Source organism: Ammospiza nelsoni, chromosome 6 (assembly GCF_027579445.1).
Source record: "Ammospiza nelsoni isolate bAmmNel1 chromosome 6, bAmmNel1.pri, whole genome shotgun sequence".
In the NCBI taxonomy this organism is placed as follows: domain Eukaryota; kingdom Metazoa; phylum Chordata; class Aves; order Passeriformes; family Passerellidae; genus Ammospiza; species Ammospiza nelsoni.
Window position 1 is genome coordinate 43,258,289 of NC_080638.1, and position 72,089 is coordinate 43,330,377.

Below are 72,089 nucleotides of genomic sequence, written 5' to 3' on the forward strand. Positions count from 1 at the left end.
CCACACTCCAGTTGTGTGTCCCCTTTGAGGAGTGTGTAGTGCTGGCCTGTGTCTGTAGTATCAAATACGTTTTGGGGGGAAAGTAAACCCATTCTGCACTGTTAATCTTAGGAAAATCTTGGAAGCAGCCTTATTTTCAGGCATTAGTGACTTGCTCAAATTTTGGTTTTTGGTAATGATAAGCACATTTTCAAAAGACTTCATTAAATGAAAATGGAAATATTATGTATGCTCATATTAAAACAAAATGGAAATACTTTATACTTCTGGAAGAAGTATTGCTTTATCAATAATGCCAGCGCTGTGGTACTACCAAATTCCCCACTAACATTCCCTGCTGAGATGTGTATAGCTACTGACTGCATTTGGTGTATTAGGGTCTGGTAGAACAAACAATGCTGCAGATCTGTCCGAGCTTTTTGATGGCAGAAAGAAGAGGATGCGGGGGATGGAGACAGACCATCTACAGAAGGAGTAAAATAAATGATAATGATTCAGAGCTCTCCAACTGTTGAGCTTCAAAGTCTGTAGAAAAGCAGGTATTCTTTGTTCTCTTTTCGCGATGGTGGAATTGAGGCAAGGCCAGTGTTCCCAGTGCAGCTGCCATGGGAATTACAATAAAGGCTGTTGAGTTTTGCAGAAATCGCTCTCCTGGTTAGTACCAGCTCAGAGATGGGGGAGTCTGGTTTCTCTTTCTGGCAGAACAGAGCAATAACTGCTCAGCTGCTGCCAACGCTTCCTTTTAGCTACTCCTTGTTAGTGGAGAGTTTGTGGTAATGGGGGTAATTAACACACTGGGAGTCATTTCTGTGTCCTGGAAGGGAACAGAAAGCCATCAGAGCAGCCCCAGACATGATTGCTCTGCAGGGTTATTTTCCCTCTCTCTTTCTTTCTTTTCCATTGTGCTTGGGTTTTGATTTTTCTTCTTTGTGTTAAGAAAGCTGGAGAGCTGAAATGGTCTGTAAATTGCATTCATGCTGAGCCCGGGCTAGGTAGGCTAGTTAAAGGTCACTCTCATGGACTAGATGGCCTCCTCTGTGGGGTGGTGAGAGTGTTTAAGAAGGGAGTCACAATGTCCCTTGTGGCTTTTTTAACCCTTCTTTTTCCAGATAGATTTGTAGAGCTCTGGTTCTGAGTTGAGTTTGTTTAAATAGGCCCAGGAGGTAAAAATGTGAAGGGTGGTTATGATAAAACAGTAACTCTTTCAGCAGTCAGATGACTTTCCTGCCCGAGAAGTCAGAAGTGGGGCTGTGCTGCCATGGTCTCATGCTGTTTATTGAACTAAGCATTTTGTTGGTTTGCTCATATCCCTTCTGAGGCTGCTGGTGGCATTTCAGTGGTATGACTTGCTAGTGCAGGTGAGTTCAGCTCTCCCATGCATAGGTGCCTAGTTTGGGTGTTACACAGTGTTTCTGGAGCTGAGCTCCAAGGTTAGCCTTATCATAAGCAGTCATTCTTGCCTTCCCCAGGGAAGGTCTCAGAATGGGGAGATGGGCAGTGAGCTTAAACTGACTGCAAATCACATGCCCAGGTACCAGGAAACCAACCAACCACTTACCTACAGGTTACAATTGATGGTGAATGCATGTGCATGGGCATATACTAATCCACTACAGGGAAGCAAGACAAACTAATTTAGCTTTATAGTCTATTTTTTTCTTACTTTAAGAGGACACTCTTGAATTATAACTCTGTACCTCTGTTTTCTTGCTTCCTTCTTGATACAGTTTGTTTGCAGCTGTCTCCTAGGGAGCTCAGGGCTGAGTTTAGATAAGAATTAAGTAACTCAATATCAGTTTTCAAGAATGGAAAAGTTAAGCTTGCAAGATATATCAGTAGTGCAAAGTAGCAAAGAACATGGAAAAATATGTCTTCTCCTTGGGCTTGGAGTAGGGCAAAGGCATGTGAGGTTTCACAGTGATGTGAGAGACTGGCATCAATACTACATCCCTGAAAATCATGCAGAAGAGGTCAACAGGTGCTCCATGTCACCCTCAGTCCCTAATTTTAAGATACCGTTCTTCATATGCACATATCTCTAGATCCAGGATAAAGCCTGAGATATCACTGCTTCTCTCCTTAGAGCCAGCCAGCCTGTAATATAAATGCTGCATCCCATGAAGTTCTGCCAAGTTCAGCACAACCTAGGTGTGTTCAGCCCTTTGCAAAGCAAAGCTCCCATTTTGGACCTCACTTCCAGCCTCTTCACTGGGCAGAGCCCATCTTGCCATACCTGTGACCCCTCTGAGCTGTATAGTGCCACTGAAATCTTCCTTGGTAAAAGAACCATGGAATTTAAAGATGATAGAAGCTCTCTGTCTCTATCTTCATCCTACTTCTTTCAGCTCAGCTTCCCTGACACCACCCCACCGTCCTCTCCATCCCAGCAAGGCTATGAGGGCAGTGTCCAGGTTTATTACTGAGATGCAAATGCTGCTAGAGGAATTAAAAACTAAATTAGCCCCTGCAGTTTTCTCTAGTCTCCTGAATTTCAAACCCTCCATGTCCCCTCTCAGTTCTCTGTAAACATCCCTGCATGCATCCTTGCTGAGGATATTTTGTGACGGGAAGATTTCTGTATTCCACTGTAGCAACTCACAGTTTTCACATCTACATTTTTTATTGGAAGAGTTATTTTTTTTTATTTTATGCTTTGACCCTTTGTCTTTTGCCACAATTCAGCTGGGGATAGATCAGGCAGAAAGATTTCAAAGCATTAGCCAAAAGGAGCCTGTTGTTCCAAACTGGATGAGTGAATAAATACTATGAATTCCTCATTTCTCCCTGCTAGCAAGCTGGACTTTTTAATGTCAATTATTGAGGGTAAATTTTACTGTATCCTTTTGAGCAACATATGTCATAGAGCTGTAATGATTTAATTGCTGTACTTTGCACCAATTGAGGGAAGACACGTGGATGCAGAGCCAAATTAGGATCCTGCTTACTCCTTCCTAAAACTGCTGCTTCATTAGGGCTTGAGGAATAAAGAAAACAATTAGATTTTGCTTGTTTTAGAGTGAAGGAAAGGATAAAAGTGAGTTCACATGGAGTATTAAATACATGGATCTTAGGTGACCAATGTATATTTTTCCTTCTGCACAAACTGTGGCATAGTGAATAGTTCTGGTTGTAGAAGAGGATCTAAGACTGGTGGACTGTAAACTTTTCCCAACAGTGTGTCAGTGGGATTTTGTCCAGCATCCTGAAGTGGCAAAGGCATGTGAGGTTTCACAGTGATGTGAGAGACTGGCATCAATACTACATCCCTGAAAATCATGCAGAAGAGGTCAACAGGTGCTCCATGTCACCCTCAGTCCCTAATTTTAAGATACCGTTCTTCATATGCACATATCTCTAGATCCAGGATAAAGCCTGAGATATCACTGCTTAAGGAACATTGACTTAAAGAACAGGACTTAGACAGGCTTGAACTGGGCTGCTGAGGCAGAGGTTTGCAAGAGAAGCCAGCCTGTCTTTCAATTAATCTAACTGTTCTTTTTTCTGCTGAAAATTACGCTTTCAAATACAAGTACGTCCATCCCCAAGCAATTAGCAGCCAGAGAGGAAGGTAGTGGAGGAGGGAGGACAGGGAGTGACAAACCCATCTCCTGCAACCTTTCTGTGCAGTTGGGTAAATAAGCTGCAGAGCAACAGCTTCTCACCCCCTTTCCTAAGCAGGTGCATTTCAAGACATTTGCAAAGATATTAATCCAGCATAGAGAGTGTGCCAGTCAGTAATTATGGAAATTAGTTGGCAATTAGATAATGTCACTCACTCTCCGCATACAGCTGATAAGTGGTTGAGAGCCACTTCAAAGCAAGGGCTAGACCCCCTCCGTGGGCTGCTGAGCAGATGGCTCTGACCTGGCATTAATGGGCTGCTGTCAGGCTTGGGCAAGTGTGCAGTGGTTAGGCAGCACTCGCCTTCAGCGCTGCCGTGGGGCTGCCTCCCTTCCCTGGCCAGGGAACTTGTGCAGCTCTGTCAGCCCTCTGAGTGGGATGTTTCAGTGGTGCCAGTGGGTGTTTCCTGCAGTGGGTTTGGCATGTGAGAGATGCTGAGCTGTCTGCTCACTGTGCAGGTTCCTCGCTGTTGCAGCTCTCAGGTGGGCCAGGGAGGCGGTACAAGCTGTTGGAAATGCAGTGGAGATAACTTGCTTGCTGCTGTCCATCATGAAGTCCCTTTTTGTGCAGGATGTGGTCATGCCGTGACAATGAGATTACTCAGAGATAAAATATGTAAGACAATACTCTGTGATTCTGTAGCTTTTGTCCCAAACTGTAATGTATTGCTATGGTAGCAGTGTGCTGCATGAGGCTGGTAGGGTAGTATTTATACTAAAAATAAAATGGTAAGAGCAGAAAATTATTCATTCTCAGCGTGTCTTGGAGAATCAGAATTGGTGTGTCAGGATTTACTCTCTCAAGGTTGGGATTGAGATCCTGCCTCCTGCTATAAAGGGTACAGGGTCTTCTGAGCTCTTCTTGAAGACCCTGCTGCTGTGGTAGGATTTGCTCTCACAGACTTAACTGTGTGAGACGTGAAGCTGGAGTAATGGGAAGCACCGTGAGTCAGGACTGACGTGCGCTGACAGAGCTCTGGGGGAGTCACAGATGGCCCTCGCCTGCTAGTGGCTGGGTGTGGGCAGCCTTCCCAAAATCTGAGCTGTAGTGTCTAAATGGCAATGAAGCACCCAGCAATGACACCTATATTTCATGGCTTTTGCATTGTCTTCCTCTTCTGAAACAGAGCTGGCACTGTCTTCTTTCAAAACAGCTAGAAGGGGATTGCCTTGGCTTCTCTCAGTCAAAACAGAAAGAAGAATTGCCCTGGCTTCCCTCAGTCAAGACTGCTATTCTTGTTTAACCATTTCTGTCTGATTTCCCTTGTTGGCTATGCCTTTTGTCCTGCCCTAATGAACTTGTATCATTACAGAAATTTGCACCACAGAGGTAGCCTACTCCTATTATTGTACCTTTGAAATATCCCAAGGATTGAAGTGACCCACAGAGGCTGGGATTTGTCTCTGTAAAACAGGGTTTCAGCACCCTGGGATTGGGAGAGATTGATACAGGAATTTGAACTGTGTGTGGACTTAGGCATCTCATCTGTGGTTATCTATAGTGTTCACACCTGCTGCTGTGACTTACAGCATCTTTCACTGCTTATCGAAGTGTTGGTCTTCTAAAATGGGGAGAGAAGAGTATAAGTCTGAGGCTGCTTTTGTTGCAGATGGTGCAATCTACCCTGCCCAGGAGAATTTAAAGATGGGGTGTGAGCCCTGCTGCACTGGGTTCTCTGTGGATGGCTGCTGCCATGCTGGGCTTGTCACCCTTCTCAGCTCAGGCTGAGCACAGAGCTGTCTGATGGAATAGTGACTTTTGCCATGGTGGTAGTAAATGGTCCAGGAAGCTGTGAGCTGCTGGAAGCACATCACCGGCTAATTTACACACATTATGATGTTCCTATTTCCATCTCATCAGCAATTCCAGGCTTGGGTCATCACTTTCTCTCTTACCTTTCTCTCACTCTATTCTTCTCCATAAATCATGGGCTATTTTAGTGGATCCACTAGGGCGCACAGAGAAGAAAGGTAAATGGACAAGAACCACATAATTTTTTCCCCAATCCATTTTTCAGGACCCCCCAGAACCCCCATGAACTTAACTTAGCCAACACCACCCCATGAACAATTACAATCCCAGTTGTGATTATTGGGAAGACAAACAAATTGAGGAATTTGATTCTGTGTTTAATTCTTTGTTCATTTTACACCTCTCCTAACACCTCCTTTTCCCACCTTCCATTTTCCTCAGCCAAGCTGTTAACAATTAAAAGGAATTATCTTCCCTCTGGTTTTGACTTGATTTTATTTGTGTTTATAGCAGTTTAGCTAACATGCAGCTGCAGGAAACAGGCCTGGTTTCCGCTGGGCACTGAAAGCTCACATTTCTCTCCAACTTGCATGTTTTCTTTTAATTGATCCCTTTTGTTTTCTAAGTGACTTGTGTTTTGTGCTGGCTAAATTTGTCAGACTGACAGCTCTGGAGACTTATGGCTTCTGCAGGTCCCTGGGGCAGGTGAGCATGTGCCTGTGTAAACTCTCCCCTCTGTTTCTTAGTGGTTCTCCTCCAACTCAACCTCTGTCCCTACCAAACAAAAGCTTTCCAGCACTGCCCACTTGTGCAGTGCCTGTGTGCCTTCTCCTTTACAGCAAGATGGATGATGGGGTTGCAATGCATCTGCTGTGAGCAACCCTCATGGTCCACAGCACAAAACACTTTTCCCAAGCAAATACTGCCCCACAATATTTGTGTTCCAGATTGTGGAAGCTGTGTTTATGCTAACTTCTGTGAGGCTGAAGGCCTTGATTCTCATCACTTCCCTTCCTGCTTTGTATCAATGCTAATGTTAGCCATTCCCAGAGCTGTTCTTGTGTCCAACCCATCTTTGTGAACAAACACCTGTGTTAATAGAAAACTTACTTTCTTCTTGGGTAGAATTTTCAAAGAATGTGCCTTGCTTTGTACTGCCTTTACTTGTCACTTAAAACATCCTCCTACACCAGGCATACAGTCACCCACATGCAAGTATGCAGAAGTGACTTAATTCCTGGTGTTAACAGATGTAACTCATTCAAGGCAGTTGGAATTCTCTGTTCTTAATTAGGGGTGAATTTGGCCTTTTTGCCAAACCACTAGACCAGGGTAAGTGGTTGACTGCTTAGACAGTTCTTATCATCTAAGCTACAAGTTTGCTATCATCAAAGCTGCAGGTTGCCATAAATAATTTGCATAACACATGTTTCCAGGTTGCAGAGGTCCGTGGTAGAGTCTCTGAAGTATGCAAGACATGTAAAGTAAAAGCAGCTATTGTGTGACAGGCTGACAGCAGGGTTGTATTCTCTAATCCTTTCTTGGTGTGCTAGGAAGCATAATGTAAGCGATGGAACAGGAAGTTTGATTAGTGGTGTCTCTTGACACTAGAGTTTAAAACTCTAAGGAACTCTGGTCTTTGCCCTAAGCATTTTCTTGGAGAGGTAATTGTTACTGGGAAAGCTCCGCCACCATTTCCCAGTAAAGTTAATGAGATTGCATCCATCAAAGGAGTTAAATAATTTGGTGTATTTTGATATTGCTTATTGTTGTTATGTGTGCAGATGACTTGGTGAGTTCTCTATTTTGGCCTCTTAGTTTTGAGGACGTAGATGTCCTTGGCAAGGTCTTTTGAGACCTGTACAGCCAATTGCAAGCTTGGAGAAGTGTCCAGAGTATCAAGAAATGTAAATAATTTATTGGACAAGATGCTAATAAACTTTATAGTAAAGATATGATGAGTAATAAGATTAACTTTTCCCTTTCTTTTTTTGTCTTGACCCCACAGGTCCTGCAAGCTCCGTGAGTGCCAAGCAGTGAATTATGGGCTGGGTATCCACCAGTGCATCATGAAGATTGACTTTATTTTTGCCCTCTTGAAGTTCACGTGCTTTATGAATTCACTCTCTCTTCTATCTCACTGCCATCTCCATCAATATTTTCACCACTTCTAGAAAACAAGAATTTGAGGCTTGGGTTTTGGCTCTCCCTTTCCTTCCTCCTGGAACACCAGTGACACCTTTGTGTTCTACCGAAAAAAGTCACTGTAGGTTATTTTGCCCTTCAGAGAAGTATACCATCTGGAGAAGTCGCTTCATGTACCCTGTACTTCTGAGATAGAAGCCTCTGGTTCCTAAGGATAATTGAGATCTTTCCTTGGGAGGAGACACTTACTCTTGGTCACTTTCCACTTATTCTCCTGTTCTCTGTCACTCCCTCTGCTCTTCTTCTCTTCCTTTTGGATTTAACATTTGGTGTTGACTGCTGGGGTTCTCCCAGTAGTGTGGCTTCTTTTTTTCTCCTAGGGAAGAGCAGATTTTTGAAACAATGGGCTTCACTCTGCATTCTATCTACTTCACCTTGAAGGTGAGTTTGCTGCTGGGCTCCTTGCTGGGTCTCTGTTTGGGTCTGGAGTTCATGGGCATCCCCAACCAGTGGGCCCGCTACCTCCGCTGGGATGCCAGCACTAGGAGCGAACTCAGCTTCCAGTTCAAGACCAATGTCTCTGCTGGGCTGCTCCTCTATTTTGATGATGGTGGTGTCTGTGACTTCCTCTGCGTGTCCCTGGTTGATGGGCGCATCCAGCTGCAGTTCAGCGTGGACTGTGCGGAGACGACAGTGGTCACAGACAAGCAGGTGAACGACAGCAGCTGGCACTTCCTGATGGTCAGCCGCAACCACCTGCGGACCGTGCTGGTGCTGGACGGCGAGGCCAAGCCCGGGGAGGTGCGTCCGCAGCGCCAGCACATGAACATCGTCAGTGACCTCTTCATTGGGGGAGTCCCACTGGACATCCGTCCTGCTGCCTTGACTCTTGATGGTGTTCTCAGTGAGCCTCCATTTCAAGGATATATCCTGGATCTTAAATATGGCAATTCTGAGCCGCAGCTCCTGGGCAGTCAAGGGGTCAGACTGGAAATGGAAGGACTTTGCTCAGAAAACCCCTGTGAAAATGGTGGCACTTGCTTCCTTCTGGATGGCGAGCCACACTGTGACTGCTCAGCCACTGGATATGCTGGCAAGCTGTGTTCTGAAGGTAAGAGAATACTTCCCTGCTTCTCATTGACCTTTACACAATCCAGAGTTAATTTGTTGTTTAGCAGAGCTATGACAGAGTTTTTATTCCTGCTGATTGTTGTCAAAGGAATGCAAGTTCTACCATTCCTTTTCCAAATAGAAGTGAATGGGAGTAGATAAAGAGTATGAGCAAGAAAGTATCTTTCTGAAAGGATGCTGCACTTGTAGTATGGAGAGATTTTCATCAGCAACTTATTAATAAGGGTAGAGAACATAAATTGGTAAATAAAACTAAGAAGTATCTTAGGTTGGTGTTGGTAAAATAAATGGCTGGCTTTTTTCAGTAGTCCCTGAGAACTGAGTGAAGTGTCAGCAAATAGGAACCATATATATATATATATATATATAAAAATCACTAACATAACTAATTGAAGGGACATTGTATACTTTTTTGATGTTAGCTGTTGCTAGCCTGTGGAAGCCCCATGCTTCCCTTCAATTGCTTGCACACTAATCACTGAATGGCACCTTGATTTTTTCAGCATCCTTGATTAAATTGCTTAAATTGCTTTTAAAATTGATTTTAGTATTGCAAAGGGAAGAGGGATTTGAATGTTTCCTCATCGTTTGGTACTCTCTTTTTGAATTTGAGTTTGAGAGTTTTAAGTCATGCCAACTACATGATGAAGTGTATTTCAGATTTTTCCTTTGGTCTTTAGCAATGTGATGGTAATTGATTTTGTATGTGCAGGAGACTTAAGTCAACTGAAAATCCCTGTGTGAATTTGAGAATCTCATCATAACATTATTTATGCCATTTGGCTTTAAACACCACCGTTTGAGCTTGAACCAAAGATGAAACCCGGACAAGAAGTGTCCAATCTCAAGGAAAAAAGCCCCAACCTGAAATTTTGTCAAAATGGAAATATTTGCAATAATATATTTTCACGACTACTATTTGTTCACTTCTTTTGGCAATGAAACTAGATTAACCAGAGTTTAGCCTGTACAATGTGACATTCACAGTCTGCATTTATATGGAGAAGCAAACATGTTTTTATAGTAAGGGAAGGTTTGGAAAATAAACATAGTATCCATATGTGCATTAATTTTAGAGTGATTTTAATAATAACAGAAAATTTGGCTTTATATCCAAATAATACAGTAACAGTGCATTAGCCTTAGACAGGATGTGTGAGTCTGTGAAATGTTGAACCCAGAACTCTTCCTGGCTATTTGCTCCGACCTGATTAGTCCAAACCATTGATGAGCCAGAACTATTGAGCCATGAGTTACATGGGGCTGGGCAGAACTCTGTGTTCAACACTATGACCGGGCAGTTCAGGAGCTGGGCCACCAGCCTGATCCTCATACACTTAGGGAGCAAACACACCTCAGGTCCGAATGCTGTGGTGACAGAAGATTGCAAGAGCCACACAGGCATGAGGACCCTGAAACATAAAGATGCCAGGCTCTGTCTGCTGCTGGGCTAATGGATCCAGACTCCTTGGGGAGCTGCTCAAGACATCAACAGCGTATGATTTTCAGTGAACCTCTTGAGGAAGTACTGTAAGTGAGCAGGAATTCCATGTACCTGTGGGGCAGTTGTAAGAACTCTAACCAGGGCTTGGGGGGTGGACTTTGTGCATTTCCTGGGTGGGTGGAACAATCTGAAATACATCTTCTAATGAATCCAGGGATATTTTTGTTGTAGACACCATGGATAAAGCAATGCTATTGTTACTGTTTGAAGCTGTGAGTCACCATTGGTGTTTGTTTTCTATAGTGATTCATCAGTTTCCAGCCCAACCTGCTGTTAAGGGTGAGCAAAGAAGTTTGTCACAATGTGCCTTCTTAAGCAAACACTTTTAACTCACTGTTAGCTGGGGTCTTTTCACTCTCAGAGAAGATGCTGAGTGGAGAACTTTTCCAGTGGATCAAATGTAGAGATTTCCGCAGTCATTACCTTGTTTGGTTCTTCTTGTTTTCTCATGTCTTAGTAAATGGTGTATATTTTGTTTATGTTAGAATTTTATAATCAGCCTTGTTTTCAGCTTCCTTTGTGCTGCAGCAGTGGTGATTTCTGTGTGTTAAATACTGCCATTGAAAAATGTTACAGTGTCTGTGCAGATGAGTGGGAAAACCAAAAGAAAAGGCTGTTTAGTAAGTGGAAACAAGCAGACAAAGAAAAGTGGCAAGAAAAAAAACAGGAAGCAAATTAAGTATAGCTACCTTTTTGTCTGACTTTGAAAAGCACAAGATGTTGTCTTTCAATTCTGCAAGTGTGGCAGAATCTCCACTGATAAACAGTAGGATGTGGCAGGAATGGCAGAATTGGTTACAGACTCTTCCTGCTTGCGGCTTGATTGGCCATTAAACAACTTGTATTTTCTTTGTTTGCTTTTTTTCCCCAAGAGACTGAAATGTTTATTGTCAGAACTGTTCCCTTTTGTTTTTGTACGTTTATCAAGCCTCTGGATATATGCAGAAGTAACATGGTTGTTTTATTCCCAGTCTCACTTTTGAAAAAGATTGGTCTCTCAACTGGATACAACAACTCCCTTTTTGGGGAGGGAGCCTTCACTCCATTACAGTATTTACTAATCTGTAGTCTATGTGCATATTTTCATTTCATCATCAGAGTTGGCTCTTTTACTGGGAACTGATGGATCTGATCAATAACGAGTTCTGTTTGAACAGCTAAATGTAATGTGTACCTTTTTAATAATGAGTTCTCTTGACAGTGTCCAGGCCATTACTTGGCTATTGACTGATTCCTATGTCTGCAGATGGTAAAACCATAGCAAACTCATTTATTTTGTGGCCAGAGATAGAAGAAGTAAACTGAGAGTGGAAGCTGCTGTTCTGTACTATGATGGAATGAAGCTCCATTTTTACAGTATTATAGGCTATTGTAACTCCAAGTGCAGTTCCAGTTATGATGGATGTCAACAGAGAACAACCATTCCATACTGAGATGAAACTGTGAATCCTGTCCAGAATGTGTCCCCAGTGTGCAAAACAAATGTAGGCACTTCATGTGCACCCAGAGTTGGTAGGATTGTGTACATCAAGGCAGTCACATGCCCAGATGGTAGCTGAGCAGGTACAGTTTCTGTGTCTGAGTTTAGACAGTGGGAGTGGAAATATGTGCACTTTGGGAAGTTTGACTGTTTTGAATAAAATGTGAGACAATTTTAATTGCAGTTGGAGTAAACTGGTTCACTGAATCTGACAGCTCTGTAGGGTACAAAGGATGGCTGATTTGAGAGCTATTAGTTTGTATGTTTCTGGGCAATGGTGGCATTAGACATGAAAGCTGAACTCAGAGACATCTTCGCCTCTTATAAACCTCATCAGTCTCTGTGGAATCAGGATGCTGCCAAGAGAATGAGGTTCCTGTAGAATTTGATAATCACAGATACATTCAAATTTCTGGAGAAAAAACCCAAGAAAATCCTTACCCCTGCAGATTTTGCAAGCTGAGGTGCTGTAGAAGCCAGATGGGGTTATTCATATCTGCTCATTCAGGACCATGCTGTCAGTTTGCAAGGAATTTTCTCTTTCTCTGACACTGCTGTGTAGAGAGTGAGCTCACAAATGTGGACAGTGTGAATGCAACACTGTTTGTACAAGTGTATTTTGGCCTAAACCCTCACCCTTCTTCCAAGACTCCTTCTGGACTTTCTGAGGAAAGGTGAACAGAACATGTGCTTAGAAATGCATTAACTCTGCTTGTAGTTGCAGAAACCAAGACGTTGATCACCAACTTCACAAAGCACCATGCTGAAGCCTTTGTGTTGCCTGCAGGGGCTGTTTCTAAACGAAGGCTGAATACGGGCTTGATTGCAGCTCTTCCCTTGATTACAGAGCAAGATTTCCTGGGGATGCTGCCTGCTGAATGACAGAGGAGCCCATTGCTCTGTAATTATCACACTTCTAACTGCATCGGGAACAGATTTTTCTATAGCCCCTCAGATTCGTTTAAAGTGACAAGTTGCTGCAGGATTTATCCTCCTCCTGCCCCTTCAGAGCAGCCCAGCCTTGGCTGTATCTGAAGGCACTGCCCAGCCTCACTTGCAGTCCCTGTATCTCCCAATCTTCGTAACACTAAAGAATAGTTTGGCACTTTGCCACGAGCCTGATGCTTGCACTTAATTTGCATATACATTTACATACATCTGGTAATCAGAAACAAATGAACATGACCATAATATTTGCTTCTACTTGCATGTTCCTTGATAGATGAATATAAATTGGTTGTTGAATTCACCAGCAATAAACAGTTGCAGACACTCCATTTGGTCTTTTGCTCTGCTGTTCTAGAGGACAGCAGGCAGTTCTGGCACATGCTTTGGATGGGCCCAGATTTTCACTCACCAGTGCAAAACTCTAGAATGATCATCTCCAAGATCTGTGGAGTAAATATTGCAAGGGGAAAATCTGCTGGTTTATGTCACTTCTTATGTCACAGCGCTTGTCACTGGGCAGAAAGCTGGTAAGAACTTTGCCCATACTTCATTTTGCAGCACTTCTGTTTTCCCCATCTCTTTTGCTTGCTCATTCTTCCTGGTTTAAGTTCGTTTTGTTGTATTTAAAATCATAATATTTTTTCCAGTCTGGTTGCAATTTTTTTTATGCAATGCCAGATAAGCACCTGAGAAAGATGATGTGTTCAGGTATTAATGTTTATAAAGCATTTTGAAACTTCAAGGTGGAGTTTAGGCACCATTTGTTATTCTTAATGATAAATATTGAAACTGAGCAGGAGCCACAGGATTTGAATTTAGATCCTACATACACTTTCACAGAAGATGCCAAGGACCCCTCTCACTAAGTGTGGACTAAGCAAACCCTTCCCAGAGCTAGCTGGATTTGTTTTGTAGCCTCCTCTGCTTTAAAAGCAGGGGAGCTGCAGGACGATTGTGGGACCCTGTATATGGTGAGTGCCACTGATTCAAATAGTCTGGCTGCAATACAGGCTGCAGAATATGCTGACAGCTATGTTCTTGTAGTTTCCCTCTCCTGTATTATAGATCACTATGGGGCTACAGTCCTTTTCGGCTGGATTGCAGGTCAGCTGCAGACCTTGTGTAAAAGACATGTTAAACCCCTCAGTTAGGCCGAGCTTGGACATTTCCTCTGATGAAGTGAAGCAGGCGGTGGTTGGGTACAAAGGAGATTGCTGCTTGGTGTAAGGTGGAACTGGTGAAGAGTGACAATAATTTGTGGGCACGGAGAAGAGTGAACTCAGGGGGAAAAAAGCCTCAGGATGAAAATGTTCTTTTATAAAATGTTATAGAAGTTTAAACCATGGCTCATATACACTGTTTATAGTAGCTGCTCCATATTGGTTTTACTTGCCTGATAGAACAAAAGAAGAGTTCTTAGCTCTTGCCAAGACAATGTGAAGACCAAGCTTCTGGAGGACTAAATCTAGATGGAATTTGGATACCAGCATTCTCTGTGAACCCACAGACCAACCTGCTGGCTCCTGCTCTGTCCCAAAGTGTGCTCAGCCTGGATCTAAACTGGAATTTTTGGGCATTACTAAATAAACATTGAAATGAAAGTAACTGGTAATAATTATGTGAAGGTGAGGGAAGTCAGAGATTTCTCTTTCCAATGGAGGGGTTTCCAACTTGATTTCTGAAGAAGGTTTATTTTCCTTTGGTTTTGCCATAAAAAAATAAAAGTGGGGGGAAGAATTGATTTATTATTACTGTGCAGGCTTCTGCTGAGCTAGGCAGCTTGTCATGGAGGTCAATCAGCAGTAAATACAGCCCCAAGCAAGACAACACATGCTGTAGCTTTTGCTTTCATCCTAATTCTGGTACGAAGGTGTGCAGGGCATTTGCCACAAGGTAATCTTTGTTATGTTTTGGTGAAAAATGGAGGGCAATAATCCTCCCAGATACCTTGAGGATGCTGGAAATGGTGCCACAAAGCTCCAGGGAGAGGATCGGAGGAGGAGCACATCTGTGCAGTGAACTCGGTCACTACTCAAAGAAGATGAGCCTCTGCACATCAGCATCAGCACTGAGTGCTCCCTGGTGCAGGAGAAGGTGGTAATCCCTGTGATGAAATGGTAGAATGCCCACCTGTCCTTGGCTACCTTCTAATTTCACTTCTGATTTTAATTGTTTCTTTGCTGATCAACTTTGAACTTGATGGACAGAAAAGCTTTTTTCTCTCCCTATGGAAAGCAAGGCAGCTGCCATGTTATTGCTGTCCAGAAACAGCAGTGTGACTTCTGGTGTATGTGTGTGTCTCTTGCTCAATCCTTCATTGCAGACAGGTTCACTGCCGTTGTAAACCCACCCTGCAGAGCAAAGCAATTGCCCTTTCTCCATCTGTAAACAGGTCCAGGAGCTGACAACTGGATGCAAAACAGCCCGAGGGCTGAGAGAAGTAGATGTGGGGGGTAGGAAGGACTCTGGATGTCAGAATCTACTTGAAGCAGAACTCATTTGTATTTGAATGTGTTTGCTGTGAAATGGGGCTGAGACCTGAGTACGCTGGATTCACATTCTGTGCTACTGACACCTTTGCCAGTTACGCTGTGTCAGCTCTCCAGGCCCTGCCTGCACGTACACTTGTTCACCTCATTATTCTGAAAAGAGACCAAGGTATAACGCATAAAGGAAGTGGAGCAGGGCAGCAGAACTTGAATGGTCTGGTCATAAGAGTGTTGGCACCTAAGAGGCTGATTTCCATTTCTGCTACAGTCTTTCTGCGTCCCTGGAGTGATTTGCTGGCAGACTGAAGGACTCAAGACTGAATCAATTGACCTTTCTTTGCAGAGGATATGTACCTGGTTACCCCCTGTGTCTCAGTTTCTATATCTGAAATATGTAGCCAGTGGGGCTTCCTATACTCCAGGTGTTAAGAATCCCATATGCTTCTGTATGACAGTGATAGAGACATATAAATATCTTAGCATGACAAGTAAATGATGATAATGCATGAACACCCAGTAGAATGACCTGGTATGATAGTCAGTTTTTTAGCTAGGACCTGCAGTTAGAAATTAAGGTGGGTTTTTTTGTTAAGTGGCCATCTTTGAGGAGTGCTCCTCATCTTTCTTTTCAACAGAAATCTCCCAGTTTCCTGCTGCTCTGTGCAGTGTCACACTGTGAGTAGGCAGACCTTTCCCAGGCCAGGCTGCAGTTGTGCTGGTAAAGGCAGAGCCTGAGCAGCAGTGCAGCCTCTTTCCTGTTGGTGACATGGAGCAGATGCTGCACTGCAGGGTGCTGATACAAGCAATATGAGAAAGAGAGGTGTTTTTTTTTTTTTTTGGTGTATCTGACCCATGTGCTCCACTGACCTCCCCCAAATGTCCTCTGCTGTGAACCTCAGATGCTGATCAGATGCTTTTCCTTGTACTGTGGCCCACCTCTGCCTACCTGTCTGCATTGGCTCTCTCTCTGCTGGTTTCAACCTGCCCCTTTCACCCTCCATGCTCAGGACTCGCCTCCACCTTGTGCTGTCAGGGGAGGCAAGGAGAGCACAAAAGGTCACCCAAGCAGAATGGCATTGCTTGCCCTTCCTCTGTTCCTCTATGCATAAAAAGCGGGATAGCAAAGAAAGTCCACTGGATTGTTTCTGAGTGTTTAATTAGCACAAAACTGGCCAGTGTTTTGTGGTTCTAAGGCACTGAAAGGGTGTGTAAAAACCTTGCTTTTCCTGTTAGCTCTCATCAAAGCTCTGACTGCTTATTAGATAAAGCAGGTATATTTGTCTGCAGTTTGCAATGTAGGGCAAGGAGGAAAGGTATACTTGACTCTGAGGATTTTGTTCTGAGGTGTGACCTTCCTCCTCTTACTCATGGAATTTGACCAGTTAAGTAACCTGATTGAATATAATGTATTGAATTTGGCTCTGAGTATTTGGCAAGAGATCTTTATCACAAAAGGAAGAAGCAGTTCCTTGGTAGATATAGGAATTTGAGCTGTAGGTTAAAACCAGGCTTCAATCTCTAATAGTGCTGGCAGGCTCCATAGTTTGCTTGGCTGCTGTATTTATTCAGAAGCCTTTCTTGGGCTCTGTAGTCTCTTGGGTGGATTTTCATTTCTTTGCCGTTTGTTGCCTTAGTACTTGAGAAAAATGACACTGCCTGAGATTTCCGAACCTCTTGTGTGTCTTCACAGGCTTGTGTTTGATTTTGTGGTTATTCCTGCTGCATCCATCTTGCAGGTCTGGCTTTCAGGGTTGGAGAGCCTCTCAGTACCTTTCTCCTCAAGGTAATGCAGGAGAAATCCTTGGAACTAAAGGCACATTTCTCCAGTGAGGCTGGTCAGGAACAAGAGTTGAGGAATGGCTAGCTATGAAGAGAGTGGCTAGTGTTGTGATCTGCAAATTTCATAGTTCAGTTGTGTTTGCAGCTGAACTCCTTAAGAGTCTTTCTGTATATGGTTAAAATTTCTTATATTTCTCAAAGACTTTTTTTAAATGGGGAAGAAGTGTGTGGAGTCATTCCTTAATAAATTGCTGATTAAAAAAATAAAAGGAAAAAGAAAAAGAAAAAGGTGAAGTCTGTGAAGAGGAAAGGTGACTAAATTTCTTGTCTAGGACTACCTAAAAGAAAAAGCTGGTAAAGTAAGCAGAATTTCTGTATTTTCACTTCTGTCTTTTGCCTTTTGCTCTGTGTCTTCTCTGAGACCTGCTCTCTAACTTGGTGTGGTAGGAGGCAGGGGGCTGTGCAAAAGCAACTACCCTGCATGATGCCTACCAGACCTCTGGTGTAATGGGAGCTCTGTGTAGGTCCTTGTAATTCACATAGATTTGACTTCAAGGAAGATAACAGGAGATCAGTGAACCTGAAAGATTATGGATGGATATTATTGCCATTGTGAAGCAGTAGCATTGCTATATCCCTCAGCATAACCAGAGCTAGAGGTAGTTTTATATTAGTGTCAAAGGTGGGGCAAAACTCATATAGGCATATCTAGCTGAAAATTTGGCAGATTAGGTACTGGTAGCTGTGATCCCAGAGCTTGAAACATGATAATATTGTTCTAAGTTTATTGTGTAGAAGACCTTTTGAGCAAATATTGGATGCTGCAGAAAATGGCAAAATCCTCTTTCTTCAGAGTTCCTCTAGTGGGCACTGTATTGTTGGAGATCTGACTTCTTTTCTTCACTGAAAAAAAAGTAGGGCTGAAGTGATCAATTTGTAATTTCGCTTGCTGGCTGCCTCCTCCTAAATTTTCTTTCCCTTCATTACTTAAGCTGAAATGCTCAATTGTGTCTCAGCTGCATCAATGAACACATCTACAACAAATTCCAAAGCCTGTTGGTTTTGAACAGACATGAGGTTTATATACCTATACACATTATCTTTGCTTTGCATCTGACACAGAAATGTATTTTTAAGGCAGTCTGGTGTTTGCCTGCCCTATGGTGTGGCATGTTTGAATGAAAGACATGTGAAGTTGCATTTTGACCAGCTAAGACACATCAGAATCAGACAGACTGGAAATGTTTTCCTTGTGAAAAATGGTTGTTTCATTCAGATCAAAATATTTAGAAAAAAAAAAAAACAACCAACTGATTTGGATGACAATCTGCAGAAAAAAGCAATGTGTTTTTAATTTGCAGAATTTCTGAATCCTGATTTTTTAAAAGAAATACTCTATGTCTATTACACATAACAATATAGCTTATTTTAAAATTTACCAACATGATTAGCCCAAATATGGATCTACTACTGATGAACTGTAGTATATCACAAAAGTGCTGAAGTGTTTTAAGGAAGGGGCGTGTACTCCCACAGTGACAAAATGGAACTAATGGAAACCCATGGATTCAACCCCACCATTCTCCTGTGGGAACTGTTAGATTCAGAAGAGCAGGCAAAAGGAGACCTAGGGATAGGTTAAACTTAATCAGAGAGGAGAACAGATTTCCAGCTTGCAGACAGCAAGTGGAGCCTGGAGCACAAATACAGCAATGACCAGATTGGTGCCCTTTGAAGCCTCCCAGGAGAGAAGAGTGGTGTGAAGCACTGTTATCCTTTCACTTTGTTGGAAGTGACAGCTCCATAGGTACTGCTGTCTGTCAAGAGCTCCACTAAAAGAAAGGCTCGAGGAATAATTATGAGTGGAAGGGACTCTAGTGGGCTCTTTCCCATTTGACTTCTAATATGTATCACTGAACAGTGCAGTCTCTCAACAGTGACAGTGAAGGCAACAAGGCTGAGTATATTAATGAAGCACCAGAGCTGCTGATGTGAGAGCCTGAGATTGTCAGCAGATTGTTTTTTAGCTTTTTAGCATATTGGTTGAACCTAAGTAGTTTGCAATGCAGCCAGACCTAAGGACTGGGCAGCAGGCGTTCCCAAAGAAGAGCTTAACAAATATCTGTTTGTGCAAGATATGCTCTCTGAAATGCAGCTAGCCCAAGCTGAAATTGGGGCTGGATAAGCAAGACTCTGCCTATGAAAATCACTTGGGATCTGCACCAGCATGGCATGACAGTCATTCTTGAGCTCTGGGATGTTTTCCCTGTCATTGCTGCTGCCAGTGTGGTGACTCCCATTTTGCCTGAGGCAAAAGATAGCTAAACTGAAGCACTAAGTAACAGATCCTCTATCCCGGGAGAACAATTGGCTGTGATTTCAGAACTCATTTGTCAGTGGTGTTTAATTATAGCCTTGCTACCACTTACAGTGGAGGTCACTGCTATATTGTAGGTCTGTTTAGTGCTCCCTCTGGTCTTAAAAATCTATGAATCTATATCATGCTATTTTGGGGCATTTGTAGCAGTCTCCACTAGTTTTCTTCCAGAGCTGAAATTGCTTAAGTTTCCTCCTAGTTAATTGACAAAATGTTGTTGTTGGAAAGCTGACTAAAACAATTTAGGCCCCTTTTCAGGTCTGGGAGTGAAACAAAATGTAGGTTATATCTTCTTTAGTGTCTATCCTTACAGTTGCCCAGCTGTTTTTTCCTTCTGCACAGCTCTGCTGCAATATGGGCATGTGAATTATTTTAACTTGCAGATATTGTGTCACCAATGAGCTGTTCTGTAGTGAAAATATCAAATGTAAGGATCATTATATAAAATGTTTTCTTGCACATCTGGTCCCATAAATAATACTCAAAATGAACTTCATATACCAACTACTCTTTATTCAAGCAAAGTTTTCATTCATCTGATGGAAGATGTCCTTAACTAAGAACTAAACACAAATCTACTTAGATTTGTTGATCTTGTCAAGTTACTTTTAAGTCCATTTTGAAAAATGATTCAGGCACCTTGAAGCCTTGTGACTGATCTGTAATTCAAAATAGCAGTTTTGATCATTTTACCTTCATATTGTATTTATTTCTGCCCTTTTTCACCTCTAAAGATTTGGCCCAAAGATCACATTCTTCCATGAGATTCTATCCTTGCCTGCATTTGCCTTTAATAATTTTAATGATCTGATACTGAATGGAAACCAAGACCAATCAAATGTTCTTCTTTTAAAAGAGAAGTGGAGAAGGAAAATTAATTGCAAAAATCCTGCTTACATGTGATCTTAAAGTTGTGAATTTCAGAATTAAATGGTAGTACCTGCTGCAATCAAAATGCCACATGGCATCCATTCAAATGTGCTTCAGGCATCCTGCACTTGAATTGTGTGCAAGGCAGGAAAATAAAAGAGCTAAAACGCTGTCAGGTTAATAATAAATTGTGCACACATGTGGCACATTTCATCAGAGTATTCCTAAGCATCTCACAACTACCGATAAATCAGTCAGCCTTCACATCACTCCACCGCACTGTGGAATGCATGCTATCTCCATTTTACTGATGGCAAAACTGAGAGGCAAGCAGAATGAGAATTATTGAAGGGTATCAAGTCAGAAGCTGCCTGAGGTGAAATTGGAATCCAGAATGCTAAATCCTAAGTATTAAACGATGTAGTAGTTTATCTAGTTTTATCCAAGTGTGCTAGAAAACCCACAAAATACTGTGGTATACATTGAATATGAAGCTAAAACCACAGCATTGGATTTTAGGGATTCTTGTAAAATTTCAGTTGAAATTCAAAGAATTTCAACTCTTTTTATTCTTTTTGGTGGATTGGATTGTCCATAACCAAGGGCTTCTGTCTTTGGGGCTGTTGTCTCATAACTTTGCCCGCTGAAACCATCTTGAACCAGCTTGTTCTGTACCTCGTGCCAGTAGGCAGCACTGCTTGGGCTATGCTTTATGGATTCCCCTGTTTAGTGCTTTTTTCAAATTAGTAATAAGGAAAAACAGACTTGTAGCAATAAAAATTTTAGCTGGTTTTGCCTATGTGTGCTCCAATACAACTTTTCAAGACAGGATTCAGTTCCTCTAAATGTTTCCAGTAGAGAAAGGGTTTATGATTTCACTTAAAATACCAAAATGTAAGATTAATTTTAAATATTTGAATACGCGACTGAACATACCCTTGGATAGAAGGTGATAGGAGACAGTATGGCTTTACATTTCCCCTCCCTTCTGAATTTCTTCAAACCTGTAAAGGTTAGGCTCTCCTGTAACCTTCTGTTTCTGTCCAGCCTTCATTGTCCATAGAAACAGTAAGTTTCACTGGAAACTTTGTTCCGGAGTGGAGTGGCTCCAATGAAACGCTGAAGGCAGGACTCTGTTGTGCTGAACTTCCAGCTGAATAGAACTGATTGTATAGAAGGTTCTTCATATGTGATGAAGAAAGAAGCGTTTTCAATTTGACTTTTTTGTTTTGTCGGTTATTTTCATAGATTCATTTAGGTTGGAAAAGACATCTATGATCATCAAGTCCAACCACTAACGTGCCACTAAGTGCTACATCTACCTCAAGTGATGGTGACTCAACCACTTTCCTCAGCAGCCTGTTTCAGTGCTTGGCACTGAAAATTCTTTCTGTAAAGGAAATTTTTCCTAATATTCAACCTGAATGTCCCCTGGCACAGCTTGAGACTCTGTCCTCTCATCCTATCAATTGTTACTTGAGAGAAGAGGCCAGTTCTCCCCTTGGCCAAATCTACCTTCAGGTAGTAGTAGAGAGGGATAAGGTCTCACCTGAGCTTCCTCTTCTACAAGCTTTTTCTCACCCCCAGCTCCCTCAGCTGCTTCTCCAAAGACTTGCTCTCCAGACCTTCAGCAGCTCTGTTCTCTGGACATGCTCCAGCACCTCAATGTCTTTGTTGTAGTGAGTGTGGACTTGAGTCGTAGCCTCAACAGTGCTCAGTACAGGGGGACAACCACTGCCCTGCTCCTGCTGGCCACACTATTGCTGATAGAGGCCAGGATGCTGCTGAACTTGTTGGCCACCTGAGCACATGGTGGCTCATGTTCAGCTGCTGTTGACCAGCACCCCCAGGTCCTTCTCCTCTGGGCTGCTTTCCAGTCACTCTTCCTCCAGCCTGCAGTGAGGAATGGAGTTGTTGAGATGCAGATGCAGGACCTGAGACTTGGCCCTGTTGAACCTCATACCATTGGCCTCAGCCCATCAATCCACCCCATCCAGATTCTCCTGCAGATCCTTCCTGCCCTCCAGCAGATCAACACTCCGACCAAACTTGGTGTCTTCTGCAAAGTAAGGCTGCACTTGATCCCCTCATCCAGATCATTGATAAAAATACTTAACACAACTGGTCCAAATACAGAGCTTGGTGAACACCACTTGTCACCGGCCACCAGCTGGATGTAACTCCATTCACTCCCACTCTTGGAGCTTGGCCATCCAGGTTTTTACCCAGCGAAGGGTACACCTGTCCAAGGAGCAGAGAGAAAGTCCCATGGAAAAAGGGATTCCTGAAAAGACCTTTCCTTTTATTCGCTTTACTCACTTTGAGCAGCTTAAAATTTTTTAAGAGTTCTTTTTCCTGTGTTTGTTGCCCAAAAACCTCTTCTTTAGACACTAAAAATGGTTCCAGTATGCCCCATTTCTAATGTTACCCTTGAAAACAAAGTTGCCTTGCAAAGAACAGTTACCCGAGTGAGCAGCAAGTTCAGTGTGGAATGTAGATGGTGGCAGATGGGGCATGATGACATTGTGCTTATGTTGGAAACAATAACATAATGAGAAAATATGACTAGATGCTCTTTAGCCCAAAAGTGCTCTCTTATTTTCTATGTAATTGTGATTAACTGCATTTAACCATGCTGTCCTCCAGCAGTACTCTATTTTACTGCATAGCATACAGGAGTATGAGTAGGACTCTTCAGGGTAACTAACAATTCTGACTGGCATTTATTGTGGAAGCTGTTTAAATTAAATTGTTTGAAGCTGTAAGCATGTATGAATTATTTTAGTGCAATGCACAACAAATTAATTGTTGGTGCTGTGAAGAACCACATCAATGGAATTCCTTTATGTCTGTAATAAAACTCATCATCAGAACTAGGCCAGAAGGAAACAGATCTAAACAAATGGGCAATCCCAAGATCAGGAGTGACATTTGTTGGTAGCGCTGTCAAACTGTATCCCAAGATACGCACACAGAAGCGAGTGGCCAGTCCAGACTCAGATGTATTTGTACAGCTATTATCTCCATGATGGATGCTTGGAAAGTGATGTGCAGACCTGTGACTATGTGGTTCTTTTCCTTAAATCTTTCTGGCAGTCTTTTCTAAGCCAAATCACATCTAAACATCAACACTCCAGCTGTTCCTTTCTCAGAGCAGAAATATGAGCTGATTTTTTGTATGAGCAGCTTATGGTTCTGTTGCTTTTCACAGCTTTTCCTCCATTCTAATTGACCCTGGCTCTTTTTGCCTTATCACTCTAGTGGGAGAAGGAAAGAAGGAGTATGTGCTCTGACTTCGGCATTGATCATTGTTGTTCTTGCCCCCAACCCTAAAGTGGTAGATGGAGGAGGCTGCTTCCAGGGCGGGGAGGTGCAGTGAGAGAGATGACGGATGATGTGAGGAGAAAGCAGAACTGTCAAGATGATCATGGCTAACAGGGGAAGAGCCTCCTGGCTGTGACTGGCCAGGCTGGCTTTTGCATACTGGCACTGGGAGGCAAAGCTGTCTTTCTGAGGCAAAGCTGGGGGCTGGGATTTGCAACTGGAGGAAAAGAGAGCGAGTCAGCAAGGGAAAACCCAGTCCTGCTGTGTGGTTGTAGCAGGAAAGCTGTCCAATCATGGAAAACTGATCAGCTTTCAAGACACTCAGTTGGAAGGGAAAGCTGCACTTCCATGTTTGCATTCTAGTATTTGTCTTCAGCTGGGTCAAATGTCCACATCTTTGAGACTCTCCTCCATGAACATAATTTAAATCTCCCTCCTTTTGACATCTGATTCCTGTGTTGTAATTTGCCATCTGATACTAGAGAACTAGAGACACACTCTTCATACCTTCCTAGCCCTTGATAAATGTGTCAAATTTGCCTTTGCCAAATAAAAGAATGCAGTGATGCGTGAATCTTCTTTTTCCTACAGCAGTCTTTTTTTTTTTTTTCCTCTCATTCCTCTGCTCTTGGCTTTGAGGAGTGAAGTCTTCTAGATCTTTAGATGTCAGTATGGATCCTGTTTGGCCTACACATTCCTCATAAATGAAATTAGAGGAGAAGTAGGAACTTTGGGTCTCCCTTTCTTTTAAAAGGATGATGGAAAGGTGGTGTGACCTTCTTTCATTTCCCACCAGGCCTTAGGACCAGAGAACCAGATAATGGAACATTGCTAATGCACTCAAACGAAACTAATTTCTGAGAAAATACTCATCTCTCTTATCTCCAAGGCCCTCTGTCTGAACTGACTCCTCCTGACCCCTTTGGAATCAAAGCCCTGCCAGTTTTAAGAGTTGTGTATTTTCCAGGGTTAATCATTACAGGGGATGAACACAACAGGTTTCTCTTTCGTGTGGAATTTCAGAAAGGAGCAGATGCCTGACTTGTCATTTTCCACAAAACTGTAAATTGCAAGATACAAGGTAAAAGCTCCATCTGCTGGAGCAGTTTTTGAAGGTCCTGTTGGAGACAAGCTCTGGACTCCTGCTCCCAAATGAGGTGGCTTCATTCAGTGCCTACTGTAGCACACAGGAAAGCAAAGACTCATGTGGAAACTATAGCAGGCAGAAAACAGCCAGGGATGATGTCACTCATGGGCTGACACAGCAGCACCGAGGCTGTCTCGGTCATCATTGGTAGTGGAGCCAAGTCCTGTATTTTCTAAGATGATTGCAAAGGTCCTGCCTCAGACCTTGACAGAAATAGTCAGTAGCTGGCCAGTATCCAGCAAACCAGTGATACTCTGTGTGCCATGAGGCTGGGCACTGCTGAGGGATCTGAAGTCAGTAAGAAGGTGGTCATTGCATTTGAGACAATGGAAAATGTCTTTCCATACTGGTATGGAGAAAGACTGTGAAGAGTAAAATCTAGTGAGAAAGCACTGCTAATGCTCACATGAGACTTCATAGCTGTAATTCAGAACTGGACTGAATGTTCTGAAATATCAAAAGGCCCAACTTGTCCTTTCTAGGGTTTTGCATTTTATCATTGAATTGCAGTGAATGCAATTCTCAGATCAATAGATTTAACTTTGTTCCCAACCTGAAGTTCAGTCAGATATTGGTGGATAAGAGTTGTCTTCTTCCCTGATAATACAGCCCACACACATTATTCACCTGCAAATTTTCAGTGGTGATTAGGAGTACTTTCAGAGTTTAGTGAATAAATCTTTGGAAACAGACTCACCCTCCTTTGTAAATTCAGTATGGCTCTAGCTACTCGACCAGTTTAATCTTTTATATCTTTCCCCCCTTCTTTTTCAGGGTATCACTCCTAAGAAAGCTTGCCCCAATAGAAGTGGGTGTTGCTTTTTTTGTGAGTCATTCAAGAGACTATGTAGGAGTGAAGAAGTGGCTTTTGCTCATGCTCCATTATGCCAAATAATAAGGGAGGTTGTTTCCCTCTTGTGGATCTGAACGAACCCAGCAGACACATACTTACTGTCTTCTGTCTGAGGTACAGACTAGTGAAGTGGGTCTTTGACCTCACCAAGCTTAAGTCTGTGTGATATACCTTGGAGTGATCCTGTTGACCTCAGTGTTCCTCATATAAGGCCTACTGGTTGTTTTTTTTTTTTTTCTTACTCTTCATGTTCTTTAAGGGGTTCAGCATTTGGAGTAGGACAGTGATCCACTTCCCTGGTAGACAGAAGCTACAACAGTTTCTCTTTCACTCATAACAAGCTATCAAGTTCATGGACATTATGGCTGATAGGCAATATCGCTCTTGGATAGCTACTTTTTCTCTAGGGTTTAAGTTGTATTACGCTGTTGAGAAGGAATTGGTGCTTCTCAAATGATGGTGTGCAGAACTGATGCTATTTGTTAGAGTTCACCTCTGGCCTTCTAGAACTTGACCACGGTCAATATATATTCAATATATTCTAGGCACCATAAAACAATGGGATCACATGTTTTTACCTCAAAGTCTTATGGCTAATCCTGGAGAAAAAGAATATTCCTTATTGTCCTCACTGCAGTGACAATGGCCATGACTACTCCATGGGCAATAGGAACTGTAAGGCACAGACAGACACTTGAGCTGTCTGCAGTGGTGAGTGGTGTGCTCTGGGAAGGAGATGAAGCTACAGTAATATCCTGGATTAGAAAGTACTCAGGGCTGATCTACACAGTGTTTCTGCTTCTTTTATAGGGTTCTGTTGTGGCATGGCTGATAAGCAAGATGTCGTTAAAATGCTACATGACATAAGCAGCCAGGAAGATGCACTCAATTGTTCTCTCACTGGAAAGTCATCAGTATCTGCATCAAATATTAATCCTGTTGCTCTATACCTTCAAGCTGGCAAGCTTCCTCAACAGACTTTTGATACCCAGCAGCTGGTGGCTGCTGGAAAAAGTCCTTATAAATCTCCTTCTGTACATTTTCCTAATACAAATATTCTATGACCGACTTGTTACAAGGGAAGATATCAAGTGCTTAATCTGCTTCTCTATGTACTGCATGTGCTAGGTTTCTATTGCCCTATTTTTGCAACTTTGAAATTTTTTATTACATCCCTATGTGTGCTGCCTAATATCCAGGGTTAGGTGGTACAAGGCAATGGTTTACCTGCTCATCTTTTACCAAATGAAAGTGTTTGGATTGTCACACTGGTCTAGATGTCTCAATGCCCCCCACTCCTCCTTCCTTCTTCCATTGTATATGAATATGTACCAGATTTTATCAGCTCTCTTTAAATGTATGTCCTGTTTTGCATATCCAGGCTCACTTCACCAGGTGTTGCAAGGTCTTCCATGTTTGAATACAGTAAAAACCTGACTAGTTAAAGTCCTGAGCAATTTGGTCTACTTTGACCTAAGGGAATTGGGCAGTCAGAACTGATGGTCATCAGTATCCCTTCAAACCTCAACTACTTTGTAATTCTATGAACTCAAAAGGCCTTACTAGTACCTGTTTCTACATCATGTTATGAGGTGACAATACAGATTAATAAAAATTTTAAATATTGTTTTTTCTTTGAAAACCCAGCTATGTCACATGCCATCTCAGGAATACTGTCCTACAATCACTCCTTGATGGAGATAAAATATTTTCTTCTACCATCCTGGAAGGCTACTGCTTTCCAGCAATTTCTAGTGGGATTCCTGAAGAGGAGAGAAGAGATATTACCCTTTTAGTAATTAGAAGGCATAGAAAAGAAGCTACCATCCCTCTTCCAAATCCCTCAGCAACTGTGCTTATGACTATCACTGAAATCCAAAGATGAATTGCATCTCTTTTCCCTAATTGCTATTGTTTTATTTCAGGGCAGTGTTTTCCTCATGAAGGAAGTTTTTATTAGCTCTTTAAGTGTGGGACTGATTACTCACCTGGCAGTGAATGAGGCTCTTTAAGATATAATCAGAGCAAGCTGAATGGCTTTCCCTGGTGCATGCTGCAGTCACAAACCCTGAATTGCTAAGGGAATAAAAAGGGGCTATGGCTCTCTTTGAACTCATCAGACATGGAAGTACAGACACTCAGGAATAGCCTGATGTATGCTGCAGATTGTAAGACCTTCCTTTTCCATTATTTTAGTGCATGAGCACATAGAGCTGCATCCTGGCTGGTGAGTAATAACAGTTCCTGGAGGAGAGGTACTGGCTTTTACTCATGTAACAAGCATCTGGTGGAAATTTTCTGCAAAGGGATGGCATTTAGAAATAAGAGACTAAAATCCATTCTTTTTGTGCTTGAGACCCAGCTGAGGGATCAGTGCTAGTGTCTGATGCTGTGTTTGGCACCCTTCTTGGTGGGAAGGGGGGTTGTGCTCTCACTGTTGAGACAGTGCTCAACGCATTTGTGTACTGTTGGAAGCCAGTTATTGATGGTGGCTTTTCTGGATTCAGAAATCAGCCAGCAGATGAGTTGAGGGGTCTATTCATCTGTTTCCACTTAGGTTATGGAAAGACTGCTAGCTGGGAATAACTTTGAATCTTTATTGACTTACAGTGGATTGAAGTGGTGGCTTGGAAGCTTCATACTGTTCAGCAGTGTCTTTTATATAAAAAAATCTGAGATAATGAGCATGGAAGCTATTTATTGCATGCACTCTTTCTCACAGATTTAAAAAGGGTAGAAATTTTAAATAATTATTTTTTTCAGTTCCAAAAAGATGTATACCTTTTTCTTACACCCTCTGTTTTCTGTTTTTCTGGATATGAGCTTATGTGTATTATGTTAACACATTAATCAAAAGAAAAAATAAACCATTTTTTTTCCCTGTGTTTGAATGCTGTTAATTTTAGGGGCCTGGGCCTAGTCCATTCAATGAAGAGAGACATCTGCTGAATTCAGTGGGTATGAGGTCCTGTGATTATGCACTTGGGCCTGCATCTGCATAGATTCTGCATTAGGCTGCAGGTCTACATTTAGACAATCACACAAGAAAATTTAGCATTTTGAAAGATGCAGAATGCAGCTGTTTCCTGTCATTATGTTTCACATTTACTGAAGTCAGCAGTTACTCTTTTCCAAGCAGTGCCTTTCAACAATAAACAAGGCAAATGCTTCCAATAGAACCTCCTGATGACTTCTGTTTAATTTAAATATATATATGTAGCAGCAAATACAGCAATAACATGGAATATAAAAGCCATTAACACATACTCTAAAAATTATATGTAAGTGTAGAAAGGAGGGAAAAGAAGATGCATTTTTTCTGATTACTCATTGCTGTATTTAGGACGATTTTTGTACGTTGGAGGAGCATGCACTAGATATTTTTATAGTGTAATAAATGGAGTTCTCACTTTTCAGGCACACTGGAACTCCATCCTAATTGGAATTGGAGTGAGAAATCAAAATTTGTACTTACACCAAATCCAGAGGCATTCTTAGTGCATTATAGACAGCAAGTAAATTTCAAGACAATGGTTTTAAACAATTCAGGGAGATGAGTGTTTAAAACAGGAGACTTTGAGTGGTTCCTTGGTGAAGAGGCCTGCTGAAGCACAAATCTTAGCACCTGATTGCACCAAGTGACTGACCAGAACTGTGCCTGCCTTTTTTGATGAGTCCCTCCCATAGTGCTTGGAAGCAGCTGTGTGTGAGATAGTGTGCAGGGATTTTGCTGGATCTAAATAAAAAGGCTTAAAACCAAATGGTGTAATAAAACAGACATTGTAATAAGATATAATAATAAGAAGAATATGGATAGTAAGTAACTTTTTTGTCACTTCAGAGGCTTGGAGTCCTGCTTTCATGCTCCATCAAATGCACCTTGGATATCATCCACCTTGAATGGATTTTCCTCCTCCTTCCCATGCTGTAGTACCCTTTATTTTGTGTAGCAAATGGAATCACTTATCTTTTCCTGATGGGTTAGGGTTTTGTTTCTGTTGTAACATCCCATGGCACAGGGAACTCCAGCAAGCTCTTGCAGTGACTGCTGCTGCTGTTGTGTGGGCTTCTGAAGCCCCAAGTACAAGGATCAACACAACAGACATGGTCTGCTCGAGTTCAATAACTCCTTGAATATGATATTTTCTGCAAGGCACCCAATACAGAACTGAATTCCAAATTAATGCTGTCTAAATCCTGTAACAAACCTAGATTTTATTCTTTATTAGCTATAATCAGTATTGAGAAATAAAATAGGAGTTTTATCCCGCTGCCTTGCTCTGTTTTTCAAGAACAGATGTATATCCTCAGGAATGCTGGTGAGGTGTGTAATGTTAAATGATCTGCATTTGGTGGTGAAATGCTAATAATTCTACTTAGACCTTCCAACAAAGAGGTACCATGATACTGACAATACAGTAACTGGGCTATTGGACAAAGCCTGCTGGAGGTCCCTTTTAAGGCAGAAAAAGTCACCTCTTGATTTTTCTGGGAAGTCTTGCAGATGGATGCAGTATGGCATTTGGGCCTTGGGATGCTGTGATGCAGCACAAAGAGTGTTGGCACATGGCACTGGTAAATACCAGGTGTAACCTTGCCCTCCAAGCCTGCACGAGCTGCTGCTCCTTCAGAGCTCGGGCTGTTCTCTGAGGCCAGTGATACAGGATGTCCTCCCTGCCGTGGCCTGACCCCCCCAGCCTGCTGTGAGCATCCCAGGGCTCAGCCAGTGGCACAGTGCCTGTCTCTCTTCCTGCCTCATGTAGGATTGAGAACTGGGGATGGGGAGTTTTCCCCAAAAGGTTTTGCCTTTTGTTCTACAGCTTGTAATGCTTTCTAGAGTAGGCTGGACAGGAATAAGCAATGTTGACAGTGAGAGTCAGGTGAGTTTGAAGAAGGGATCCCTTTCTTCTCTCTCCACCCTTGCTTGACTGGACTAGTCACAGCATTCTGTGCCTCCAGCCCCACCTTTTCAGATTGCTTTGAGAGGAATATTAACACCCTCTAATAGCTCTGTCAGACATATCAAGGGATTTGTTTTGTTAATTCCAAGACTGGGTACAGAAAATAGATTATAACTTGGGCCATTTCATAGGCTTAACAAACCTTTCTCTGCTTACTTATGATTTTTTCCCCCTCAAATCTCCTTGGGTTAACTCCCTTTTCTGTTCTTTGTGTTACTATTTATTGAATATTCTCATTGATGTATATGTCATAGGAAATATGGCCAAAGTTCATTTCCATCTGTCATTTTTAGATGATAAGAAAGGAACAGAGGCAGCACAATTTACAATGGATCTGGCAGTAGTAAATGCCTTTTGTAGCTGTCATGGTGATGTTCTGAGAACAGGACAAATAGGAAAATCCTTAGCATGTGTGCAGGCTCTTCCTCAATGGGAGGAGACGTCCCCTCCTGTGGGATATGGTGAGCAATGCCTCAGTTTCCAGTCTTTGTGTCAGCCTTGCAGGTGATGTGGACAAGGGTCAAACACCATGAGCCTGGTTGCAGTGTTTTGAGCAGATTGCAGACTGCCAGCAGTTAAACTAGTTTTAGCTTCTTGGGTCATATGGCTAGTTCAATTTTTCATGTAAGTTTACAAGACTACTTAAAAAATACTCCTGTATCCCTAAGATCTTCTGTGTGTCCCCTCCAGCTTACAAGAGTAAGTATTACTATGACATGATGTGGCCCCTGAAATATCACATTAATTGATTTAGTTCTTGTTAAAGTCAAGGGAAAATTTGGCTTGTAATAGGAAGATAGTTTCAATTGTAATTAAAACATGAGGAAGCAACTGCCCATGGGGATGTTGCAAATAGTTTTCGAAAGGCTTTTCAAAGAGCGTGAGACTTTTCACCATGAATGGAAATCTGAATGAGGACAGGAATTGCCAGCCATAAGTGTGTGCTGGATACAGAGATGGAAGAGTGGAGTAGATACAGGGATGCCTAGGTAATGATATAGAAGTGTGACATAGAAATATGCCTGTATGCTTTTAGAAGGCCATAGGTTCTTGTTTCATCCAAACTGGGAAGTAAAGAGAAATCATCTTCCTCTCTTTACCTTAGAAAATTGAAAAACAACTTTCTATGTGACCATGCCACTGGTCCTAATACAAGAATGCCTTACAAATATTGTAGCTAAAGGATGGAAAGTCATTTAGTCCCTTTTTGTTCCCTGCAAGTGGCCACTTAGGTAGAAAATCTTTATGATTTCCAACGTGCAGTACCATGAACCATATGGTGATTTTTGCTGTTTGCATGGAACATTGAAGGACAAATGGTAGTGCTTGTGGAGGAGACAGTGTGGAGTGTGTGCCTAACCTGGGCACATGCCATCAGGAATGTCCCTGTTGTTCTGTAACATACTTTGTTCTCTGCACACAGGGGCTATAGTTTGTTCTTGGCCCAAGCATTTCAAGTGATTTTAAGGCAGATAAATGCTCTTTATAGGACTGCAGGCATGATACTGCTAAGAGAAAGAGAAGAAGGGGCCTGAATCTGCACCAGGCTCTGGTGAGGTACAAGGACTGCTGGAGCAGTAGGGTGATCTTAGTCTGATTTGTCTAAACACAGCCTGCATTTCTTACTCATAAACTTGTCAGTCCGTGCTTCTGATGAGAATAATAACTTTGTTCTCATGGGAGTTTTGGTCATATTGGTACTTAGGAGAGGGAAGGACTTTTGATGGGTTTAGACCTGTGCTAAAATATACTAGTTATGCAAATGGCCTGGTACAACTAACTTCAGGATAAACATCAAAACTGGTGTTGGTGTAGGTAACATTGGTGCCTTTTCACAACAGGTGAAGTACAGCTGCCATCTGCAGAGGATGTTGATAGGCCAACACTTTTCAATTTAGAAAAGAACTGGCTAAAGCAGGAGGTGAAGGTCGATATTTATAATCAGGAATGCTGTGGTGATGCTGAATACAAAGTGCTTATTCATGTATTTTATAAAGCAACAGTTTGGAGATGCCCAGTTGCAGGTTTTAAATAAAGAAAGAAAACCGGTTTCACATGTTTCAGAATAGACCTGACAAGTTCAAGGAGGGAGAAGTCCATCAAGGAATGATCAGCATTTCGATCATGATGCAACCTCCACCAGTCTCATTGCTGGAAGCTGTTGATAATGGCACTGTGGTTTTTCTTGGTCCCTTTGACTCTTTGCTGAGTACCTGAGCATTTCTGCTGTCAGAGGCTTGACTTTGGTGTCTGCCCTGCTCCATTAGTGAAGCTGCTGGCTTAGGATGTCTGGCAGTTGTTACTGATGGGATTGTCTGGGTAGAGTGTCTTTTGAATTAGAATAATAAAATCATAGAAAATGGAATTGAAAAAGGTCATAAGGGCCAACTACTCTTTCCAAGACAAGATCAGGTGAATCTGAAAAATTAATGAGAAATACTTGTCTAGTCTTCAGTGCTTGGCAATTTCTTAATAGTCTTCAGTGCTTTTGGCAAGCTCTCAGTGGCCAAAATAGTCCAGACCCTCACTACCCTGTTCCTACCAAATTTCTCTGACATTATGCCAAAACTTCTCTTTCATCATTATAAGTTTCTTCTCATTCTCTCTGTGGTGAATATGAAGGACATTTTTTCTGCTTGCATCTGCCCTTCAGAATTTATATAGTTATGTATCTTTGTGTTCCTCACAAGACTGAGAACATAACTGGCTGGATGTAGATGCATGAGAGTGTTAAATAGCAGGGAGCAAATCCTCTATTTTGTCCAGTGCCCAAACACCTAGGATGAAACATAGAGAAGTTTGATCCTGGAGTGCTTGGGCACTAGGCAGCTTAAGTAAAGATCAACAGATTGTTTGGAGGGCACTGAGTAATTAAGTTCCAGTTGGATTTTTGCTAGTAGTGGTCTACTATTGACTTTCCCCCAGCAATGTAGCCTGATGTATGTGAGCATAGTTGTTAGGATGTGTGGGAGAGGATGGTACTGTCACTGAAAACTGTGAAATCAGCAAGCAACTTTTTCTAAGAATAGTAATGATACAGAGTTAATTAGAGGGATTATTAGGAATTTGTTTTTCAATATTTTTTTTCTTACTGGAACCAAGTAACTTTGTGCATTGGTTTCTGAAAGCAGCAAGCATACTTAATCAGTCCATACCACGTTGGTATGAAAGCCCTTTTCTATATAGCCACATAACAGTAGCAAAGCCATAGTGGTTTGCAAATGTCTCCCCAGCTGGCTTGAGCACACACTCTGCCTGAGTATTTTGGTTCCCTGAGAGGAAAAAGCTTGGCCCCCTAAGGTAAAGGCTCCACTCAAATTTCCTGTGCTTTAGAAGGTGACATACTTGGACATAGGTCAGCTGAGCTCACATTTGACCCCAAGCAGATGGGATGCTGCCCACAACATTAACGTGTACAGTATGGAGAAAAGGATTGGCAGCCTCAAATCACTGTAATTCACATAAGATCTGAAACTAGATAACTTTTGAAATCAAATCTCTTCACCTCATTTAAATCATGAGTGCTTTAAAATCACACAGCACTTTTAGTAGAATCAGCGAAGTTTCATTCTGCCTCTTTAAGTAATTCTTGTTGTTCTAATTCTGACATGCTAAACTGCTGTATGGTGTTCCTATAAGCTGTTAAACATCTGTCTCTTTCACTTCAGAGCTGGCTGCTTTTCAGTACTGGATGAATGAGTCCTATATTCACAGCTAATAAGTGCTTTGGGATCCCAAGTATTAGCTATGCAAAGGCACAGTACCACAAATGTATGCAATTCTATGCAATGTATCAAGTGAATACTATTCCCAAGAGGCTGGCAGCCTAAGAGATCCCACAGGACAAAGAACACAGAGAAATGTAATTGATTGTAATGAACTTGTTTGTGTATGTGTCACCACTTATCTCTACTGAATAAAATCAGAAGTGTTCAACACTCCATTAACACAGATTACAGGGTCCCATTCTTCTGGAGTGAGACAATAAGGCCTACACCTGCTAGTACTGTGAAGTTCTTCATGATCCCAGTGTGTTGCTCAGTGACAGACATCACAGGCTGGAGTGGTCTTGGATTTGTTTCAGTATCCTAAACATTTAGCAACTTCAATATTTAGAGAATTAATCCCATGAAAGGACACCAGGGATGCATCCTACTACCACTGTAAAACAAAAGATGTTAAGCAAATATAAAGGATGAAAATCATGACACTCTTAAAGTAATTTTCAAGTCCTTTATGGATTCAATGGAGCAAGATTTTAGCTTTTGTTAACCATAAATACAACAGTCTTCAAAGTGTCTGTGTCCAGTGTGAGCACTGTATCCAGGGATGTGCTAATGCTTGAAGCTGATCTCCTTACTGAGCAGATTTTGGTTATAAGGTGTTTATACAATGGAGATGCTTATTTGTTTTGGAGTTGCTGTAACCCTCCCTGATTGTTTTGAACCACTGTGTACCGAAGAGAAAGAAGAAGATTCTGTAGGAGGTCTGAAGTAGGACCATGTGTTTATCTGTGCCGTAACAGACCAAGTTAGGATAGAATGAGACCAAATGAGACTTGCCAAATCAGCATGTGAAATTAACACTTTGATGAAGTATCAAATCAGTGAGGAATTTGCTTTCGCCAGTTTGAGGTGTTTCCGGCTGAATAAAAATGCAGCTTTTCATATTGTTAAAATGTTCCATCAGAGCTCACTTAGGAGGTAATCACCCAGTTCTGAGTCACTGGGTGACATCTCTTACTACCACACTTCAGGAGTTCAGGCTGGCTCATCACACATCTTTTGAAGTATAGATACACCCCCCCATATATATATATATATATATACATATATATATGTGTGTATATGTATGTATATATATAATATGTCAAATTAAGTGCCTGAATTCTCAACCAGTCCTGCTTCTGTCAGTGAGATTCTACCCATACCCATTTCTGTATTTTCAGAACGATAAGAGCCAAATCTAACTTTAGAAAAGCTGTTTTAGACGTCAATATCTGAATAATCTTCAGAGTATGGTAATTTTTGTGTATAAAGCTGGATTTCCTCTCATTTGGGAGTGGGTCTCCTATGACAAAAAATACCTCTTAAGTTTTATGGCTTTTGCCTTCCTCCTCTCTCCAGTTTCTGCCTGCTCCCCAGTCCTCTCTGTACACTGCTGTTCAGACTGAGAGTAATAGTAGAATGCTGAAGCAATGCTGGAGAACTTTAGTGCCGTTCACTTCTAGGCGCTTATTTCCACTTAACCTAGGATGCCTCTGCCTGCCAGGTTGTTTGTGACTGGTGAATTCAGTCAGTAGCTCACAGTTCAGCTGCCAGAAGACAGGTGTCCACAGCACATCAAAGCAGGGGACAAGATTGAATGGATTTCAGAGATGGAAGTGAAAGTAGGTCTCTTCAAGTCAGGGTGATGAGTATTGGTAGGGCTTGTGCCTTCAGAAAGTTTGTATTGTCCTTGTCTTCCAGTTGGAGAGAGAAGTGTGCAGTCATGATGCCTTCCCTTTTTTGCTAAACTTTGTGTTAAAAATGTTAGAGTGAAAAATACCTCAGATGTTTCCTGTACAGGCGTGGAAATGATCTGAACTATAATAACATTTGCTTTGTTCCCCCTGCTCCCCTTCATCCTCCACCCCACCCAGATAGATGGCTGGGGCTGCACCAGACAAAGGCAGCAGCCCTGCTGATCCCTCTTTCAACACAGCTGTTATCATCAAAGAACAAAAGCAAACACTGCTGGCTTGCGGCTCAGCCTTTACAAAGGAGCAATAAATGGACTCCTGTGTATAGGATAAAGCAAGCTCTGCCTTGTCTTATGTGGAGAGGCAGACCTTTCTGTGTTTGCACTGCTCTGAGCTGAAGGAAGTGGAGAAACCTCCATCTACAGTCCCATGGTCACTGCATTTTTTTGTTGGCCATGAGTTCTGCATGCTCCCTCTTTCATTGGAATGCTCTGCCTCCTCAGTGCCTGTGGCAGGGAGGAGATCTGTGTGGGTGCAGGAAGGTAGCGCTAATGGAAGAGGGAGAGAATGGGGACATGTTTCAAACAGTCCTATTGTAAACAAAACACAAAAACATCAAGAGAATTTGAAAGAATATCTCAGATGACAGGGTCTGAAGGAGAGTCATCTCAGGTCCCCAAATCTGGTCACACTAGCTCTATGCCATCTTGAGGCATTAGATGCCTCCTGATTGTAGAGCCACCAGCCATAAGGTATGGTGGGTCCCTTTTGTCAATATATGCAACCACAGTTTTAATTGTGAAAACCAAAGTGGAATAACATTCCACACTGCAAAAGTGGGGGGGTGTTTCCTATGGGGACTTCTATTGAATATTAAAAAATGTTTTTTTCACCCAGGTGAAAAAAATTGATTGGGCACTGGAACAGGCTGCACAGGGAAGTGGTCCCAACACCAGCCTGACAGAGCTCAAGGAGCATTTGGACAAAGCTCTCAGTCACATGGTGTGGTTCTTGGGCATGGTGCTGTGCAGGGCCAGGAATTGGACCTGATGATCCATGTGGGTCACTTCTAACCCAGAGTATTTTGTGCTTTGTGAGTCTGTGACTTGCATGGCAGTTTCACTTGTATGCCACACTGGTATTTATTGTAGGGTCTTTTGTGACAACTGACGGCTCTGTGTAATGTTTTTTGTCTTTGCAAAGAAAGCAGTGCTTTCTCTTGTTGTTTAAAACTAAAAAGCAAGTAGTTTCACCATTGGAAATCAGCATTTGCCAGCAGATACCACATGGGGGGGGTGTCTGCAATACAAGAAATTCCTTCTGCATTTAGTATGGGAAGACTGATGACTCGGGCTGCCATGTACGTAAGTACTGTGGAAGTGTCACAGAGATGCAAACAGTGACTTCAGTGGTGCAACTAGTGTATACAGAAATCTTTTTGGGTGGAAACTTTACAAAAAAAGGTACAGCAAAAAAACCCTAAGAGTTAAATCAGTCAGGATGGGGCATGCCTGCTCTTAGGGACATTGGCACAGGAAAAAAAAAACAGGTAAAAAGAAATCCCCTTGCTGTTACTTGCCATTGAGTAACTAAATTTTAGAGATGCTTATGTTAGCTTTTAGCACTTCATCATTTCCCTGGTTAACACCTTCATGACCTATTTAATTCTCACACAGTTAAGTAAATATTATTTCAAGCAGTGTATCAGTTACAGCCCACTGCCTCTTCTCTTACTTGCTTAGTGTGTTTATCCCTTGCTAACCCCGTGGCTAGCTCTTTCCTTTGCCCTTTCTATCTGCTGATATTTTTTATTTCCCAACCACCCCCCAGATTTCCTGCTGGAGCACAGACACCCTGGTGAGGCTGCCTGCTGTTCCAGGCCCCCAAGGGTACCCTGGGCTGCAGCCGCGCCTGCTCCACAGTCAGGTGTGCAGGGAGGCTCAGGGGACAACATGGGTCAAGGACTTTTTACCTGCTTAGGATACCATTTAAAGTGGATGCTGGATTATCAGAAACATTTGCAGTACCTTATGGTAATCACTTCTACCTCTTTTGGGATATGTGATCATCTCTAACTGCCACTGATATTTCCCCAAGCAGCACATCAACTTAAGACTGCTCCTAGCAGTGGACTTGTAAATTCTTTGTCATCATGTTCGCATCCTGGAGTGGTGTTTAAGGGTCTCCTCCTTCCTTCTGCCCCTGCTATCACCTTCTTTTGCTTTCCATCCTCAGTGCATGCATTGCTACCTGACACTTGTTTTCTTTTCCTACCTAAAAGTAATTACTTTCAGGTAAACTTTCAGTGCTTAGTGTCCTCCTAGGCCTGCCTGGACACTGATTCTTAGATGCAATTATGGGCTAAAAGAGGAAAGGCAGCATAATTCACATCAGATCTGCCATATATGTTTAGTAAAAGCTATGGAATTTAAATAAATTGATGCAACAGTGCCTCCCCTCTTTGTGCATTGTTTTATTTAGGTTGTTACCTCCTTAGGAAAGAGCAGCTTGATATATGTATGATGCTATACAGAGACTTTTCCTCAAATGGTTTTGGAGCCATTAAAAAGTGATAGGCAGGAAGCAGCATGCAAGGGAATCACTCACCGCTGCAACCAGTTTCACAGGAACACAGTGGGTTTGGACAGGAAGGTGGAATACTGATGGAAATTGGAGGGCACACTGGGAGAAGGAGAATGTAGCCTTAGACCTTGGTGTGAAGCCAGTGCACTCAGTATGTCATGCTCCTGGATTGGTGTCAGAAGTAGTCTGGGATCTGTAGTTCAAATCATTTCTGTATTTCTTTGAAGCCTTACTGCAAAGGTGATAACTCCACCAGCCCAACTCCTGGACAAGGGTACAAGTTCCAGGGGAGAATGTCGTCCATGGACTTCTGTGGACCTGGCCTCTCTGTTTCCACAAGCAAGTTTTTTTTTTTGTTTTTTTTTTTTTTTTTGTTTTTTTTTGAGGGCTTTCTTGTAAGGAAGATATCAATCTAATCCTATGAGATTTCATGGGATCCTCCCTCTTGTTATTATAAGTGTAGCTTATTCAGAGGAAGACTAAACTTGGGATGCTAAAAAAGTTATGAGAAGCATTTGGTTAAAGTACTTTCTTTGGGATTGGTGGGCTCTGCCCAAAACAGACAGTACATTCAAATATATGCCTTCCCTGTTATCAATGCTATGAATTACAGAGTCTTGCTCCTCCCTTTTTAAATGACTTATTTTGAAATTTATGTGATTGATTCTGAAAAGTGGTCTTATACCACAGAGAGAAAAAGTACCAAATGACACTTTTTCTGAATTTAGCATCTTGAGAAAGACAACATGTGCAGAGCTCTGGCACACTTCCTTCTCCCCCACCTCTACTACTGTCTGCAATGAAGGATGTTTTTTGGAAGATGGTGGGCAGAAAGAATGAAAAGGAATGGACTCTCTTCTAAACTTTGGGACTATGTTGTATGTCTTACACATGGTCATAAATTCACATGGCCCCTTATAAAAGGGGAGCAGGTAATTTCTGTTTTTCTGGAAACTTGCTTGAATTTATGTGCTATAGAAGCCTTCTGCAGGCAGGTTGGTTTTTGTTTCTCTCTTTTGCATTTGTGTGTGTGAAAAACATAGAATATTTTAATTAATATTCTTGCAGGAACTGATGTGGCTTGATTCTATCTGATTCCAGGAACTCTCTCTCCGGACAGATATGGTGCTGGATTCACTTTTACATGCACAGTGGAGAGGGAGCCAGTGCCTCCTCCCTTGCATGGTGGCGTGCTTGGATGCAGATGGGTGGCCTTCAAACAAACCTAATTACTTCTGGTTTTGCATGAAATTGATTTCCATGCAAGGATGATGAGTTGCTGTGTGCATCTCTAATGGCTTTTTTCTCTTCTCTTTCTTTCTCTTTCTTTTCTCCCTTCTGCTTGCCATGAACACACCTCGACAGATGTCAATCATATTCCAGGTAAGTGTTACTTTTGCTGAGCTGAAAGGCTGCTCCTCAAGGAGTGGTGGTAAGTTACCAAGTCAGGTCTCATCCTGCTTCCTGCTGGACATCACAAAGTCTGGACTGCACAGGCTTTGCTGAAAGAAGGCCTTCATCATAGCAAAGGTCACAAACTTCCCTCTCCAGAGACTACATTGTGTTGGTCAGTTAAAGGGATGCTTTCCTAATGAAATTACATTGAGAATTGTTGCTTGTATTACTAGTTGAACCTGGCATTGAAAACTGCATTATATACAATTTATTTTTGATACATCTCTGTGTAGTCTGGCATAAAAATCTAGTTTAGTAATTTTCTTTCTCCTACTGCAGTCTACTCCATTTGCTACTCCCACTGATAACATGTTGAATTTCAGTTCTACTAACAAAAGGGGTTTTTGTTGTTGTTTTATTTTACATTTTTATAAACCAGTGAGTATATTTCTGGCTGAATCTGAATGTGTGATCTTATTTAGATATCAAAATTTTATTCCCACTAAAGCACAAATGATTTAAAAGGAAAAATGAATGTGTTTCATATGCTTGTTTATATGCGCAGTTCTCCCACAACAGCATATGTTACCACAGAGAACTCCAAACCTCCCTCCTCAGATTGCTGCTCATTGTTGAGAGGATCAGGGTCCCCCAACTTCAGCTACAAGTGTTAGGGGGAGTAGGCTACTTTACTCTAGTCCACATTTTGTTGCCAATAAAACTTTAGAAATGAATTTTTTCTTCACACTTGGGCAGTTCCATCTGCTTTATCATTATGTTAAATGGAAATGAGAGCCCAAGAAAGCACCTATCATTGCCCTGACTGGAATGGGATAGTGGGCAAGTCAAAGCTCTTTTACTTCTCAGCTTCCTGCATAACTTTTGCTAAACCTAACCTGGAATGAGTTATCTGGATCTGGAATGTGTTCTCTGTTCAATTTGCTTATTTTCTACACTTGGATAATCAGATCTTGTGCATCATTTCAGAGAGATGCAGGGAGGGCCTGTCACTTGGGTATTTTCCTGGCATATTTAGCCTTTTGGCTTCTCTTATCAGCCACCTTTTTGTTCTGCTGAGACTTTCTGCATTCTGTGTGCATCTCACCCAACAGCAGGGGGAACAGAAGTGGCCGAATGGCAAATGTCACCTGGCACCCTTTGGAAAGAAAGGCTCTGTTAACTTTGATGTACAATCTTTTCAGTTATCTATGAGGCTGAAACTGTACCAGCTCTGCCCCAGTCTGAGGTGTCCAGGAACTCCTGTTTCCTCTTGTCTGGGCAGGATCTGACAGGACACACACCAAAGGTTTCGAGTTACAGTTCTCTCCACAGCATCCTGAAGATGTTGATGTGTGTGGCAGAGGAGGATGAGTGAGTTGGGAAAGCATGGCCTTGCTATGCTCTACCAGTAGGACACATGATATTATGCCAGTAATGAGCATATAATAATAATATATATCAATTAATATCAGGGACATCTCCCAGTGTACAGGAGCTGAGAGCATCACTGGTAGGAGCCCAAGCAGAGGTGGCACATTCAGTACAGGACTGTCCTGCTGTTAGTGTGGGCACCATGGAGCAGTCCATCCTTCTGCTCTGTGACTGTGCTCTTCTGCCCTATTGCCCTGTAGTCTCATGATTTATATGCTTGGATGTGCATTTTTTGTTCTTGCCATTGCTCATACACATGTTGTTGTTTTCAGGACTGGTATGTGCTTTCTCATGTGGCATTTTAGTCACATGTGGATTTCTAGTGACATATGAATGCTTTTTCATGTGTTCTGTCAATCATCTGTATATTTTCACTCTGACAATTACCCATACCTCATTACAAGGCTCTGTCACTGTTCACTCCTGGGCAGTCTCATCTCTCTGCTCCTCTCACCCTCAGGGGGATATGGCACTGCTGTGGGATTGTGCAGTGACATGGACCTCCAGGGGAGCTAGGCTCTGCACTTCTCCTCTGCCAAGCTATGCAGACACTTTCTACCTATTTGGCCATCCAGCTATCTATATTGCAAGGACAGAGCCTCAGGCCCCTATCAAAATGGTTACTTTAACCATCTACTGTTTGAAAGACAAATTAGGGATTTTATGTGCTTGTGGTAACTACCCACAGGCAGCAGAAGGGCTGTAAAGAGCCCATTGATTAAATAAGTATTCATTATTGTTGAATAGACTGGTTCGAACTAATTCCCCACTAAGAGGAGGTAGCTGTGAATAGGCTGGGGCTGGCAGCAGTGGGCACCACAGTGTTCTGCTGGGTGCAGTTGCTCCAAGGTGCAAAGAGGTTGTTTATTTTTAAAGTAAACAGAAATGTGTACCATAAGCCTTTCCTGGCTGTGAAGTCTCTGCTTGTGCAGAAGGACACTCCAGCAACAGGGGCTCATTGCCATATTCTTCTCAAGAGCCAACTTGATCCCATCTGGCTTATTTCACATATAAAAGAAGTTTGTCAGATGTCAGCCCACCTTTCCTCCAAGTGTAATAAAACACCACCACCACGTTTTGAACAGTGCCACAGAGTTGGGATTGTTGCTGTCTGCACTTGGCTGGGTCACTGACTCGCTGTGTTGTGTAGAGGAGAAATAGCTTCTTTCAGTACTTCAGTTTTCCCTTTGGGGTTATAGCTACAGCCTCACCTCTCGTTCACAACCTGGTATGACTGCTGGGGCTGAATATTATGGGGTTTAAGAGCCTTAGTACAGAGGTTAAGTGCCTGGCTGGGAAGTGGTATGCAGCACAGACCAGAATGAATGCCTCTGTCACTTCTGCACAGTATCTGCTTCTTTCTTTGCACCTTCTATTCTTTACCAGTGGTATAGATTCTGAAAGATAAGTAGTTGGAAAAAGGCCAATAGATCAAAGAGAAAGTTATATGCTCCTGTCTCTCCCTCACTCTCTTTTTTTTTAATTTTTTTTTTTTTTTTTTTTAGTGGAAGGATACATGCAGGAGACAGAACTAAATATGGTTCCTTGATTATTATGGAGGCAGTTACTGATACCTAGGTAGGGTGGTGTCAGAGTTTAAACAGTGCTTTTCCTATTCATATCATGCTTATTCCTATTGCAGTAGAGATTTTTTAAATGCTTATGGAGAGGAGGCTAAGAGATTAAGTTCTGGACATTTGGCTGTCATGATTTTACTGCTGACTAGGTTTGCATATAACTGAATGGACAAAGTCAAGCAGACATATTACCTAGGTAGTTCCCAGAGGAAAAATTAGTCCTGTTTACCTGAACAAATGCTTCATAAAGACACAGAGATCATTGAAAGCATAAGCATATTCACACATTTTTGATCCAGGTCTTTAATCTTTCAAAAGCCATCTTTACATGCTTCTTTCCCTTCTTCATCTCAGGTCTGCTGTTATAGTTGATCTCCCTTATTCCATGTCATAGGGTCATTTAAGCAGTACCTGTATGCTGGCTTCTGCTTCCTTAAAGAAGAACTCTGGTTTTGGGCCATGAAAATGATGGTTTTCAGCCCATCTGAAGTTTCCTGTCTGAAGAAGGTACTAGGTCAGAGTCAGAATCCATCTGTGCCATACTGTCAGTGCCACTCATTAGGAGTTTGAAGCCAGTATATATGAGCTTAGGTTCTTCATAGGTGTCACCATTATTTTGAGACTTTCATGTCATTTGCACAGGTACTGTCCCCTAATGTGATTTTCTTACACTGGAATGTGAATGTTTTTAGTTGCATGCAAACCCATTTGTAAAAATAGGGCCGTAGTAATCACTGGGGTGAGAGCAAGAATTCCTCTATCCTGGAAGTGTCTTTTTATGAAAGTAGATGCTTTGGAGGAAGTTTAAGAAACTCTGATAGCATAGATCTTGTCTCAATACATTGGTGTTTCCTGGTAATTACTATTTTAAGGACTTCCTGACCTGATGTTGTATCCAGATTGTGTTCTACAGTCACTGATGGGCATATTTTTTCTGTATATATCCAGTCTTTGCTTTTCTTAATCCACTTGTATTTTTTAACTCTACTGTATCCTGTGATAACAAATCCCATTGTTTATTCATTGAAATGTGGAAAGTACTTTATTTCAGTTGTTTCTACACCTGTTACTTGAGAATTTCATCCAGTGACTTCTATTTCTTTTGTTGCCCACAAATAAAGAAAAATCTATTCCTGTTCACCTGCTCTGTCTCAATTGGGGTTTTATCTCAATCATATATATTGTCAGAGATATCTTTGCTAAGCTGAAGAATTGTATTCCACGTCTAACAGTTATTTTCCCAACTTTTGCACCTACTTGATCAGGTGCTCTGATTTGCAGTGATGCACATTTTGTGGATTGGATAAAATTCATTCACTCTCAGGTCTTGCACATGCACTCTCACATTCTCTTGTGCATGTGGCCATCCTTGCAAACACTTGCATGTTTGTTTTCATACACCACCATGTTTTTAGCCCTTCCTATGCAAATACTTACAGAAGAATACTGTTTTTGCTGGGAGTGAGAGAGGATATATGTTTTTTTCACTATTGCTTCCATAGACATTGGAGTAAACAATTTTCTCTTTGGTTTCTGTCTCATGTTCTTATTGCTTTGATCACTCAAAGTAGATGCCATTCACCCTGACTCACTGCCCCTGATAGTGACAAAACCTATCCTGGAATTACATAGCAGAGGGAGCAAAGGGGATGGGAAAGAGGAGCTAGCACAGCTGTTGTGTGTAATTGGATTGGAAGTGGGCCTGAGGCTACAATAACAAACTGCACTCCCGGCTGGGCTCGCTGCTGGGGCCTGAGAGCAGCCCCTTGGCTGTCATGTGTGTCATGCTTGAACCAAACAGAGCTGACCTCCCCAGCCTGTGCTACTGCTCTGCTGGCTTAGAAGGAAAAGGCCCCACGTACAGCAGCAGCCCAGAAATCGGGTTACCCTCTTGGCAGAGCTGACCTGTCTAGCAGGTAAAAGGTCTGAACTAGGCTGCAGAATGATTTTGCTTCTTTATCCATTCTTCACATCTCTTGAGACAAGAGTTTTGCTGCTTCCTCTGAGTCCCATCGTTTGGCTCTGCTGGAATGTCCTCTTTTTTGATACCTGGGGATTCTTATGGAATTTTCCTTGGAGTTTTAGTTTTTGAGAACCTCAAGATACCTGTTTTATGAAGACCATGTAGAAGACAAAGATCTTGTCAACTCTGTTCCCTAATAGAAAAGGGAACTACCAATAGAGCTGGGGTATGAGGTTCAAAGTAGAGAAAAGCCTATTTCTTAAGGAACTGCTAGTTTTAGGATATTCAGAAAGGAGAGGAAAACAACAGACTCCAGTACTCATCTGGGTGCTCTTCTCTATAGTGGATGTCATTTTATTTCTGGAGGAGTCCCTGGTTTACATGATTTCTTTCTTCAGCTTTGGCATAAAGGATTTTGTGCATATCCTGGACTAGAGGATTTGATGTCCTATCTCAGACATACATTGCAGCTGGCCCTGCTGTTGTCTGAATGGGTCATGCAGCCTGACACCCTGAAAAAAAATCCTCTCTGGGCAAACTTGCCCCAGGGGCAATCTGGGTTGCCGCTGCCTGGCAGTCTCTTTTCCCACTCATTAAGAGCTTTTGGGCTAATCATTTGGTAGCATCATTAAAAGGGAAATACTGAGGCTGCCTGCCATAACAGAGCAATTCAGCAGTGCGTGCACACCCACGCACACGTGCACACCCCCAGATCATGGGCCCAGTAGCACAGGACAAGCTATAATTAACTAGATGAACAAGTCTATCTTCCTTTGTTGCTGCAATCACTTGTCACTCTCAGCTGTGTTTTGTGCTATCCTCACTTTCTTATGTTTTGTAGCTTTATTTTCCATTTTAAGTGCTAAGTAGTAATGGGGTGGGAGGGAGCAGGATTCAAACTGTTTCCAAGGTTTCCCATATTTTCTCCTCCACACTGAAAATTGCCCCTAGCAAACCCTTAAAGATGAGGACTGCTGTTTAACTGCATTGTTCTTTCATATCATTGTACTCTGAAGCTACTTTTAAAAATGTCCTTCTGGCTTCCTAAGTGTTAGCCCTTGGTACTTTGAACAATTAGAGCCACTTAATTTTACTATTTTGATATAGAAACCAGAGGGTTTACAGTCTTTAAAAAAAAATAGTTTGAAATGTTTCTTTGAAATCAAGGGAGCTTAATTTTGAACTTCAAGAAAATAATACTGATTAGGTAATAGGTTAAAGAAATAGTAAAAAACCTCCCAGACTGAAATAGGAAAAGTCAGTTGTGGCAGGCATAAATCATGGCCAGGGAGCAGAGTTTGGGTCTGTCTGCCCTCAGCAATGGACATATTATTTTAATAACAAACTGATGTTCTGAAGAAACAGACTGCTTTCTCTTCACATTACTGCTGAATGTTCAAAGAAGCTGGGCCTCGAGAGGCTGAGTACAAGCAGATGTTTATCTAAAAAAACCTGTCAAGAGTTTTCTTCTGAAGCCACGCGCTCGTCCTTACTGCCACTCATGTTTGAAGTTCAGGAATAGAAAGTCACTATATTCTTGACTTGGACATAAAATTTCTTTACAGGCAGATAAGCCATTTATTCTGAGGTTTTCCTAAACCTTTTCCAGACTACTTACTACACATCAATTTTGTTGGGCAGCAGTTCTGTCCAGCCAGTAAATTATTATAAAGACGACTAAATTGGTTTAGAAAAAGCATGAAACCCCTTGGCTACTAGAGCTCATGCAAATTTTTATCAGCCTTTTCCAAGTCCTGCACTGGCTGGCTTTTCTTATAGCTGAGGCTATAATCAAAGTTTCTTGTTGAAAAAATCCAAGATTCAAAGGAAAATGTGTTTCACCTGGGTTTAGGTGGAAAATCAGATTTTCTTATAGGATTGTTTTGAAATGGGATGCCTATTGGCACAAACATTCTGATGGTAAAATATGTGAATAATGTGCATTGAGGCCTAATGAGTTCATTTGTATCCTGAGCCTGCTGAAAAATTTGCTTGTGTTTTATGACTGCTGCCCAAATAGTGCATGGTGATAGGTGTCCCCATTGATCTGGAAAAAGCTGGTCTAGTTTGCAGGTCTGAACAATTTGTACAGCTCTTGCATTGGTTTGTTGGATGCCACATTAGTTTCTTACAGTCCAATAGTAAGTGTTACTGCTTTCCACCTTGAGGTGGCTTTGACTTATGATTTGAAAATTGTTTTAGTATCTTGTCATGTCTTGAAACTGATGTAAAGGTGAAACAACTATGTCAGTCCACATTTTCCACGTCGATTTTACTCTGACTGATTTGAGGCCTTTGTTACACATGTTGCAAATGTCACAGATTTTATATCTCAGTGGTTGAAGGTTTTGGTTGTTAATGACATTTACGTGGAGATAAATACACTCATTTTCACTCTTACTTAAAATGCAAAGCAGGAATATTTTAAGATCAGAAAAGCTGATATTTTATTTCATTATTTATATTTTTATTTTATCTAATAATGAATCTGGAATTCTGTTGGTATTCTTTGTGAAAATAAGGGTCTCTGTCTATGGACAACGTATGATACAATACTGTTTTTTTGTTCTGTCTCCAAGTCCACCCTCCTTTTTCTTCCTATTTTAAAAAAGGAAAAAAAAAATAGCCATTGAGGAGGGGAGGGCATTATTTTTCATTAATCTCCTTGCTTTCATGATCGAGTTGGGACTAGAAGATCAAGAGGTACATACAGTACCAGTTCCATGGCTGCTGTGGTATTTCACATCTGTGAAGAAGCCAAAAATGCCAGAATATTTCTTAGGGATACTTTCTTCTACAGGTATTTGAACCAAGGCCAAATTAGGGGCCACAACACTGTGTTTCTTTGGGGGTGTGCTCACTCCTCAGCTCGGGCAGAAGGCTTGTGGGGATGCATCTGGCTGATGGGCCTGACAGACAGGGCACGTGGCATTGGCCTTCTGGGGATAAGGACACAAAGGGGTGTTGACTTTCCTGACCTTTTGAGATTTTTAAAGCTCCTGTGTGGCTGGTGGAGAGAAAATGGATCTTTTTCTGGAGTAATTTATGGTGTTTAACGTAGACTCTTGCTTTGAACCTTCTCTGGGGGTTTCTCTTTGTGTCCAAGTGGAAAAACTCCCTGCCATCCCCAGTAGCTGCACTTGTTGCTGGGCCTCTTAGGTGTGACCTTCCTTTCCCACAGTGTACAAGGCCTCAGGATCCCCATTTCCACCTTGGATCTGGTGTCCCCTCCCTGTTCAGCCAGCTTCTGCTGCATGTCATGCTGACACCTTCTAGCCCTTTCACTTTTTTTGACATTGGTACAGGGATTCTGTGCATTATGGGTCCCTAACAATTATACTTTTGTCTCCCTGCCTTTTATGGTGACTTTCAAGTGTCCCTTTGATCAGACCTAAGATTTGCCTGTCAAGAATGATGGGGTCAGTAGCCATAAATAGAGACAAAAATTCAACCCACTCTCCTAGCAGAGCAAATGATTCACTGAATTATATCTTGTAAATTAAACCAGAAGTGTCCTACAGTATCAAATCTGCTAGGTTTATTTATAGCTAAAAGACCTAAAAGAATCTAAACCTATGTTATGTTTCTGATTATTTTTCTAAATCCACAATAATCTTCAAGAACATTAAGGTATTTGCATTCCTTAGACTGTACAATTATTAATCCCCTTATCTGGCTTGAAGTTCTCTGTGGGTGAACATACTCTTAGGATGATCTGGATTTTAGATTTCTTCAGCCAACGCAAAGGAAAACCATAAAAGAGAAAGGAATAAACAAATTCAAACTTAGCATGCTGCTTGTTGAAAATTCTCATTCTAATAAATTCATTTGACCTCTCAGCCTCCGTGAAATTAAAAAGTCACAGCCCTGTTTGATTAAGAAACTGACTTAAAATATGGGTGTGGGGTGTGTATGTGCATCGAAGGCCCTGCCATATTAAGTGCTATGAGAGGTAGGAGATGTGAGAAGGAATCAAGCTACGGGAACTTGGTCAGGGAACCAAGTATGAAAGGGGTCCCTCATGGCTTGAGTGTGTAGGACTTAATTTTTGTTATGTTAGTTCTGTGATGTCTTGTGTCACAAAATTGATGAATGGGTCACTTCATGCTTAATGTCTTGGGCATGGATATGTACACAGAAATACCTAAACAATATTTGTATGAATACAGTACAGTAAACCTATTTGAAAATTGGCCTAGACATAGAATTAGATTGGAACAAACAAGGTTTGTGCCAGAAAGAATTATCAGAGAGTGGAGCAGCCCAAGTAAACACTAAAGCCTCATCTGCAGAGCTGACAATGACTGTCTCTGCTCAGAGGAACTGTGCTGCCTTCTGGCTTTACCTTCAAAAATGAAACTGAAGAGTAGCTTTGGCTATAGAGCCATAAAGTAGCACACTGTCTGAGGAAACTGAAGTTCTTCCCAGAAAGGGTGTGGAGGTGTATTTAAATAGGTTACAGGTGATTTTTTTTTTTAGTCCTTGTTATGTCTGGTGTACTGGTGTCTAATTAGTAAGTGTGAGCAGTGTTGATAGACTCCTAAAAATACATTATGAAGCCACATGTTCAATAATGATAGCTTTGTGTGTGTGTGTGTATGCATTTAGACCAGAGGATTCATCTGAAGCAGGTGTGGTGTGATCATGGCATCCCTTTTACTGACCACTGCAATCTTGAATTTAAAGTCTTTAGCTGAGGAGAAGTTATTTCTGTATATCTCTCCAGAGGAACAGCAGCTCACTGCAGACTGTCATTACAGACCTTGGCTTCCATAGCCCATTTAGCTATAGTGGTGTGCAGTGCCTCTGGAGCCACCCCCAGGGATGTGCTGAACCTCAGACACAATTCTGCAATGAGCAGCAGGTTTTTTCTACCAGTGACAGATGCTTTCCTGCTCAGTGTGGGAAGCAATGCCTGCTAATGTTTGTGCCCTGTGTGCTACAGCCATACTTGGTCTAGTTCAAGTATGTGAGCTCCAATCCTGATAGGTATTGGACTGTGACCAGTGTGCATGGATATTACTGCTTCTTTTTCAGTTTTGTTCTTTTTCTCTTACTTCCTCTCTCTGTCTCTCTCTCTCTCTCAGGCCTCTCACACCTGATGATGGGTGAACAAGGTAAGTCCTTCCACTTTTTCTTTGTTTCTATCACTGATCATGAAGAAGCTTTGTCCCTGCTGTATTTCTGGGCTGGGCTTTGCATAACAAAAGCAACTAAACTTATACACTGCCAGTCAAGCCATTTGCATTTTTGCCTCTGTGTCCCATGAGCCAAGGCTTCTTGTCAATCTGGGACTCAGTGGCCCAGGAGGGAGCATGAAATGCTTCCATGGAAGGTAAAAATGTATGCATCCCTCTTCCATGCAGCCCACCAACTACTTTATTTTGCCATTTCTTTCTTCTTGTGCCAGCTGTAATGACTCCCACTTCTGCTTACTAAATGTAGACCTCAATGTTGGTCTTTATTTTAAGAGTACAATTATTACAAAAAGTATATTAATAACCCTTGTGGCATGATCCTAACTCATTATAAATCCTGAGGAAATTTGCATATAATGGCCTGCAAGTCCTGTGTCTGCAATTTAGATTACTCAAATACATACAGAACAAAATGGTTGAGAAGAACAACAGGGCTAACCCCATATTGAGCTACAAATGGGATCCAGGCCCAGATCAGAGATCACATTTTAATATTTCCGCCTGCACAGAGGTACAGATCTATAATCTGTGACAGGATGGAATAATTAGTCCCATTTTGCACTGTGAAGATGTGGAGTAAGAAGCTGGTGAGAACAGGTAAAGCAAGGAGAATTGTGATTCTGTTTGTCTCTGACAGTGCCGGTGTCACTGACACAGGTGCACAGGAGTGAGCAGCACTCCTGATGCCTTCTGCTCTTGTGAATGCAGAAGTGAAACAACTTAAGACTTAATGCAAGGTGTGTGCAAGTGGTAGTGGTACACTAGGAAAACCCGACCAAGTGTTTGGCCTAGGGGAAGAAAATGTAAGTTTTGACTCTAAAGCCCAATGAGGCTTTCTTAGACTAGATGTGTAGACAAAAGCTTTTTTGCCATTAAGTTAGCATGTATCTGAGGATAGACAGTCCAAGGAATAAGATAGTGCATAGTGCCACTGTAGGCTAAAGATTCATTATGTATCTCAGTGAAATGTAGAAAGACTTGGGACGTAATCAGTTTTTATTTTATTTTTCAAGGCAGATATCTGCTCTGAGGTCATGAAAGGTTAGGTAACAACCAGAAGTGAAGTAGGGGCTTACTTAAGAGTTTCTGTACTGCATAACATCCTTGTATGGTAGGAGAAGTAGGAAAATTGGGCTCTTTATAGATGTGTGTCAAGACCATGGTGTTTGGCATGTGGAGCATTTGACTAAACTCTGGAAAGCATTGAGCTCCTTCTGTGTCCCCACTTACTGTTCAGCTGGGCTCATGGCTCAGAGGTTGTGCTTATTGAAGGATCATCCAGCAGACAGGACCTTCAGCACTGAGTTTCAGGATTCAGTTGAGTATGGCAAGCTGTTTTGGCAGAGGAAGGCATGTTGGAAAGTGATCAGAACAGCTGATGGCCACTTTCATTCTGAAAACCACGGAACATTTCTTTGTAGTAGTCTGTGATTTAGCACTGGATTATGTAAACAGTTGCACTTGGACATTTAAATTACAAGGTACAACCCAGCTGGCTCATGAAGACTTACATGACCTATTCAGGCCAGTCATCAGCACTTTCTATACTCCCTCATCTGGCAAAAATGTAAAAACTACTGGCTTCTGGCAACTTCAGCCACCCTTGTTTATCTATAACACATCAGGGAACAGTGGCTTCTCTTTTCTTGCCAGCAAACTCACAGATATTGCCTTTTGATAAATATTTACTGCCTATAAAAATATTATGGATATAAAAATATGTAAATGTATATGTGTGAGTAAATATGCAATGTCAACATTATATACAAATACATTAGCTCTGCTAGGTGAGATGTGTTTAGCAAATATATTACCATGAGATTTATTTTTTTCCTGTCCTAGTCTGTTGTTGCCTTTGCTGTTTTGAATTTGACGTGGATTGAGGCATATCACTGGCGTGGTATTGCATGAGCAGTTTGCATTTCTCAGTAGAAAATCAAATTAAAGCTTAACCAGGCAGCTGCTGATTGTACTGTCAGTGGTTTAAGCTTTGCTTTGTGCTTTAGTTGTGGTGTGTCTCTTGTTTTTCCCTTGACATTGTGTTTTGTTGGGTTTGGCTGCTAGATAAATTTGCTCGTTTCCTTGTTTTTCTAAGTATGGCTGGTGATGTATTTTTCTGGGTTTTTTATGTTTCCTCCTTCTCTTCTCTTTTGCCTCCTCCATGGCGGACACCTCTCTTGTTCCTCCTCTTAACTGGATGCACACCTTCCTGTCTGTAGGTAGAAGTAAAGGTAGAGATCACATTCTTTCTGAGACTTCATTGCTTGTAAAATGTTTCTTGATGGGCAAAGTGTATTTTTATGAATGCGTTTCATATTGGAACTTAATCTTTTATTTTTAAAAGTCTCTTAACAATCTTTTGTCTTGAATTATGGAGGAAATATTTATTAAGATTAATGCTTTGAGGCCTTGCTAAGAGATGTTATTTTCTCCCTATTCACACTAAATGTGGACTGTGCAGTGTCAGGCCATGTGTAGTTGGTGATGCTGGGGTGCAAAAGGTTCAGCCAAGGATAGAGCCACAGGCCAGTGGGCTCATCCTGCTGACACTTGCTCTAGAGTGATGCCAATTCTGGTAGTTTTTCTACTGGTGTTAGTGGCAGCAGAACCTGGGCATGTCCAGTACCACTCAACAATGGAGGTTTTGTGAGCTGTTGTTTCTTCCCCTGGCTCTGCTTCCCATTATTCCTGTTAGTGCAAAGGTGTTTTTCAAAGAGAAATTGAGTTGCAGAAAAGCTGCAGAGGAAGCAGAAATAATCAGGACTGCTAAGCAGAGAGGCGCATTTCCTTTGCAGCCCAGTAAAGCACAGGGCATGCTAGTCTGCTCTGGGGCTCCAGCTTGCTCTTCAGAGCTCACACCTCAGCTTAGGCATGCTGAGGGCAGTCATCCATCCCTTATCAGAACTGCCAAAAAGGCAAAATGCTGCAAGCTTGCTATGGGCCTTTAGTTGGACTGGAAGGAAAAGTAAAGATTGATTGATAAGTTATAAATATGGCTTGAGAAAAATCTTGGTTTTGATCCTATTTTCCAATGAGAAAGATTAAAAGGTTTTGTTATGCTGAGGCTTACTCTGTTCCAAAGAATATACTACTGAAAAATCTGATATATTTATTACCATGATTTGAACATGTTGGATAATGTTGCTTGTGTCCATGCCAGTAAGACACTGGGGAATGAAATGACTAGTTGTGCAGCTATGAATTTGGGAGGGATATGAGCTCAGAGGATTTGTTCATAATAACTTTCCTTGGAGGCACAAGCAGTCTCTGCTCAATAGTTACTACTTCTGTAATATCTGAATTCTAGGGAGCAAAAAGGCATATCAAACACCTTAATTTGTATGATTCCTTTTTCTGATACTCAGCTTTGTTCTAACAATATTGTATTGTTGAATTCCCTGTGATGGACTACATTATGTAACAAATATTATTTGTTCTATTTTGAGGTTGGAAAAAATATTCCAATAATTAATTTCATTTTCTGTTCTCTCCAAACTTGGGTGATGGAGGGTAATATCTAAGCTGTACTCAGAGCTATCTTCTCAGTTAGAGGTGAACATCAGAACATATTAATCACATATGTAGACTGTAAAAAAAATATGAGAACCTGAAGCTCTAAGCAGACCATATAAAATGTCAGTGCCTCAACACAGCTGCCAATAATTCAGTTAGCTGATATATGGCTTAGTGTGGTTTAAGGGTCAGTGTAGATCAGGGCAAGTCTTGTGTGATGTTAGTTCATGTTCTTTTCTTGGGTGGTATTTATGCTTCAGGCCAGCCTGTGTAGGACTAAGCTGAAAGTCTTCTCCAAGGCAAATCTTCTAACTGAGCTGGTAGGCATGAAGATTATAACTTATAGTCCACAGTTAATTAATATGTACTGAAAATTAATTTATTGTGTCATTGAGCGGCAATATAATTTCACTTCCCAGCTATGTGTAGTTTTTAGCTCTAGTTATAGCAAGTGACTTTGTCAGAGAACCATCAGTCTGTGTGAAAAATGGCATTCCTTTCAGAGGGCTCAGACTATAATTTTGAACCCACACATGGCCTTCAGCTCACAGAGAAAGTGGCACCAGATGCCTTTAGTGCTTGCATGGAAGGTTCATATTTTTTTGACATTCTAGTAGTTTTTAGTAAAAACTGGCAACAACTCTGTCTCATGTCATGCATATAGCCAAAAGATATGATGTATTTGATTTAATTTTGGATATGATGTATTTGATTTCATAAAACTTCTTTACAGCATATAGTGGTCTGTGACCTTGCATTCATCATTTAAAGCAAGTGCTTGATTAGTTGTTTCCACTGTAGTAAATAGGCTTTCTCTGCATCTATCCTTTTTAAAAAGTTCAGGAAATTTAATTTTTTTTTTTTTAATAAGTTCCTGGAAAATTGAAGAAGATGAAGTGTAGGTTTTCTGGGGTAATGGCTGGAGTAGTTGAGATACAGACAAGCACCTGGATATTACCTGCATTTTAACCTGAGCTAAAGTTTCAGGTTAAATGCATTGAGTTCTTATTTGAGGTATGGAACTGGTCATGGAGGTGAGGTAAATATGTGATGAGCAAGGACTTTTGTTTAGTTTGGCAAGAATTGCTGAATATGACTGCTCTTCTGGAGAGGCACTGGCAATTAAGGAACAATTATATTAAGTTTACTTCCCTAATGCTTCCCCACAAGTAAATGATATCAAAGGAAATGACAAATATCCAACTTTAATTTGCTACTGGAGTTAATGTGTTATCACCTTCTTAGATATAATTTGTTCTCTTGAAAGTCTTTGTTAAGGAAATGGTTATTTGCTGTTTTGTTACCTTCCACCATGTAGGTTTTATTTTACCATCACTCTTGGTTTGGATCTGACTTCTACTGAGACTCATATCACCTTTGAAAATTGTCTGTATTCATGGTGGGAATCTCCTATATTTAGTGAATTAAGTCCTTGGTCTTGAAGGCAATAGCAAAATTCACATTGACTCCAGTGGGCCAATAACCCAAAGAACTGAAGATGCCCTCTCTGACACAGGGAGTGATCAGGGAGGTGGTTTCTGGGTGTGCATGGGACACCCTGTAGCAAGCATTGCAGACTGCTGGCTCTTCTCCAAGGCCATGTGGCCCCTTCCCTTCCCTTCCCTTCCCTTCCCTTCCCTTCCCTTCCCTTCCCTTCCCTTCCCTTCCCTTCCCTTCCCTTCCCTTCCCTTCCCTTCCCTTCCCTTCCCTTCCCTTCCCTTCCCTTCCCTTCCCTTCCCTTCCCTTCCCTTCCCTTCCCTTCCCTTCCCTTCCCTTCCCTTCCCTTCCCTTCCCTTCCCTTCCCTTCCCTTCCCTTCCCTTCCCTTCCCTTCCCTTCCCTTCCCTTCCCTTCCCTTCCCTTCCCTTCCCTTCCCTTCCCTCCTCAGTGTGAACTACACAGCTGCCTTCTCAGTTCCAGTATGAAGTAGGTTTTTTCTTAATTGTCAGACAGAAGTGAAACAGTGGGATCTTTTAAAATGCATATTGTGTGGACCAAAGGCTACTGCCAATTCTGCCATTTAATAGTCAGCATTGCAAAATCAGATTATCTGCTGTGGTCCTACCTGCTCTTAACTGAAGTAGGTCTTTCAAGTCTTGGAAGGTTTAGCATTGCTCTCAAAGAATGAGGCTCTTATTTCATTGAGATGTTCAGTAATATTGACCTGAAGGTAATGGCACAGGAAAAATGAAATAGCATTTGTGGGCTCGAATAGAAGGAAATGACTGGACCTTACTGATCAGGAAAATATTTTCAAGTTCTTTTTCACCAGTCACACCATTAAGATTTGTATTGGCTTGCTTCAGAAATAGTGTAGCCAGCAGGACCAGGGCAGTGGTCATCCCCTGTACTTGGGGAGGATGCACCTTGGGTGCTGTGTCCGGTTCTGGGCTCCTCATTACAAGGAAGACATTGAGGTGTTGAGGTGCAGAGAAGGGCAGCAGAGCGGGAGAAGGCTTTGGGGCACAAATCTGATGAGGAGCAGCGGAGGGAGCTGGGGGTGTTTAGTCTGGGGAAAAAAAGGCTCAGGGGAGACTCCTTGCCCCCTACAACTACCTGAAAGGCCAGCCTAGCAAGGTTGAGGTCAGCCTCTTCGTCCCAGTAAGAAGAGATGGAATGAAGGGAAATGACCTCAGTTGCACCAGGGATGGATTTAGATGGGATATTAGTAAAAATTTCTTTATGGAAAGAGTTGTCAAACATGGGAATGGGCTGCCCAGGGCAGTGGTTAACTTGCCAGTCCTGGAGCTGTTTAAAAGATGTGTAGATGGGGTATTCATGGACACAGTTTAGTGATGGACTTGGCAGTGCTGGGAGTTGGACTTGATGACCTTAAATGTCTTTTCCAGTCTAAATGGTTCTATGGTTGTATGTGAATAAGTCCAGCTGAATGGCCAAGAGTTTATGCAAATGTTGAAGTGAAATATCAGTAACAAATTAAATTGTTTGTGCTCTCTAAATGTCTAATTATAAAAGGGGAAAAACAACACTACATTTGTCTTGCCAGCCTTGGCAGTGGTTTTTAGGCTCTGCTTTGCCCTATAAAGTATCTTGATATTTGGATTTTAAATGTGAATATTGCATGGTTTTGGTTTCTACAATTAAAAGTATTAATGAAAGGACTCTAAAATATGTGTGGTAGTGGGTTTGTTTTCTTTTGGTGAGAAAAAAAATTTACATTTTTATAAGGATGGTGACTTATTCTAACTTTACTCGTAATGACTACTTTAAAAAATCAAGCATTTTATTTTATGATTAGCAAATAACAAATATTCAAAACCTCTTCAATAGAATCAAAGCCCCTTGAATGAAGATGTTATTCTTCTGGAATAATTTTTTTTTGTAAGTGAATTTTTGCTGCTGGTTTCATATTTTGTTTAGGGAAGAAAGAAATATTTTAATGTAATTTGTTGAAGTCTCTAATTAGAGGTGATTGATATTTGATAATTTCAGATGGAAAGCATTTGGTGGCATTTCTGCAAAGCATTCATCCTATTTCTTTATATTCCAGTGGTGATGACATTTTCTAAATTTTGGGGAATGAAGTCACTTAAATGTTCAATATCAGCTAATGCAAAGGAATAGATATCTTATTCTTCTTTTTATACCTCTTTGTGTAATGCATTTATGAACACAAGCATAATAGGACAGTTCTGGTAAATTATTTTTTGTGCTTATGAGCATGTGAGTTTACAAATATTGTGTATGCATAAGATATTAAATAATGCTTTAAGTATTTTGTAGTTTATAGGTAATTAATTTTTTAATATGTTTTCTTTCTGCCTTGTTTTAAAACTGTCTTTCTGATGTGTGAATAAGCAGCTGATTCTTTGCTGGCTTTCATTTTTATTAAGAATAATGACTCCTGTGAGAGTTAAAGGCATTGTGGTTGTGTTGTGTGTAAACAGGAGCTAAAATATTGTCGTCTTAGGCTGCATTGTAGTCTCCTGTTTTCAACGAAGCTCAGGTTTCTCTCTACCCAGAGAGAGTATTTAATTGATATAATTGAAAGTCTTTTACCATACTCCCCCCCCCATTTTTTTCATTTGAGGCATTCAGTGGCATGTAGAGATGCAGAGGCAGCAAAACAGGCCATGTGCTTTGTAAAAGGCAGGCCAATAGCACTTTTGATGGATTTCTGATTTTTAAAGTGCTGTATGTTTCATTAAAATTTACATGTAAAGTAAGGGCAAGTGCAGTGACATGAAAGCTAATGCAAGTTGCACATCTTGACATAATAACAATCGCAAGAAACTGGAGATCCCAGATGGCAGCTTGGCCTTTGCCATCCATTTAATAAGCTACTAACTGCTAATTATTGCACTTTATGGGCAAGTTAATTTACTGTTGACTCTTAAAGAGACATTGTGCATTTTCCTGACATTTAGGTTTTTCAGTTTAGATTTAAAAGTGTTTCTCCTCTGCAGATTGAAGCCCTTCCAATGAATGGTAACAAAGAGACAAAGAAACAGAACAGGAAATGGAACATAATAATCTGTGGGGTTTTTTTGATAATAGCAGAATACAGAGTTGTGGTGGTTTGGGCCTTTCTAGGACATGGGTTTTTAGCTGAAAAGAACACTGGCTTGTGTATTAAATCTAAGATTTAAGTTTTGCATTTAACAGCAGATGCAGAGTTAGTAGTGTTAAAAATAAATAAATCTTTCCCTTAAATAATTGAAGCTTGAGATTGATTCTGAAAATAAGAGAAACTAGAAATAGAAAATCAAAATTACAGGTTCATTTCTTTTGCCAGAGAGGATTGGAAGGCAAAATTTCAACCCACAAATCTGAAAGCTAAAATGTCCACTATATTTTTTTAAAAATTCTTCACTTTAATGTTACTTACCTGGTTGTCATGTTACAGGGAAGGAATGTTATCTGTAAAAAAAATTTTTTTTGAAGCGGTCTTTTTTTGTTGTTTCCAGTTGAAATGGACATTCAGTAATGAGACCAGTCAGGGAGAAGTTTTGATCTAAGAACCTATTTAGGAATGAAGGAACAGCTGCAGTTTAAATGGACTCTAATTCTCACAGTTAATGCTGTTTTGTGAGCACATGATTGTCTCTGGTAACGTTTTGGAGGAGTGTGGTGGGTAATAGCTTATTTCGTGGGCTTTATGGTAATGCAGCAAAGTGATGATAATGCCAGCAGGAACTAAAATAGACCCTTGTCACACACATCAGACAGTTGCAAAAATAGGAAACCCTGTGAAAGAGGGGAGTTTCCTGCTTTAAGGCTCCTTGTGGCCTTCTGTGGACTAGAGAGATAATGTTATGGTATTGAACAGGTTAGAAAATATGTGCTGTGTAAGCTGGATCTTCTACAGTAAAAATAAGAGCTTACAAACAGCAGCCTTATTTGCTGTGCTTTACCAACTGGTAAACATTTTGACTAGAGATCAGGGAATAACATGCCATGCAAATGGTTGTAAAACTATTACTGTGAAGAAGGTCATGTGTGTCAGTTACTAATTCATGCCTAATGGTGTGTGATTTTGCCCACATCAGTATTGTGGGTTTTGATTCTGATTTTGGCAAAGCATCTCTTCCTGTGACATGCAGAATCTTCATTTATCTGGCTGTACTCATCCTTTTATGGAGCTAGAGCTCCTTCTCATGCTGGTTTTCATTTCCTCATTTGTTTCAAGAGCCTTGATAGTTTGGAGTGCATGTACAGAAATCAGTGCTGATAGGCTATGAAATAAGGGAAGATAATAGAAAATACCACTGCAGAGAGCAAGGAATCAGGTGTGAACCTAGCCATCACAGGCTGTGGCATATACATTTGTTTTGAAAGCATTTTTGTTTTGAAATTTTGGTTCCTGATAACCTACCCTGCAAGTTGCTGTGCTGAGTCTACTGCATCCCCTAAACAGCTGGAGAACCCTATAGAAATTAATGGTATTTTGCACTTGGGAATGTGTTGTGTACCTGGAGGGATAAAGTCCCCAGAGCCTGTTATAGAAGATTTTCTGTGAGATACTGGTTTCATACTAGATGAGCTTATTATACTGAGAGGTTTGATGCAATGATATTAAGAGCCACATTCTTCACTGTTTTGGAAGCATTTTATTGTGTTATACCTGATACTGAGGCAGAGGAAATGCACTAATGTAAAAGAAATAGTGCAGGGAGGAATCTGACTCTAAAACTGTTCCAACACTATCCTGAGGGACTCTGGATAATTTTCATTAAATTATGGCCTTACTTCTCTTGTTAAACACTGCAAAGCATTTAATAGAAATGGTTCTTTACCAGCATTGCTTTGTGGGGAAAGGCTTTAAACAGAACTGGTACTTTTAGGATTTGTGTACACAGTTGTCACCATTAAAAAGTCAGTAGCATTTGCCAAGCAGTACCACACAGTGGTGACTGAGAAATCACCTCCTCTCCTACAGTAGAGCAAGAAGATGGTATGTAATATTTGTAGGTAAGTGTTTACAATTTGATTCTGTCAATTGCATGCATTTTAATCAAGCTTTTCTCTCATATCAATCAGTTTGATTGGGGAGCTGCTTATGGGTCAGATTATTTCTAAAACAACACATTATTCCTTTTAATTGACCAAATTCTTTTTATTGAAGACTTAAAAAAAATTCAGTATTTGCTCTAAAATACTATATCTTTGTGATTTTTCATTGTTAGTAGTAGTAAGAAAAAGGTATAATATGTTAAAATAGTTGTATTTTAAAGGGATCTGGGGTCTTATTATGTATAGTGAATTGTATTAAGCCAGCATTATGAAGCATACACCTTTATTCCCTTAATTACTGGTATATTAATAATGACCAGGTTGATGATGAATGTTCTGATCACCAGCTGAGATCAGATAATTACATTTGATTATGTAAAGAGTTAGTTGCTATAAGCCTTGAAATATTAAAACTTGGCTAGAATAAATATCACTGAAGAACCTTTGTCTTTTACATGTGTATTCAGCTGCCTGCTCTCTGAGCAATTCTCGGTTCACTCGCTAATGTTGGGAAGCAAACTGTGAACAGTTATTTTCCAACCCTGTGAATGTTGATAAAAGGATCTTGCATGGCTGTTGGCTTGTCCTGTGAGGGGAGAGCACATTGCTGCATCGCAGCACGGGGATTACAGGCTCTCGTTTAGCTCTGCATTAAAGAGGTTGCAAGCTTTTGTAAAACCAGGGCAGCCCTAGCATCGCTGTGCATTTGCATTTCACAGCTCTCACAAAGGGCACACACCTTTCAGGCACTGGTGCCTTGCAGGACTGGCCAACTCCATCATCCAAATAACACATTTATCTGACCATTTTCATATTTATTTTGGCTAGTCTTACTCTGCAGGCAGTCTCAGAGAAGTCTGTAGGCATGTGTGCATGCTGCATTCTACATGTGTTTTTTATCTTTCGGTTTACCAAATTATTTTTTTCCCTTTAATTTTTTCACTTCGTAAATATCCATTGATTTTTCTTACCCCTGTTGTTACACTGCTGAAAAAAACCATAACTTTGTTACTTATCTCATGAAATACTGTTACAAAGAAGGCTTTATGTCACTGATCATTGGCAGTTTGAACAGAGTATCATTTTTGCCACACTGTGACAGACCATTTATGCCAGATTGTGGAAAAAATCTTTACCTAAAGTTGGAAAAATCAGAATGTTCGGATTGTAAGTCTCTCTTTAGAAATTACTTGCTATACTTAAAGTACTCTATTCCAGTCTGGGCATTTAAATTTATCAGTAAATTTTATATTAAAATATCATACTAGAGATTATTATACTAGAGACAAGATATTGTACTATACACACAAGTAATTTTTCTTTGCTACATTCTTGTACTTTATTTGTTCTGTCCGTTGACTCTGTCTTTAAAACAGATGTATTTTAAGAGAAATCTGTGGACACAATTTCCTGCTATGATGCACTGTACATCCATAATGGTATGAAAGTATTATGTGGTGGATGCACTTATTGTATTATCAGGCAGAATGAGAGAATGAGAGTTCTATGAGAGTTCCCTCTGATTTCCCAAATGCTGTTTTTTTGGTGTCGGGGAAGAGAAGAGTGGAGAGAGAATCTCTGATTTTCTTTCTTTTTGTCTTCTAAGGTACTTTTATTTAAACCAGTGCAGTTTTCTTACTAATTTTCTCCTTCAGGTGTTTGCTATCAATCTGCTGGGTTAAACTTTGTGCTATTCCATCAGGCAAGTTTTGTAAATGTTGATCAGTGCATGAAATCAGTTCTTAAATGGTTGCAAAATTGCCTTCCTTCAGACTGTTTTGATCACAAGGGCTTTCAAGTGTCAAAGTCATTTGGAGAACTAGATAGATAAAATGCATGAGCACTAAGCTTTTTCCAGGATAGAATAAATAAATATATTTTCTACTGTGTGCTCTGCCTTTGGTAGTGATTTGTTAAAAGGGAAAAAAAAAGAAAGGCAATGATATTAAATATTTACAAGAGTGATTTAGTTGTGTAATCTTGTGCTATGCATCCCTGTTTAATAGTGAAATCAGCTACTGCTGAAGTAAATGCCATTAAACTGGTAGTGCTGTGAAGGTCACTGCATATACAATGTCAAAGCAATTTATAGAGAATAATGATTTTTGTCAGCTTTCCAATGTACCAACGTCCCTTCTTTTTGTCTTCCAAAAATAACTGAAAATAAATTTATTTCAGAAATCATTTTGTCTTTGACTCTCCTCCCATCTGACTGATTTTGGAGCTTGAAACCTCTTTACAAGTTTTCACATTGATGAGCTCAGTGGATAAACACTGATTCCCTTCTTTCTGGCCTTGAGCTTTTTACAGCTCTATTTGCTGGGATTTCCAGTTGGCCATTTCTCAGCAGTTCATTTGAAGAGATACTGAATTATGGCCTCCACTCTTATGAGTGATTGCTTTTCTTCCCTTGTGCTATTTCCAGCCATATCTATCTGTGAATCTCATGAAAACACTTTTTTTGTGTGTGTGCTGATTGTTTGTCATCAGCAGAGCACATGTAGCATGTTGACAGTTCACCTCCTGAACTGGTGTCTTATAAATACTTGGAGTACATTCCTGCACAGCATCATGCTTACTGAAGAGGCCTCAGAAGTGAGAGCTGTGTTCCTGGCTCTGCAGCTGACTTTCCCTGTGAATTTTTGGGGTCTTTGTGCCTCTGCAGCAATGGAGTGGGGACAGAAGCCATTCACCACTGCACAAGGAGCTGCTGCATTGACACCTAGAGTATGTCCTGAAAACAATACAGAGCCAGTACAGAGCATTATCATTCAGCTTCACATCCGTCCAGCAAGAAGGTTAATTATTTGTTTTCCTTGTTTTACAGTTGAATGAGCAGAACCACACAGAGATAGAGAGAGCTGGAGAAGAACAGGCAATAAATGCCAGAGTTCTCTTGTCCTTTCCTGTTTCTCTAAGCACCAGTGCAATCTATTTTATAAACCACCACATAACTTGCCTCCTATACCAAGGACTCTCCCAATTAGATTCCACTTGCTAAAGCAATACTCTAAAAAGATTAAAACTGTATTTACCTGTTGATAAACATGTACATGACCACAGACATAGCAGTCATATTTTACAAAGGGAAATGACGCATATTCTCTGTAAAAAATTCTACAGAAGGAAATAAACCTATCCTAATGCAAAGGTGCCCTGACTGTGCTGTGTAAGGATTTTGTTGGGAAAGTAAATGTGAGCACACAGAGACAATGAGGGTTTCTCTTCGAAGGCATGAAATTTAAGGGCAAGTGGAAAAGAACTAAGACACTTAAATTGTTCAAGGAGTGGAAATGTTTTTTCAGTGAAAGAAGTGCATCAGCAATGGAAAGAGGGAAGGAAAGCAGGAGGAAGAGTAGTAGAAACATGCATACTCTTATCTGGGAGTCCCAGCTAAAGTGGTGGAAGAGCAGTCTGCTGTGACTATTGGTCTTCTGGACAGAATAGGATGGGAAGATATCCCTACAGATTTTTTGCTGAGTATTAGGCAACCAGATATTAATATTGGTAGCCTATTTTGGTATTTGATTTTTGTGATGTCTCATTCCACAATGCAGTAGGAGAAGACTAAAGCCTCTATTTACTGACATAGCTTTTTATAGCCTTCTCCTCCAGGCCCATTAGCAGACCTTTCATCTGTTGTGAAAGAGGCTAGTTCAGCAGGGTGTCTAGAATGGATATGTGTGTGCATGGTTAAATCAGGCCTTGTGATTTCCTTTACACTCTTTTATCTGGTTCTTTGTCTCTTTTTATGCAAGTCTATGATTAGCATTGAGTTCTTCCCAGAATGCTGGCAATTATCTCACAGGTGAAAGGATTAAGAAAAAGCAGTGGGAATTACATTGGGATTAAATAAGACTGCATTTGGAGTGTTTGTGGATATGGTTTCTTTCTTTTTTTTCTTTTTTTATTTTTTTTTTCCCTAAAAGCAGAAAGAAAGAAGAGAAGCCAGCTCAGCCTTCAGGTCTCTCTAGGGAGGAAAATAATACCTTTGAATATGGAAAAGTAGCATCTCAGCTTGGGAGGAGGTCATGCTGAAAAATGAAAGGTAGTGTTAAGGCACAAGATTTACAGTCTTCAGTTCAGTTCTTGGTTGCTCTGATTTTGCTTCAGGCTGTTCTGATTGCCCACAGTAAACCTTAGCTTGTCCATGTGTGAAATGGAAGTGGTGATAAGTTTCTTGTCTAATGTTGCATGAAACTAAATTAATTACTCTGTAAGTGCACTAGGTTTTTGGGTAGTAAGTACAAAAGAAAAGGATTCTCTGTATTCTTATGCCCCACGGTGTGGTCACAAATGGTTTCACATGTTTTGAGTAATTTCTGTCCTTCTATTACTTCTCCTTCTCTGTAATGGTCAGACACAATGCTGGTGAAAAATGGGGGCCCAGCCCCCTTTTGGGGTGAAAAGAGAAACTGCCCCATGGGATTGGCATGCCCAGACTGTGGGGGCAACACAGTTTGCAAGGCTGGGTCATGCTGCACCTTACCTGCAAACTGGCCTGGAGTTTGGCTTGTGTTTCCAGGGCCTGGCAAGTCACCCCTGATGGAAGCCTGGACTTTGGGCAGGAGACCTAGGCTAAGAGTTGAGTTCATCTTTAGCTCTGCAATTCACATCTTCTGACTCTGGCACTGCACGGGTTTACAGTGCAGCACTGCCTATAGATCCTGAGAGAAACTCTGCTGTGGTGTTGAGGAAGCAAATAGTGCTGGAAAACAGGAGATCTTAAACAGATCAGGTTGCTCAGAGCCTCATTCAACCTGACCTTGAATGTTTCCGGGGTGGGGCATCCAACACCTTTCTGGGCAGCCTGTTCCAGTATTTCATCACCCTCATTGTGAAAAATTTCTTCCTCATATCTAAACTAAATCTACCCTCCGTTAATTTAAAACCATTACTCCCTGTCCTGTCAATACAGGCCGTACTAAATTGTCTGTCCCTGAGACTAATTAGTTGCAGCTTGTACTGTTTGAAGGAACATACTTTCCAGGAAAGAAATGGATGTTCTCTTTGCAACAGAAGTATGTTCTCTATTTCTACGCAGGCTAGTTGAAGCCAGAGACAGGCAAGTTAATATTGGTTGTGCTGCCTTCCCACCTTGGGGCTGTATCTTACCTCTGAACCTGCTGCTTGCTCTCCTCTGCAGTTTGCAGATTTTGGAAGTCACTGCTGGCTGCTCCCCAAGCAGCAGCCATGACTGACAGACACCTAACATATCATCTTAGTGTGAGATCTTCTGCACAGACGAGACCCAGGCAGAGACTTTTTTTGTCCTACCCTTGCTACTGCTCTCACTCTGTGTTTTAGCACTGTGTGTGCTGCCCCCATTCACTCAAATCTTTCAACTCTCTTCTTAGGGACCACAGTCACGACAATGGCTGTGATTGTATGGTCTTTACCCTTTTATGTTACATGTACCAAAAAAGAGCCAGTTAATATTTGTTGTCATGGCTTTTGTGACAAGGATCAGACATATACTGACTTTACTCTTATTGTGGTTCTGAGTTGGAGCAGTTCTGCCCTACTGTAAGTTGACAGTCAGGCATCACTAAGATGGGGTATAAGTGGAAATGAGGATATGGTGCCCTGTTGAGTCCACACAAAGAATTTGGGTGGAGTTATTGCATGGGCATTGCTGAATGCTTTTTTGAGAGCTCTGATTTTTTTTTTTATTAAACCTTCACATAATTCATTTAATGCTTCTCTTTCTCTCTTATAATGCATTTGTTGCCTTTGACTGGAGTCTCTTTGGCTCATGGGTCACCTTGGGGACAGGAACAGTGAGTTCCCAGAGCTTTGACCATGTAGAATATGAATTTTCAGAAGTTATGAATAAAAGTTTTCCATGATAAATCCAGAATTCTCCTTTAGCAGTTCCATAATGATGATTGCCTAAGCGTCTGTTCTCTTTTTATCTGGTGGTCATTATTTCTCTTGTATATTTTATTCTGATTTTATTCTCAGTGTGTCAGTTTGCTTTACCTTGTTTGTATTGATGGATAGCTATGATTAAAAAAATCTATTTTGTTCCAAGTATATTTTTATCAGAATAACTGTCAGTATCTTTCCATCTATTCCAAACACATTTTAAAGTGTCTCCTTATGTTACCCTGCCTGTGTGACTTGGAGCTGTAGTACAGCTGTTTTGTTTTGTCCCACAACTCTACCACTCAAGCCCCAATTGTGCCTTGCTTTGACTTGCCACGCAGTGCTGGGTCCTGCTGGTGCCCTGGTCTAGGCCATTGATGCCATCCTGCTGTTCAGGCTCAACATTAGGTTAGTGCACATCACTCTGGACCTTCAGCAAGTAGAGGGACAGTTAGCAGCACTCTGGACTTCAGCAAGTTATGGGGTAGCAGAGCTAGAAACAAGATACACTGGTAGAGCTGTGAGCAGGAGGTACTGTGTAGTCACTCAGAGCACTTAGTATTTTCCATTTAACAGAAGACAGTGAAGGACAGAGACTACCTGATTTTCCACAGAGATAGGGTGAACTACTAAGTCTGGGAACAGAGCCCAGAGACTCAGATTCCTGTTGGCACAGAGCTATTGAACACACTAGGTACAGCAAGTCACATCAAAGCTCCATTTAGAAGTTGGCTTAAGCAATGATATTGTTCTTAGGCAATGTAGAATTTGCTACTGTTGCATTTCCCTAGTCTTTCATAGGCATATAATAATGAAGAAGTCCCTACTGCATTTGAGACGCTGGCTTGCCAGGAAATGGGGAGATTAACTTCATTGTACATAAAGATTCAACTTGGTTAAGAGAGTGCTTTGAAGAAAGGAAGGAAACACTGAAACAAGAAGATTGATTCATGAGTCTCTTATTACAAGATTATCTGTCTTTTTATTGAGCAGTATATTTAGTACATGGCCAGTCTCCAGTTACAAGCCAGTGACTCCCTAGGTTCAGGTGTTTACCTGGTGGTGGCTGGGATGCCACATGAATAGCTGTAAACAGAGCCAGTTATTCAATCCACTCCTAAAGAGGTTTGATTGTAGATCCCAGTTTTCCCAGGGTGTGATGTCCAAGCCAAAGCAGGCAGGAGGGTGTTCTGCTATCTGGCAGAGCTCTCTGCTGGTGCTCCTGCTGGAAATGTTTAGAAATGTTCATATGAATTTGGGGATGGGGCAGGGAGTGTCAGAGTCTCTAATCCATTCCTAGGACCTCTTGCTGTCACATGTTGGCATGGTGGGCTGCTTAGAGCAGGAAAGTGAAAATTCCTCTTGTTCTATCACAGGGCATTGGGGATTCGTATTTCCCCCTTTCTAACTCTTTCCCTGCCACCTTTCAGGCATTACTTCAAAGAAAAAATTTACGTACACCTTTCCTATAATGATTTCTATTGTGTGAGACTGTGAAGTCTATGAGATACCTTTGTGCTGTATGGGATGATAATAAAATACATAAAAATTAGCCAAGCCCACAGACAGTGGGATCATCAGTCTTTTGTTCTGTTAAACCTTTCTGGATTTTTCTAGAAGTTGTGGTACATGGTGTGTATGCCTTAACTGTACTACAATAGCATAATGATCATAATATAACCTCTAGTTGTTGTCTGCTTGTGTTCTTCTGGTCCTTTATATTACACACTTAGGAGAATCAAAAACTATGGCAGCATTTCAACAGTTAGATTCTGTGCATGGCTTAATTTGAGTCGTTCCCCAAACAAAGAATTAACAAATGATTTAACTTTCAAACTGTTTCTTAAAAGCATTATCAGCCTTTAATAAAATAATGGAAACAATATTAAAAATAATGACTTGGTAACTATAAGGAATAACAGAACCATGAGCAATTATCAGTAGCATTTAATAAACAAAACTCATAAAGGACATTTGATTGCTTTTGGACTCAGTTACAGAATTAGTGGATGAATAGAAGATAGTGATTGTTTAAACTCAAATGTGTTATTTGACAAAATTCCCGACTTTAAAAAAACCCACAATTAAAATTTGGCTTTAACATGAGTTTTCTAAAATAAATTAGTAATTCAAAATGCAACAGCATTTTTATGAACTGAGAATGCTAGAAAATTTGGAAGTTACTGTCATTTCTGTCTAGTGCATTTCTTAGTGATCACCAAGAGGGGAAGAAATGACATATTAATGAAATGTGTAGATTTGAGTAGAATGGGAAGAATTGCAATCAACAGTGTGGATAGGCAACATTTATGCTGTTTTCTAAGTGCCATGACATCCTTCATAAAGCAGTAGGTGGATAATTAATCTGTAAAGAGACCTGATAAACTGCACCTAGACGAAACTTTTAAGGACCTTAAATACTGTAAGGTGGAGATATGTCAAGAAAATTTTAGGTATTTTAAAGGGTTGATGATTAAGATTGTGCATGACTTCATTAAGAGGGAGCAGACAAAGGCCTTGTATGTATGCTAGGTCTTCATGCTGAGAAAGTGGCAAGATATGAAAGCTATCTCCAAACACATATGGAGCATAAATACACAGGAGAAGTAGGAATTATGCTGGGGTTGTCTCAGAGAAATTATGTAGAAAGGTTACTGTTCAATTGGTTAAAGGTCTTCTAGGTCCAGTAGCAAGAGAGAACATCTTAGCAATGAGCACTACAGCAACAGCTTATGGAGTATTTTAGCAAGTGAAAAGATGCAAGCCACTGACTTCTGACAATTTTATTGAAAGTAAGCCATTTGGGGGAGTCTTTCTCTTCCACGCCTAGTGAACATGAGATGGCAACTTAGAGGAGGATAACTTAAATTTTTTTCCTTTCTCCAAAGCTCAGCTGTATCGCAATATAGATATAAAGATTTTCATCATTTTCCAGAGGTTCTTCATCTGCTCCATGTTGAGATCCTGTGTGTGTGTTGCTCTAGGTGACATCTGTATCTCTAAGGGAGCAATAAGATGTTGTTGTATCAGCTAGCAATTAAAAAATAGTCCACAAAATGCAAACAAAATGCTTTCATAAAGGAAACTGGATGGTTTGCCATAACTACATTAGTGCTAATGCACTACCAGGTCTCTTTTTTCTTTTTCTGTGTGTTAATTTTGTTCTTCAGTCACTCCATCTCTTCTAGCTTAATTACCCTCCCCAGACTAGAGACTGTTGCTGCATTTTGGCTTCATTACCAGCTTTCATTTTCATTAAGAACTTTGTGCTAATGGACTGTTATAAAACAGAGTCATCACTGGCAGGTGTTGCCAAACGACTCTCAGCATGATGGCATTTCTGTGCAGTGGAGCAAACAGTCTGGACATTGGATTCATGGAGCATCCAAGGGCTTGCAATGGCAGGCGAAGAGAGATCAGTTTGGTGCATCAGTACAAAGAAGCTCTTAAATATTTACAATGATAAAAAGGAACAATGATGGAAAAAGAGCATTATGACCAAGTGACCTTGTTCTGAGACTACCAAAAGTGCCAGCAGCTCTTCTGGTTGCAAATATCACAGAACTGCTTTCTGAAGAGCTCTCTAGTAGTCACAAAAAACTAATCCTTATACTCTTTTGGTTTAGAAAGGAATGAATATCTGAAAGCCTCCTCACTGATGAAGTGAAATCATATATCAGAATGAACTTTGTGGATCATGTCATCCAATGTTACTAATGGGAATGCATATTTCTGCTGTAGTGATACTGGTCATGGCTGCCTTTGCTTATCTTCTGACCTGTTCAGAGGTTATTACCAACACTCCTCAGGAAAAAGGACTTCCTGTATTGTCCTTCAAGAAGCCGATTGTTCCAAATAACTAGAGACATGTCCCAGAAAAAATATTGTCAGATTTTGTCTCTTAAGAGGGGAATGAGTGATTTACTACTGATGAACTGTAATAAAAAATAATAATTCTGTGTTGATCTGTTAACTTTTGTTATTGTTTCCAGAAGACCATAAAAGCTGCCTAGGTAGGTACTGCAGCAAGTACTGAGCAGGGGGACATGACGGGTCCACTTGCAAATAAGCAAATGGTATGTATTGCATATTCTTTCCAGGCCACTTTTGGATTTGATTATGCTTCCCATTTGTTCTTTTCATTCTTACCAAATGCAAGCTTCACATCAGCTAAGTGGTCTATGTATGCCTAAACACAGAGTGACAGCATGGCATCACTTGCCTAGAACAGTGATTTTCTTCTGTCAGTTATTTTTTGTCTGTTCTCAAGACACTGTTCCCCTGCAATAAGGTCTTTTTTTGCAGGTGGATTTATCTCACAGAGTAATCAAAGAACTCTTTATCTGACTGGCTGCAGGAAATGCATTTTGGCCAAGTTGTAGGAAGGTGTGTTTTCCTCTAGCTCTTGACCTTTTGGCCATCATTGGGCCACTTCTGATAGAGAATGGCTTTTCACAGGCTAGTGCAGTTAGTCCGCAGCTGTTCCTAGAAGAGAGTAGTGTCCATAGTGACATGTGATACCCTGAGAAATGCAGTTGCTCTTCCTTAAGCAGAATTTTTAATGATTGCCTGGCAGATGGGATTTTTCTTATTGCTTACAATGCCACTGTCTCCTTAAAATTAATTCTCTCCTTCAGTGGATGGGCTCAGACAAGACACAAGGAAAATGTGTTCCACTGGGAGACTTGGATCATGAGGCTGAGAAGGAAGACTTCTGGAGTGTGCAGGGGGGCCCAAGAATAGTTTTAGTAGAGAGGGGTTTTGCACCACAATGTGGCCGTGGGAATATACTGACAGGAGTAACCAAAGAACCTGTGGAAGGAGAGACCTTTTTCCCAGGGATGTTGCTGGGAGTGTGCATGGTGTACTGCAACACAGAAGATTATGAGACTGCATGTTCAAAGTGTGAGGCAGGAGGGAGAAAAGGCCACAAAAAAAGGTAGGGTGAGTAACTTGAAACTTCTACTTTCTCTAGTCTGTCCTGTGTCCTTGCTTTTCATTTTGTCAATCCCAAAAACATGTTTGGCTTAATTTTGAGTAAAGTATTTGTGATGCTTCACCCACATATACAAGCATGGGCTGATGTACCTTTAAGCTCTGATCACATCAGGATCCCAAAACTTTAAGGAAACTTTTGTAATGACTACAGGGTGTACATGCTGGCTCTCAAGCCCCATTGCTGCAGGTGAGAATATTTGACTTCAGGCTCTGCTGGTCTTTTATAACTCTTGTCTTTGCAGCAGTGAATAATGCCAGGAAATTTCTGGACACCCAAGTTCCCTTGTGGAGGTACAACTACTGGACTTCCCTTTGGCATTTAATCCTGTCTGAGAGAGGGTTTATTAGTAATAATAAAACAAGACACCGTTAATGCTGTGTTGTCATGTTTTAGGCTTAAGGAGTTGCAGCTGAAGTTTCATTTTGCATCTTTTATATGAGCAAATCTCATAGGAAATTTTAGTGTTTTAGAGTAAGGGGAAATTGCTCCTGGTTTGAAAGGATAATGTAAATAGGTATAAATCTTTCTCTTCTTTCCTCTGGTAATTCTGTCTGGGTCACACTGTAGAGCTTTTCCAGTACATGCTTAACTGTGACCTTGTGTTTCTTCTGTGTCTTTTCTTGTACTTACATAGATGTTGTGTATATCTGGAGGATTCCACTTGTAAGTGATCAAAGTTAAACCTGTGCAGAAACTGGAGCTCAAATCGCTTCAAAGTGGATTAGGCTAAATAATGAGAATACATCACTGGAGAATAATCTTATAGTAAATAGCAGGCAGTTTGGGGCAGAACATAAGTTGTTGTAACCTGATAAGACATGGGGAAAGGTGTTAAAGAGCATTCTAATAGTGAATATAATTTATTAATACTTTTGCATTTATGTTCTGTCTTTTTTTCCATTTTCTTTCCTTCTGTCAGGCTCTGTAGTGCTAGGAAGAATTTTGTGCTAGGAAGTTTCTCTGTACAGATCAGTCTGTTCTCCTGATCCTGGCTCTTCTATTATGTTTCTGTTGGAGTAGTAGAAAAGTAAGAGGCTGCTACTCCTTACTCTCCCAATGGCACTTCCAATCTGTGAGTCAGATTTGTCAGTATTGGCTGTGTTCCCACAATTACTGTGTGGGCTAGGGAATGATTAGTGTCTTGTCTTCCAAGGGGAAGAGGAGGAAGAGGGTCCCGTAGGGAATTAGTAGCAGAGGAGGGTATAAATCTGAGATATTCTTGAGATATTTTTGGGCATTAATACCATA